We start from the raw sequence: 72,089 nt of genomic DNA, 5'->3' as shown, positions 1-72,089 counted from the left end.
TTGCTAGTACAATGTACACACACATATTTACAGTTTGTGAGTGTGTGATATGGGGGTTGTTTATTTTGACATTACAAGGAAAAGAGACAGACAGACGTGTCAGTTTACAGAAGGAAGGAGAGGGAGGGAAGGGAGGGTTTTACAAGCTAACATGCATAATGCTGTTGAGGCAGTTCAAACCTGCAGTCTAACTTTTTATTGGGTAGTTTTTATTTCCCTTAATAGTGTCACTATAATTAATCAGATGTCTGGGTTGGATAGGCACGCAACGGCCTGGTTCAAGACCTTTGCTTGGCTAAATGCTTTGTTAGGTGTGTTACTGTATAAATAGTTACCGTGTGTTTTTTCATAACATAACACTTTTCTAGGGAAAGTTTAATTAAAGTGAAGTGGTCGCGGTATGCATCCTGACTTGAAAGGAGACAGCAGGCAGAGAGAATGCATAGCATCAATTATGGTTAGATCTTTGTAAATATAATTGGGGATAGTTTTGATTTAAATATAGCAGAAGCACATAACTCACCAACATTTGATTTGATTTATATCACCTCTCCCCGAACTGATACATGTTGGCCTCATTTTCTTTATTCCACTGTGGAAATCAATCTTCAGCAAAATAATTGCTTTATGTAATATTCTGTGATATCTATTCAGGGATGTTAACAACAAGTTCTGTGTATTTGAATTGGGATTTCATTTGCTGAGTTTTGGGAAAACTTCCCAGACACACCTGCACAGCAGATTCTCCAGTCTTAAATCAACACTAAGCATTTTAAATGTAACACTGGACCAGTGTCCAGGTCCACACTTTTTAGTGTTAACACACTGCTTAGTGTCAGGATACAAGCCTTATTTGCAAATTTACCAGAACGCCTTTCGAGTGAATTGTAGCGTTAACAGCCATGACTCTATTTGTTAGTGACAGAGACATAGTGTCACGTTCGTCGAAAGGATCGGACCAAGGGGCAGCGTGGTATGCGTACATTCTCTTTATTGTAAGAATGAACACTGAACAGACTAACAAAATAACAACCGAAATGTGACGCTATACGATATAGTGCTGACAGGCAACTACACATAGTCAAGATCCCACACCAGAAAGTGGGGAAAAGGCCTGCCTAAATATGATCCCCAATCAGAGACAATGATAAACAGCTGTCTCTGATTGGGAACCACATCAGGCCAACATAGATATACAAAAACCCCTAGACCTACAAAAACCCTAGACATACAAAAAACTAGAGTACCCACCCTAGGCACACCCTGACCTAGCCAAAATATATAGAAAACAGAGATATCTAAGGTCAGGGCGTGACACATAGTGTAGTTGTTGCATTTAACAACATTCAGTCCTGCATCCTTGACCAAGTAAGAGCCTAAGTAAATATGTTATCATCATTCAAATTTCATTATTTAAAGCTACAACATCTAACTTTTCAGTTAACCTTGACCAATTTAAATAGACATGCGTGTTATAGATATTGTATTCTCATTGAAAGCAAGTCTAAGTATCAGTAGATCTGTTATATGTGTGCTATTTCTATGCTTCCCATTCTTATTTTTTTGTTTTATATGCCAGCTTCAAACAGCTGAAAATACAATATTTTGAATTATGGGAAATAATTGTTTTTCCCAGCCGTTTAGATGGTACAATGATTTTCTACACAATGACTGCTTGTTTTGTCACATTAATTGAAATTAGGCAAACTGTTAGAATTTTGGCAAACAGGAAATGGCCGAGAGATTTCTGCATAGCGCACCTTTAACACTATACAACACATATTGCATGGTTTACAGGCAATATCAGGCCTGCAAAATGATGTGTAATTCCTATTGATTCAGCCAGAGCGTCAAATTCCAGTTGGAATTTTCTAATCACTTGCATTCAGAATGACTGACAGGTTGGGAAAACAAAATCAAAAGTATCAAAAACTGGAACAACAATTTCAGTAACGATAAATCCAGGTAAAATATTGGATTAGTTTAGAAAAATTGATTTTATTCATATTTGAGTAGCATAAGGTTAAATAATCTATCAATGTACATGCAAAAACATAGACTTTGAAAAAAGTTTTAAAAATGGACCTGCAATAGGGCATGCTGGTATGTATGATAATGATGGGTGTGGTTTTGGTTTAACACTGCTTATTTAACACCAACACTGGGGTACTTTTACACCAATGAGTGTTTATTTAACACTTAGAGTTAAATAAACACCTGGATAAACACTAGAAATGTTACAATGAAAAATCAACACTAGGGAACACTGGCAAATTTGCTGTGTGGTCTTCATGATGCATATACTGCGATTACAGCCTCTTCGTCTCCTTCCTCCCCCTCTGACCAGGTCTATCTGTCAATCTGTCTGTCTCCATGACAAACTCACCTGTTCATTATGTTTGTGAAAGTACTTAACAATGTCTGAGACTTAATGACTTACGATGTGGTCTGTACTTTTTTCGGTCCATTCTTCCTTTTTTTGTCTTTCATGTGAGCTGTCCTTCATGTGTGCGTGTGTTGACTTACTCCCTATACATCCATGGTCGCTGGGCTGGGTACTGTACTGTAAACCAACAGTCTGCTGTTTGGGCCCAGAGACAGACACACACACAGTCCCAACTGCACACGCACACTGGAAGAGATTAGGCCCTGTCTCCGATCGAACTTCCTTCCGATGCTTAATTATATGAAAATAGGAAATACAACTGGATCAATATCAAATAGCACTAATTTCAAACAGTAGCATCTGCCGAGGAGTTTCAGCATGTTTCTAATTGCACTCACATTACCAGTGAACCATGTTTGACCATACCTTTTACTGCAGTGGGCTAATATCAGTAATAAACCGGATTTGAGGCTTGTTTTTTAGAAATTATGAAAAATATTAATAACATTCCACCCATGAGGTCACTAGGTCATTTGACTGTAGGAAAGGGCTACAGCAGAAAGATGAACAAGATCAACTTTTTATAAATGAAAGTAAACGTTTGTGTATACACTACCATTCAAAAGTTTGGGGTCATTTAGAAATGTCCTTGTTTTTGAAAGAAAATACAATTTTCTGTGCATTAAAATAACATAAAATAACTTTCCCATTGTTCCTCAACTGTAGTGTATGATATAACATGTTGTAGCTCTGAGTCTCTACTTTATCCAATGTAAAAAACACAATTTCAAATTTTGCTACATAAAACCAATTTGAGCCGGTCGGTGACATATGTGAAATTCATTTGTTTTTTTCTCTAAGGGTGATTATGCATGCCTGTTTAGCATGTTATTTTGACATCAACACGTGTCACATATCAGTTTGCAAACTATGTAAAAAGAAACATTAAGTTAATAAAGCCACATACAAACATGGTCTCTTTATTGCTTTCTTGAGTAAGGCAGCTCCAGAATGCAGGTGTTTCAGCCTGGCTCAGTGCTTTCTGTGGTGGTGGGGCAGCGAGCGGAAAATACGGCGGGTAGGGGTTGGTAATGTTCACTAGGTCCGCTGTGATTGGCTCAGTGTTCTGTAACTTGTGGGGACACTATGTAACCGCAAAATCTACGGAGAGAGCATGAAAATTCCCTTAGGTGCTGCCATAGAGTTACATTAGAAGTGCCCATCCAAGAAGGTTCATGGTCATTGGGAACAGATAACATTTATCACGTTACGTAGCTTTGATTGGGGTAGCTTAGATTGGACTGATCATGCCAACATCATACATTCAAAATCTTATTTAGCAGTCATCATCATGAATCTAGTCGACAATATACTGGCAAATCCTTTTCAATCCTTGTCATATGAACAGAAATTATACATAAAATGTATCGGTGCTCATCGGCCATTGGAAATAAACAACAAGTTGGAAATCGCAAATTCAACAATGAGTAGTTTGGAAGGAATCAGTGCCTAACTGCAAGCATTGCAAAGCAATCATTTACCTGCTATTCAGTTGAGTGGGTGTATGGTCCAAGTCTGGGTTTAATAGTCTCTTTTCCAAGCTTAAAAGGATGAACATTCAACACCGTGGTCCAGAAAAGGTTGAATACATTGGCCATGATGACTTCTGCCATGTTCAAAACAACTGTTAACTCGGAACTGGGACATCTCAGATTTCAGTGAGTTCAAGACAACTGGGAACTCAGAAAAATAATAGATCAGACTGGGAAAATACATTTTGAGCAGGCATCCAACTCAGAATTCCATGTTGGGACCTTAGGCCTCTTCTAGAGCTCCTACCTAAAGATCGCTGACGTCATTATTCAACCTTGTTCCCAGTTGCCTTGAAAGCACCATAAATTCAGAGAATGCCAGACTTTGATGACAACATTTGATGACAAAATTTGCCCACAAGGACCGTCGCGCCACCTTCCTGTTCAGGTGAGAATAGCACAACAAGGCGAATCCAGAAATGTCTTGTATGCTGCTGCATAAATTATGGTATATGCCAAGGAGATATGTATACTGTAGCTAAGAAGGTAATAATAGTGCCTCACTCTAATAATTTGGTCCCCTTCCCCGTCATAACTTAGCCTACTGTTCTGACGGCGCACATGTGGCCAAAAGCCTATTTTAGAGAAATGTCATCATTGAATATTGTAAGAGCTTTCATTGTCTGCTTGTATGCCCCCTTTATTATCCTACTGTTCTGACTTGGTGTATAGGGAGAATACTGTAAGCACGGCCCATGTTCTGCATTCTGTCACTGTACATTTCAAAAGTGCTGAACAAATTGTTATATTGACTACGGCCGTCCTAGCTCGCTCATTAATGTCTTCATCTAATTTATGGATTGCCTCTTATCCCCTCTTTGCAGTGAATGTATTGTTTAGTGTTGTGTTGCTTTGCTGGCATGCATAAAAAAAAGTGTTTTCCCCACCATGATTTACATGCTAAAATCGCCACTGCACCAGAATAAGACGCTCAATATTTATTATGCATGCCAGCAAAGGAGCATCAAGATCACTATACACTTTCACCACCCTGTGAAGTTCATAACTTATTTCAAGGTAGCCTTATAAACGACATGGTTTCCGAGTCGTAGTTGGATAACTACACACCATGTCATGGTGTGACTCCAAGCTTACTTCGATATGATGGTTGTTATATCAATATTTGCATGAAGGCGTTTCCACCGCCATTCTTGCATGATTCGTTTTACTGACACAAAAAGATCACACCATGTCAAACAAACGATCTGTCTGCATTTGTAACATTTTACCAAAACATACTGCCCTATCACAGCTGTAGTGATTTTTATATACAGTATGACTTTGCGCACATAAAAAGTCTAGAAGTCAACTTCTTTTCTTTCTTTTTTTTTACATTTCCCATTTGGCATGTTTATTGTGATGTGTTTGGAATGACCCTTCCACCTCTTCTGTTCTATGCTGGTTAAAGACCTGGCTAGCCAGTAACCAGTTAATTAACACCAGACACAGATGAAAAGGGAAACATTTAAATATCTTCACCATAGATTAACATTGTAAACTGTAAATTATATTTACTGACACCCTATAGTTAAATGTTGGCTAAAGTATAGTAGCTACCTGGCTATATAAACCACTCCCCTCCACAAAACACACCTTCCCCAATGTTGGTTACAAGGCCGTACTTATTTAAATTATGTACGAGAATATCATATTACCGTTGGTGTAACGGAGACACTGAGTCAAGAAGCAGGTGATGCGTTTAATGAAACGAGACAACACACCTGAACCGAGACAACACACCTGAACCTAGACAACACACCTGAACCGAGACAACATAACAGTGGCAGTAATGCATGAATGCAGGAACAAGACCAACTGAGGAAGAAACCCAAGGGAGTGACAGATAAAGGGGAGCTAATCAGGAAGGTAATGGAGCCCAGGTGAGTATCATAATGATCTGCAGATGCATGTAATGATGGATGCCAGGTGTGCCTAATGATGGATCGCAGGTTAGGACCGGTGGTTAGTATACCGGCAATGTCAAACGCCGGGAAGGTAGGAGCGGGAGTAGATGTGACAATTGGTCTGTTAAACTGAGAGTTAGGGGGATGTCACACTATCCCCTTAATAATCCCGCCTCCTGAATCCAAGCGTTTGACATGGGGGAGGGGACCGGTAACCTTAAGATAAAACTATGTCGTACTTTGGTCATCATGCTTTGATCTGGTTTTATGCCAATATCATCCTATTTAATGAAAAATGTAATTATGACTGTTCATGACCTTTAATAAAAATGGATTACCGTAACAGTAGTTGCACTGTAAAATTAATTACAGTGACTTACTGGTCTTTTGAGCCCAGTAAGTTACTGTCAATATTACAGGAAATGTTTTAGAGTGTAGGTGAGATATAAATAAGCTGAATATTGATGTTATCCCCTTGCAACTCTGAGCTTGTTTGCTGGCTTGTTTCAGTCAGCCAATATTCACCGGCTTGTTTTAAGCATTAATGCTTTAATTGCAGGTCGACATGGCCCTAAAGATAGGGGTTCCACCACTACTCTCATCAATAGAAAAAATAAAGTGGTGGAGGGGAAGTGTATGTGGGGTAGTGGTTGTGTGTTCCCTCTCCCGGTCAGAGACAGGGTGTGAAAATAGTGCTTGGGAGCCCTACTGTCAGGGAACGGGGAGAGAGGGAGGGAACCAAAGCATCTCGTGCAAACCACTATGCGTGAGTGTAGTGTTTGGATCCTATTTCAAGTTTAGACAGAAATGGTCTAAATGGCTGTCAGGTAAACAGAGCAGCTTGTGGCAGGCAAGAAGAGAGTGTGCTGCAGGTACTGATTTAGCGCTTTGTAAGCTTACATAAAAAAATTGCCTACAGTGCTGCTTAATGGAGATAGTTTGTCGTTCCTATCACACATAACTGCTGCATTGTCTTTTTGTGCAGACCAAAGATCAGTATCCCTGGGTATAGTGCTCAGAAAGTCCTCTCATGTAAGGTCCCCCTTGGCCCTAACCTGCACAAAACTGTCCTCCCAACCCCTGGAATTGGTCAAAGAGAAAAGAAGAGAGGCTTTACCATTATTGTCCATGCACTGGAATGCTTGGGCACACCAGAATGACCCAGAATGGTCACCTTACAGTCGTCACTGTGCATTCTTGGTTCCAGGGGAGCGGCTCCTGCTGTAACACTGTTCACCTGTGGATCACCTGTACTTCACCTCCCTCCCTAATTACTTTAATTATATCCTTGCTTGCTAGGTTTCATTTATTTATGCGTCACTTTTTTTCTCTGTTGGTTTGGCAGGGCGTGAGCATCACCTCAGGTAGGAACGCAGGGGAACCCAGAATAGCAACAATAGGCTTGGTCCTGGTTCTCTCATGTAACAGCTTTCTTATTTCTATTTATTTATATTGGTGGAGATGAAAGCTGAGTATGAAGGTTGATGTTCAGCAAACCACACTTATGAAAGCCTTATCCAAGACAATCCCAGTGTGCTGTGTTTGTGCAAAGGCATTTATTACATGCGTGTGAGTCATTTTGAGCAACTCGAAACACAACTCTACAGATGGACTATCCGGACTATCCAATTAAAGTGTGACTGTTTGCTTCGCAGACTTAATTTATTACCCCTTTTACAGTGTTGGATATACATTAAACCAACTTGTGGGTGCGAGACCTGGAGAGGCCTATAGGCCACAGTGTCTCGCACTCACTGTGAAATTTGGTGGAGGATCGGTGATGATCTGGGGGTGCTTCAGCAAGGCTGGAATCTGGCAGATTTGTCTTTGTGAAGTATCAAGCCACATAAAAGGTGTCCCGGAAGAAAATTTGCTTCCTTCTGCTCTGACAATGTTCCCCAACTCTGAGGATTGTTTTTTTCAGCAGGACAATGCTCCATGCACACACAGCCAGGTGAATCAATGTGTGGATTTAGGACCACCAGATCAAGACCCTGTCATGACTAGCCCAATCTCCAGACCTGAACCCCATTGAAAACCTCTGGAATGTGATCTAGAGGAAGCTGGATGGTCACAAGCCATCAAACAAAGCCGAGCTGCTTGAATTTTTGTGCCAGTAATGGCATAAAGTCACCCAACGTACGTGTGTGTGTGTGTGTGTGTGTGTGTGTGTGTGTGTGTGTGTGTGTGTGTGTGTGTGTATACAGTGCCTTGCGAAAGTATTCGGCCCCCTGGAACTTTGCGAACTTTTGCCACATTTCAGGCTTCAAACATAAAGATATAAAACTGTATTTTTTTGTGAAGAATCAACAACAAGTGGGACATAATCATGAAGTGGAACGACATTTATTGGATATTTCAAACTTTTTTAACAAATCAAAAACTGAAAATTTGGGCGTGCAAAATTATTCAGCCCCCTTAAGTTAATACTTTGTAGCGCCACCTTTTGCTGCGATTACAGCTGTAAGTCGCTTGGGGTATGTCTCTATCAGTTTTGCACATCGAGAGACTGAATTTTTTTCCCATTCCTACTTGCAAAACAGCTCGAGCTCAGTGAGGTTGGATGGAGAGCATTTGTGAACAGCAGTTTTCAGTTCTTTCCACAGATTCTCGATTGGATTCAGGTCTGGACTTTGACTTGGCCATTCTAACACCTGGATATGTTTATTTTTGAACCATTCCATTGTAGATTTTGCTTTATGTTCTGGATCATTGTCTTGTTGGAAGACAAATCTCCGTCCCAGTCTCAGGTCTTTTGCAGACTCCATCAGGTTTTCTTCCAGAATGGTCCTGTATTTGGCTCCATCCATCTTCCCATCAATTTTAACCATCTTCCCTGTCCCTGCTGAAGAAAAGCAGGCCCAAACCATGATGCTGCCACCACCATGTTTGACAGTGGGGATGGTGTGTTCAGGGTGATGAGCTGTTTTGCTTTTACGCCAAACATAGCGTTTTGCATTGTTGCCAAAAAGTTCAATTTTGGTTTCATCTGACCAGAGCACCTTCTTCCACATGTTTGGTGTGTCTCCCAGGTGGCTTGTGGCAAACTTTAAACAACACTTTTTATGGATATCTTTAAGAAATGGCTTTCTTCTTGCCACTCTTCCATAAAGGCCAGATTTGTGCAATATACGACTGATTGTTGTCCTATGGACAGAGTCTCCCACCTCAGCTGTAGATCTCTGCAGTTCATCCAGCGTGATCATGGACCTCTTGGCTGCATCTCTGATCAGTCTTCTCCTTGTATGAGCTGAAAGTTTAGAGGGACGGCCAGGTCTTGGTAGATTTGCAGTGGTCTGATACTCCTTCCATTTCAATATTATCGCTTGCACAGTGCTCCTTGGGATGTTTATAGCTTGGGAAATCTTTTTGCATCCAAATCCGGCTTTAAACTTCTTCACAACAGTATCTCGGACCTGCCTGGTGTGTTCCTTGCTCTTCATGATGCTCTCTGCGCTTTTATCGGACCTCTGAGACTATCACAGTGCAGGTGCATTTATACGGAGACTTGATTACACACAGGTGGATTGTATTTATCATCATTAGTCATTTAGGTCAACATTGGATCATTCAGAGATCCTCACTGAACTTCTGGAGAGAGTTTGCTGCACTGAAAGTAAAGGGGCTGAATAATTTTGCACGGCCAATTTTTCAGTTTTTGATTTGTTAAAAAAGTTTGAAATATCCAATAAATGTCGTTCCACTTCATGATTGTGTCCCACTTGTTGTTGATTCTTCACAAAAAAATAAAGTTTTATATCTTTATGTTTGAAGCCTGAAATGTGGCAAAAGGTCGCAAAGTTCAAGGGGGCCGAATACTTTCGCAAGGCACTGTATGCATGTATAAACATCAGCAAGAGAACTCACTGTGTGGGAACTTTGTTCTGTAAATGTAAAGTGTCCAGGTGTTGCTGATTATACTGAATGGACTGGAATCCAAAATAAAAAAAGTTGGAGTGAAAGAAAATGGAGCGACAGAGCAAGAAAGAAAAATGCTTAGAGGACCGCGTCGTTGGATAATAACCGCTAACTATCTAAAATTGAAGCTATCAACTAAATGGGATGCGTGCATTGCATTGCATTGCTCCACTGGCTGATGTGCATGTAGTAACAGTGGAGGCTGCTGAGAGGAGGACAAATCACAGTAACGCCTGTAATGGAGTCAGAGGATTGGTATCAACCACATGAGAAACACTTTTGGTATCATTCCATTTACTCCATTCCGGCCAATATTATGACCTGTCCTCCCCTGAGAAGTACGCTGTCCTACACACTCACGCTCACACCCACTGGTGTGCTCACACATGCAGGTGCACGTATGCAGGCATACACACACTAATAAACACATCTGTACCGTATGCATAAGGCGACAGGTAGCCTAGAGTTTTGGGCCAGTTAACCGAAAGGTCGACGGTTCAAGTCCCCGACTTACCCCTAATTCCTCCTGTAAGTGGCTTTGGATAAGTGTGTCTGATAAATGGCAAATGTAAATACGTACACTTATCATGAATAGCTCAAATGTGGTTGGAATTAGTTAGACATGCCTAACCTTGATGAACACGGTTTTGTAGAGACAGTCCCCATTCTTAGGCATAGTGAAGCATGTTCACTATCAGCAGGGCCTGTTAAACACTAAATCTACTGCAGGAAATCTAGAGAATCTCTGCTACAGCCCTCCCTCTGTGGCTCACACACACTCCTCTGACCTATTCACGTAGAACTCTATTCACGCAGAACTAGTTTATTTAAAGAGAGGGATAAGGGATGGCACCCTTCACTCAGAGAGAAGAAAGAAAACAGAAATGAGAGAGGTAGAAAGTCATCCACAAACGAGCAGGCAGAGATGCGCCTATTTTTAGACATTTAAATGCAGGCGTGGATTCCCCCAATGATGGATTTTTACATTATTTACATTCCACTCGTGTCAAGAGATTTCTCATCTCTAACGCAATTCCAACTCCGACACTGCCAAAACAACCGCTAGGCGGATGTCAACTAAATCTCAAAAGCTGTTCTAGAAATGTGCCAATTTAGCACACAAACTTTCACACATTATACAAGCATTCTTTTTGGTTTGTGATTCTCTGTGTGTGTGTGTGTGTGCTTGCGTGTGCGTGCGCGTGCTTGCGTGTGTGTGTGTGTGTGTGTGTGCGTGTGTGTGTGTGTGTGTGTGTGTGTGTGTGTGTTTGTGTGCGTGCGTGCGTGCGTGCGTGCGTGCGTGCGTGCGTGCGTGTGTGTGTGTGTGTGTGTGTGTGTGTGTGTGTGTGCGTGCGTATGTAGTTTGTTTTTTTCTTCTTGAAAACTTTGTCCTGCACTTTTAGGACCATTTCAAACTAAAACAAACCACAAGCTTTAACAATGATGGAGGCATTGGGCAAGATGATCTTCAGGTAATGGGGATTCCAAAACACCCACATTCAGCCTTATGGGTGAAAGGCTCCATCCGTGCATTGTTCATTGTTTTGTTTCCTCAATTGACCCCTCATGTATCCTCTGAGCACACTCTCCACTCACTGCATCGTGTTACTAAGCATGCAGCATTATCCTTTAAGGAAAAACAAAGCAGAACACCTTCAGAGCTATTCAATTGGGAAATTATGCGTAAATGTACATGGTACCGATTTCACTGTAAACAAGTGGGCTGTGATTTAGCCAATGTTGGAATGAATGGTGTCGCTTCATCTTCACGTAAGAAAATGGGGACACAACAACAGTCGAGAAAACAGGTGCACTCGCTCTCTCACGCCAGATCTGTCCCACACAGTTGTGTAGCCATCTGAGCAGAGTGTATGTAATCAAAACCAACACGCACACGCACGCATGCACGCACTCATGCACACACACACACTGAAAAGATTTGGCATGACCATAGGTCCCCAGATCGTCAAAAAGTTACAGCTACACCTACAGCTGCACCATCGAGAGCATCCTGACCAGTTGCATCACCGCCTGCTATGACAACTGCTCGGCATCCGAGGCGCTACACAGGGTAGTGCGTATAGCCCAGTACATCACTGGGGCCAAGCTTCCTGCCATCCAGGACCTATATACGATGCAGTGTATATAGGACCAAGCAGTTGTCAAAAGCTCCAGTCACCTAAGTCATAGACTGTTCGCACCGATACCGCACGGCAAGCGGTACTGGAGTGCCATGTCTAGGTCCAAAAGGCTCCTAAACAGCTTCTACCCCCAAGCCATAAGACTGCTGAACAATGAATCAAATGGCCACCCGGACAATTTGCATTGACCTCCCCTTTGTTTTTACTCTGCTTCTACTTGCTGTATAATATCTATGCGTAGTCACTTTACCCCTACCTACATGTACAAATTACCTCGACTAACCTGTACCCCCACACATAGACTCGGTACAGGCACCCTCTGTAAACTCGATCAGAGTGTACACATTGTTCGTTGTGCAATTACAATTACTGACTCAGTGGTAGGCATTTTGAATACCAACAAAATACTTTCACTGATATTACTACACTATAAATCGTGTCTTATCATTTGTGTGACCTAACCAGAGTATACAAGTTTTGTGTGTGTCTGTGTTGTGCCTTCATATCAGTAAAAATATATATATATTATCTAATTCATTGATTGTTTTAAATGCCCATAAAAGTGTGTTAAATGTGTACATTTTTCTGTTTTAAAAAGAGTGACTCGGCCAGCAGCAAGAGCTCCGCGGTCGCATAGGATTTTATTTTTTTATTTTTTGCTATGAGGGAGAACTGCCCCAATGAAATCGCAGGACTTCAAAGCATCAATTTTAACAGCACAAAGTTAATGGACCATCCTGGGGTGCTCAAATGTGGGATCAGTAATAACTTCGGAATGAGTCTCCCGTGCAAGACAGCTTACTTCTTCTGCAAGTGAGACTTAATCTGCTCTATCAGGTACAGCTGGCATTAAAGCAAAAAGCTCATTGTAATGACCTTGTAAATAAATATTCATAACAGCCACGGGAGCCTGGGACCTGATAAACCGGACACCTACAGCCAACAAGAGTCGAAGGACAGAGAGATACACTAGCTAGAACCTTCTCATCACGGATCCGGTAGGACAAAAAAGCATGACTGTGGTTGGCCAATTTGATTGCTTCCCCCATTGTGATCATCATATTCTACTGTAGGTTGTCTGGACTAAAACAGCATAAAACCGGGTGTATCACAAAGCATGATGAAATGAATTTGCCAGCTACAGTAAATTTCAGAAATATTAAGAAATATTCATGTCAATTTTTTCGTCAAATGAACCAGTTTTCTACCTTTGATTAGCAACTATAGCAAGCTCTATAGCTAGCTGGTAGCTTGCTATCTAGTTAGCTCCCATGCCATTATAAAGTATATCTAAGCTAATATACGACTAACAAAAAAATATTCATTTATTTCAGAACAAAAGTTAACTGGCTAGCACATCATGCTAGCCAGTTAGACAATGTGTTTCCACTTATTGCATCTGCATGCCTGTTGCGGTCTCCTTGGTGCACTCGTTCGTTCGTGAGCTGGCTGCTCATTCTAAATGGTATAATCTAATCGGTTCAAAACAGTGACGGCAAGTGCGGCGGTGGTCATTTGTTGTTTTTTTTATGTAAAAGGGAAATATGTATGCTGTTGTTCAAATACACACATCACTTTATACATCTTCTCAAAGAAACTACAGGTAGTTTAAAAACATGGCATTACAGTTCTGTAATGCTGCTTTATTGAAAGTCTCCAACCACCACCACCCCCAGCAATCATCTGAGCTGTTTATTATTAGTTTTAAAACACTCTCAACGCTCTATCAACGCCAGAGGAAGGCTGTTCAACCTCATCCGGATCGTGGTTTTGCTTGAATAAGGCCATATAATCTAGCAGGTTTGCACTGACCCAAAACATTCTCTGTCTGAATCTGTCTGTAAGCAGCACTGTTTATGTATTTTGTCCGCCCCTTCACTCAGAATTGCTGGAAACACTTTTGTTTTGTGGAAACCCTCATCCAGATGGGAGTTACAGACCTGAAGCAGCTGTAACTCTATCCAGACATTAAGCTCGGGGCGTGTACTGTTACTGTAGTTCTGGCTCCAGTTTGAGCATAGCCCTTTTCCTACTGTAAACCGAATCCTGAAACATAGGTCTTTAGTTTATTGAGTTACAGTGCACTCGGAAAGTATTCGGACCCCTTGTGTTTTTCCACATTTTGTTACGTTACAGCCTTATTCGAAAATAGATTATTAAATTGTACAGTTTGCATAATTGTATAATTTACAATTGTATAATTTAACAACTCTCCTTCCGTGGCCTACATCTGCTCTTAAATGCAAGCAAAACTAAATGTATGCTCTTCAACCGATCGCTGCCAACACCTACCCACCCGTCCAGCATCACTACTGTGGATGGTTCTGACCTAGAATATGTGGACAACTACAAATACCTAGGTGTCTGGTTAGACTGTAAACTCTCCTTCCAGACTTACATTAAGCATCTCCAATCCAACACTAAATCTAGAATCGGCTTCCTATTTCACAACAAAGCATCCTTCACTCATGCTGCCAAACATACCCTTGTAAAACTGACTATCCTACCGATCCTTGACTTCGGCGATGTCATTTACAAAATGGACTCCAACACTCTACTCAGCAAATTGAATGCAGTCTATCAAAGTGCCATCCGTTTTGTCACCAAAGCCCCATATACTTCCCACCACTTCGACCTGTATGCTCTCGTTGGCTGGCCCTCACTTCATATCTGTCACCAGACCCACTGGCTCAGGTCTTGCTAGGTAAAGCACCGCCATATCTCAGCTCACTGGTCACCATAGCAGCACCCACCTGCAGCATGCGTTCCAGCAGGTATATTTCACTGGTCACCCCCAAAGCCAATTTCTCCTTCTGCCACCTTTCCTTCCATTTCTCTGCTGCTAATGACTGGAACGAACTGCAAAAATGACTGAAGCTGAAGACTCATATTTCCCTCACTAGCTTTAAGCACCAGCTGTCAGAGCAGCTCACAGAACACTGCACCTGTACATAGCCGATCTGTAAATAGCCCATCCAACTACCTCATCACCATATTGTTATTTATTTGATTTATGTTGCTCCTTTGCACCCCAGTACCGCTACTTGCAAACTCATCTTCTGCTCATCTATCACCCTAGTGTTTTTTGGCCATACAGTAATAATTTCGCCACTGTGGCCTATCTTTTGCCTCACCCCCCTTATCCTACCTCATTTGCACACACTGTATATAGACTTTCTCTATTGTATTATTGACTGTATGTTTGTTTATTCCATGTGTAACTCTGTGTTGTTGTTTGTGTCACACTGCTTTGCTTTATCTTGGCCAGGTTGCAGTTACAAATAAGAATTTGTTCTCAACTAGCCTACCTGGTTAAATAAAGGTGAAATAAAAAAATATGTGTATATAGTTTCCTCAGCAATCTACACACAATAACCCATAATGACAAAGCGAAAACCAATTTTTTGAATATTTGGAAAATGTATTTTTTTTAAAGTAAACTGAATCACATTTACATAAGTATTTAGACCCTTTACTCAGTACTTTGTTGAAGCACCTTTGGCAGTGATTACAGCTTCAGGTCTTCTTGGGTATGATGCTACAAGCTTGGCACACCTGTATTTGGGGAGTTTCTTCCACTCTCAAGCACTGTCAGATTGGATGGGGAGCGTCGCTGCACAGCTATTTTCAGGTCTCTCCAGAGATGTTCGATCGGATTCAAGTCCAGGCTCTGGCTGAGCTACTCAAGGACATTCAGAGACTTGTCCCAAGCCAGTCCTGCATTGTCTTGGCTGTGTGCTTAGGGTCATTGTCCTGTTGGAAGATAAACCCTCACCCCAGTCTGAGGTCCTGAGTGCTCTGTAGCAGGTTTTCATCAAGGATCTCCCTGTACTTTGCTCCGTTCATCTTTCCCTCGATCCTAACTAGTCTCCCAGTCCCTGCCTCTGAAAAACATTCCCACAGCATGATGCTGCCACCACCATGCTTCACCGTAGGGATGGTGCCAGGATTCCTCCAGACATGATGCTTGACATTCAGGCCAAAGCGTGAAATCTTGGTTTCATCAAATCTTGTTTCTCATGGTCTGAGAGTCTTTAGGTGCTTTTTCGCAAAGCGGGCTGTCAAGTGCCTTTTACTGAGAAGTGGCTTCCATATGGCCACTCTACTCTACTCACACCTGATTGGTGGAGTGCCGCAGAGATGGTTGTCCTTCTGGAAGGTTCTCCCATCTCCACAGAGGAACTCTGGAGCGCTGTCAGAGTGACCATCGGGTTCTTGGTCACCTCCCAAACCAAGGCCCTTCTCTCCCGATTGCTCAGTTTGGCCAGGCGGTCAGCTCTAGGAAGAGTCTTGTTGGTTACAAACTTCTTCCATTTAAGAATGATGGAGGCCACTGTGTTCTTGGGGATCTTCAATGCTGCTGACATTGTTTGATATGTCTGCAGATCTGTGATTTGACACAATCCTGTCTCAGTGCTCTACGGACAATTCCTTTGACCTCATAGCTTAGTTTTTGCTCTGACATGCACTGTCAATTGTGGGACAGAGTTGTGTGCCTTTCCAAATCATGTCCAATCAAATTAATTTATCACAGGTGGACTCCAATCAAGTTGTAGAAACATCTCAAGGATCTTTAATGGAAACAGGATGCACCTGAGCAAAATTTCAAGTCTCATAGCAAATGTTCTAAATACTTATGTAAATAAGGTATTTCTGTTTTTTACCTTTTATTCATGTGCACAAATTTCTAAAAACTTGTTTTTGCTTTATCTTTGTTGGGTATCGTGTGTAGATTGAATAGGAAAAACATGAATTTAATCAATTTTAGAATAAGGCTGTGACTTAACAAAATGTGGGACGCACCATATGGGGAAAAAATAGGACTAAGGTCTTTAATAGCCATCTTTTTCTTTGATGTAGCCTACACTCTTAAAAATAACCGAGCCTGGAAGAACCTTTCGAGGTTCAAAAAATTGTCACACAGGGGGAACCTTCACAGTTCAAAAATGTTCCTCATCTGAAAGGGTCTTTAGGAACCCCTGTGTAAAAGTCTCAACTGGAAACTTTTTGTGATGGTAGGGGTTCAATTTTGAACCTTTTTAATAATATATTGTACAGGTGGCAGCCTATCAGAATATTGGATGCGTTGTTCAATGGAGGTGTGGCTTTCAGCTAATGCTTTTTGGCCACCTGTTAGAGTAAATGTCATTCCTTTTCATCATTTTAAGTTTGTACTGTGTCATTGTCCATTCTCTGAATATTTATGCATATTGTATATTCAAATATAACAGTGCTGATTACATAAAGTTGTAATTATTAGTGATGTTTGATACGGGAGCCTCGAGGCATGTGTCAAAATCCCTGAGAAGCTAACTTTGACGCATTATGTTGATGCATGTTTTACTTTATCAGAATTACATCATCAATGACGTCCGAAGCTTCATTTGATCACATGCTTTTTCAAACCGTGTTGCCCACTGAATTCGCCGTGGTTCTATGCTTTCTTTGATTGCAAGATGCTTTCAAACAACGACCTCTACTGAATACCATACATTGAATTATAGTTAGGATTTTGTACAAAAAGTTTCATTTGACCGGTAGCTTAGGGAATTAAGGAACATTCAGGTTTGCAAGGGTATGCGGATGAAGCCCATTGAAGGCAAACTATTTAGAAAATAGTTTTATGTGAAACCCCTTTTTGCACTGTTGTTCAAATATTTTTCTTTATTTAGAATAGTATAAGCTTCTCTCTTAAGCATCCTAAATAATGACATAGATTCCGTTTTAGAAAATAAGTTAACATAAAGCAAAAAGAGGGAAGCTTGACATAAGATGCAAACCTAGTGTTACATCTGCCCCCTCTACTTCTCATCCTGTGTCTCCCTAACCTTCCGCCACTCCCCCAGTGCTCTCTCCCTCTCTCTCTATGTGGGTGCATCTGATTGTGTGGGTGGAGACAGGTGTGCTACAGTCAGAGCAGATCCCCACCAGCTGCAACCTGTTCCATAACCAACCTCTACAAATACAAATACTTCCACTGCCAGATCGTAACCTATGCTCAATCAGTCTGTATTGCAAGCCGGTTGTGCCGGCATAGGGATTGTTATCCTGTGGTACCTGTTTTCTATAGCCTGATGCTGCTTTTCTCTCCGCTACAGTTCCATCCTCTCTGACTCTGGTCCCTCATCAGTCCTGCTTCCCTGCCCTGGATCCCCGCTCTACTGCTTCCTTGGATTCCACTCCAGACCTTCTTACCCTGCCCCTTCTCCCCTGGCCTGCACCCCATCTCCCCAAGCTCTTCAATAAATACCTTAGTTACCTTATCCCTGTATCTTCATCTGAGTCTGCACTTGGGTTCACCTGCTCCACCCCACGTAGCACCTAGGCCCAGATTCACAAAACCTTCTTAAGAACAATGTCTTAACTGCCATTTTTCCTTAACTTTCTATAGTTAAGTCTATAGTTAAGTCTATAGTTAAGCAAAGTTGCTATTCCTCAATAGTTATTGGAAATGTTCTTAATTTTTCCCCAATGTTTCTTCCTAAGAAAGAAGTTAAGAAGAAATGGGATTCTTGAATATAATGTTTCAGGATTTCTTCTTGGAAATGTACTTGAATTCAGGACAGCCTAACCTTCGTCTTGTGATGAATGGATACTTTTGTAACCATGTACGTTTTCTAGCGTCACTGCCACAGATACAGTCGTCTACCAAAAAAATGAATGAATTAAATGACTTTTTTTTTTTTGAATTTTTTGAAACAAGTAATTTTTTTCATTTCACTTCACCAATTTGGACTATTTTGTGTATGCCAATTCCATGAAATCCAAATAAAAATGTATTTAAATGACAGATTGTGATGCAACAAAATAGGATAACACCAAGGGGGGTGAATGACTTTTGCAAGGCACTGTACATCCATTAATTACATTTAATCCATTAACTGGTACCGGGGGACCGTCAGACGAGTCTTGTGAGGCCCGTACGTGTTCGTGAGAATAGTAAACCTATAATAGTTTTTACGCCAAACTGTTCAGATGCTGAAGACCATTTTATGAGAAGACCACATTTCTGGGACGTCTCGTGTAAGGGCACAAGGCGAGACCCAGATGCAGACATGGGACGTAAATGGTTTGAGTCTTGATATTAAACAATCCATATTATACACTCCAAAAGGGATAGGCAAGAGAATGGTCATGGACAGGCAAAAGGTCAAAACCAGTTCAGCATCAAGGAGGTACAGAGTGGCAGGCAGGCTCGAGGTCAGGGCAGGCAGAATGGTCAGGCAGGCGGGTACGGAGTCCAGAAAACAGGCAAGGGTCAAAAACCGGGAGGACTAGGAAAAGAGAATATAAGCAGGATTAGGGGAAAATCGCTGGTTGACTTGAAAGCCTACAAGACGAACTGGCACAGAGAGACATGAAACACAGGGATAAATACACCAGGGATGATAAGCGACACATGGAGGGGGTGGAGACAATCACAAGACAGGTGAAACAGATCAGGGTGTGACACTCATGGTCTGACAAACACTGCTCTAGCTCGGTCATCTTTCACCGCAGATGCAGAAGAGCGACATCTGGGGTGGATTGAGATGCAACAATGAAAAAAACATATATCGAGCATAAACGGACAGATTTATATGGGGATTTTTTTATTATGCTAAATAGATTTCCGTGGGGGCATGGACTTCAACTCTAAGGGGTTAAATCATGTCTATAGATTACGTAGCTATAGACCAGGTGTGTAGGAAAAGGCCTACGGTTCACCCTGTTCCACCATTCCCAGGAGGAATGCACCTAACCCACGAGAATAGGAAAAAATACAGTTGAAGTGGGAAGTGTAGATACACCTTCGCGTTTCCGTGGTCAAATTCAATGCCGTAACCAACTGCATTACGGCTAAAACCAGATATTGGTTAGTCTTAAATATCCTTATCAGCGCTGCCAGAAATGAACACTTTGGATCATGTTTACACCTGAACCAGTGCTGCCTTAACTCCAGCCAAAAATAGAGCCCTATATCTGTATAGCAGATGCAGTAGCCATCTGGCATATAGAAATGTATGCCACTGGTATGTCTATATCTCTCCCTCTATCTCTCTGGGGATAGGCTTCTCTACCTTTATATAGGCATATACAGTATGTATCATACAGTGGATAACTAAGCCCATTGGTCTATTTAGTGCTCAAATCTCCAACAGCTGAACCATGAGGTGGACAATTATTGTTTTAGGAAAGTAGCCTAAAAATTATGCTACACATGCTATAAAGTTTTGCATATCTCTACTATATGCTACATGTTCAAACGCAAGGAATTGTGTTTTTGTCATTTGTTATAGGCTGTTTTTAAGAACATTTGGCCAATATCATATGTTTACTGATGGCACTGGCTGCACCAAATTTCTCAAATGTCCAGTAAATTAAAATCTTGCCGGTCATTTTGTCCAGTGACAAATTTTCCTAAAGAAACCCTGAAATACTCATATTGTTGTCACGTTCTGACCTTTATTTCCTTTGTTTTGTCTTTATTTAGTGTGGTCAGGGCGTGAGTTGGGGTGGGCAGTCTATGTTAGTTTTTCTATATTTTCTATTTCTGTGTTTGGCCTGATATGGTTCTCAATCAGAGGCAGCTAGCTGTCTATCGTTGTCCCTGATTGAGAACCATATTTAGGTAGCCTGTTTCCCTTTGTGTTTTGTGGGTGGTTATTTTTTCAGTCTTTGTGTGTCTGCACCAGATAGAACGGTGTCAGTTGTCACTTTGATGTTTTGTATTTTTTTAAGTGTTCAGTTGTTTATTAAAGAGATGAACACTAACCACGCTGCGCTTTGGTCCTCTCCTTCTTCCACCCAAGACAGCCGTTACGATTGTTTATATGCAGATGTTAAAATATTCGCATTAACATCTGTCACCAATTGGATGGAAACCTAGCTACAGACACCGTAAAGACTGGCAAGTGCGCTAGTCCAGTGTCACTTTGATTATGCCTACACATTATGCCTGCATGTTCACCAGCAGCCCCAAACGTCTAAAGAATAAGATACAGATTAGGGGTGAATATTTTTCCCTGGAATTTACAAATGTTACATCCTGAGAATAATCACTTTTCTCCCAGTTAACCCGGTATGTCTCGCCCAAAGCAGAAATGTCATTTAAAGCATTTAAAGCACGTCTGGATTTGAGTAGGGCTTTGATGGTATGACCATTTCTGATGCTACCTAAGCCTGATGAGCCATACGTTAAATACATTTTATGATCCCTACACTAAAGACAATTGTCCAACGTCCAAAAAAGGCCAAAATAGGCCAAATGACTGTGCAGTTATCCAACACATACGATAGGTTACTGCATGACATATATTATTATGCATGGCACAAAAACATACAAGCTCATTGATGTAACTATGCTCTCTTGAGTAAATAAATGAAACAAGCTCCATTAAGGTAATCTTTTTTCATATGGACTGTATTACTGTCTTGTATTATACTGTATTATATGGACTGGAATTACACACCTCTTTTAAACCATGAACCCAGGAGACAACACAACTGTTGGTGCAGGACATCCAGTCTACAAAGTTACAATTACAGGCTAGAAATTCGATTTTGATTTTGAAATATACTAGGGTCTATTTTACAGTATTATAATAAGTAGGCTGATGCCTGCATACCTTTCATAATATTTCCCCCAATGTGGCGCAACGTGCACTATTAGCCTGACTCCTCTTTCCCTGTTGTTGTTTCATTCCTTCCCCACTTTCAACAGTTAAATGAAATGTTTGGTTATCCTTCATTATTGTAATGACATGCTTGAATGACGTAGGACTAGAATAAGATGGAGATGGCTTTCTTTTCTTTTCTCTTCATGAAGATTGAATGGTTATGGGTCTGCACAAATAACTGCTCTAGCCTACAGCCATCCCGTGCTCTCTCTTCTTTCAACATCTCCTGCCTGTGGCCATGAGTTCTATTGGCGGCTGTATTTAACATTCAGCAAACAAGAGCTTGCCTCCCTCTTCCAATTGTCTACTAGTATAAGAAATGCTAACAATAAAATCTTACAGTAAACTATTCTAGTCAAGATTTTCCTGGGACTCCAAGAGCTAATGGGTGTTTTTTACGGAGAGAGGCCAGCAGAGCGCATGGTGCTCATTGAGCAAGAAACAGGCTAAAATGTAGAAGTTTATGCATTGTCAATCATTAATTAGCTAAATATAAGACTAATAACTGCATTGAATTTACAATAACAAAATGAGGTGACCCCCATAAGACAGATTGAGATGTTTAAATTAGATGTGCATTTAGTCCTTATACTGTATTGCTGTAGGATATGTAGGGACCACACTGTAAATAAATAAATGACTTTACTGTGCAATCCCAGTCACTTTTACAATTATTTGTCTATTTAAGTCTTTTTTTTTACTGACAAATAATATCAATAAATCCAAACTGTGCAATCTGCAATTTGATGAATGGAAAGAGACATCTATTACAAAACACCACACAAGTTGAATGACATTTGGAGATTGTCAAGCCAAGCCTTCCATACTGGTTAAGGTAGGGTGGGATGTGTTTTCTGTTTGTTGAGATTGACATAGTCAATTTCTTGTGGTGTTGAAAACGCAAACCATGATATTAAGTGCCCAAAGTCGATATGTTTTGTTTATTGGTTGTGTGGTGCATCGGCGCCGGCCATAGCTGTTTGGGGGCACTAAGTGAGATTTGGTGGACCCGTTCTTGACAGCAGAGAGAATCTTTATTTTTTATTTGTTTTATTTCCTGTTATTCTCTTCATTTTGCATTGAGGCATAGAGAATATAGTGTGGTTTTAAAGCACATTGGGGGGGGGGGGGGGGGGCCTAGCGGCCGGGGTCCTAAACATCCCCTTATATCACTTATGCCAACGGTCGGCCCTGATTGGTAGAGAAGCTTGTTGATGGAAAATGTGTTGCATGTGTGTTTTATAATTATGAATATGGCATCAAAATGTTGAAAATCTGATTCCCCTAGCTGATCAATAACAGTTATTGTTATTTGTCGGTGTAAACATTATTTTGAGTTAATTCTGAGGGGAGGGTCATCTGAATTTTTTTAACGTTGGGAAGGGGGGTGCATTTTTATTTATGACACCTTGAGTTGGACCCCCCACTTCCGCAGAGTCAATTTCAATATGTCCCTTAGGGCTGAAAATCACATTCTTCTCAAACAAACCCACATATAGATTGGCATAATTCGGTGCTACACAACATTACCAAAAGTATGTGGACACCTGTTCGCCGAACATCTCATTCCAAAATCATGTGCATTAATATGGAGTTCGTCCCCCCTTTGCTGCTATAGGAACTTCCACTCTTCTGGGAAGTATTTCCACTAGATGTTGGAACATTGCTGCGGGGACTTGCTTCCATTCAGCTACAAGAGCATTAGTGAGATTGGGCACTGGTGTTGGGCGATTAGACCTGGCTCGCAGTCGGCGTTCCAATTCATCCTAAAGGTGATCGATGGGGTTGAGGTCAGGGCTCTGTGCAGGCCAGTCGTTCTTCCACACCGATCTCGACAAACCGTTTCTGTATGGACTTCGCTTTTTGCATGGGGGCATTGTCATGCTGAAACAGGCAAGGGCCTTCCCCAAACTGTTGCCACAAAGTTGGAAGCACCGAATCATCTAGAATGTCATTGTATGCTGCAGCGTTAATGTTTATATTCACTGGAACTAAGGGGCCCGAACCATGAAAAACTGCCCCAGACCATTATTCTTCCTCCACCAAACTTTACAGTTGGCACTATGCATTGGGGAAGGTAGGGATGTCCTGGCATCCGCCAACCCAGATTCGTCCGTCGGACTTCCAGATTGTGAAGCGTGATTCTTCACTCCAGAGAACATGTTTCCATTGCTTTAAAGTCCAATGGTGGCGAGATTCACAACACTCCAGCTGACATGGTGATCTTACGCGAGTGTTGCAACCAAGGACAGATGAATTTTACGCACTTTCAGCACTCGGTGGTCCTGTTCTTTGTGCTTGTTGAGCCTGCCACTTGGCGGCTGAGCCATTGTTGCTCCTAGATGTTTCCACTTCACAATAACAACCCTTACAGTTGACAGGGGCAGCTCTAGCAGGGCAGAAATTTGAACAACTGACTTGTGGGAAGGTGGCATTCTATGACGGTGCCACGTTGAAAGTCACTCAGCTCTTCAGTAAGGTCATTCTACTGCCAATGTTTGTCTATGGAGATTTCATGGCTGTGTGCTCAATTTTCCTACACCTGTTCGCAATGGGTGTGGCTGAAATAGCCGTATCCACTTACTTGAAGGGGTTCTCCACAAACTTTTGTGTATTTATAGTGTATTTTACTACCCATAGCAGTTGCCTTTTTTTGAATAAAGAACATGAAAAAGTTCTTAGAACAATCTCAGCAAGTTCAACAATACAGTTAGTGCTAGGAAGTGTACCAGTTAACTAGGTTAACTAAGATAGTGTACCATAGTTTCTAGGCCTCGCTGGTGGAAATGTTTGTATACAGGGATTCAACAACAAAGCAAGCCATAAGCATCTCCCCATAACTGTTTTAATTGTTTTAAGGGTGTTTACTCGTGTCCATATAATCGTGTAGATGTGCAGGGAGTGACACCACACATTGTTTTCGAAAGAAATCTTCAAAAGCACAAATATGTTCAGTCAATGAGCCAATGGCAGCCAAAGCAGGTCTCCCTGAGAGCTTATCGAATTATTTGTGAATTTTGGCACAACGCTTGTGGATTAGGCTCGCATGGATAAACCTCGTGGCTGGATTGTATACTTTCATGAACTCATAGTATTTATACATAAGGTCTCCACTTTCAACAAGAGACTTCAGCTTGCAGTGAATTTAATCTTTGAGCGGTGTTGTGGGGTCACGTGACCGTTTCTGATAGAAAAGTTGTGTTGTTTAATTGTCCCCCCGATTATTGTCATTGACATAATCATCACGTTTTAATAATCAGCACAGTTTTATTTGTTTGTATTAGACCTAGAGCTAGTCTACGGTGTTTTGTTCTGAATCTTCATACATGTATCATTGAAATAGACTTGTATGTATCATGATGTGAAATTCTCTACAAACAAACATTACAAACGTAAACACATCTGTGTGTGTGTGTCTGGCAAACGCACGCCACCTCCCGAAAAAATATTTTCTGGCACACAATCTTGCAGGTGTGCGTGTGTGTTTGAGAGAGAGAGAGAGAGAGAGAGAGAGAGAGAGAGAGAGAGAGAGAGAGAGAGAGAGAGAGAGAGCGAGAGAGAGAGAGAGAAAGAGAGAGAGAGAGAGAGAGAGAGAGAGAGAGCTGTTGAAGCCTTCCAACATATATTATTTTTAAAACACAGTTCTTATCTCTTCCTCATAATTTAAGCTTTTTATACGTTTAATAGAAGGAGCGTGTAATCATAAATCCCACAATCATTTCAATGGATTTGAGATTACTCTGAGCTCGAGATGATAGACCACGCCCCTTGTGGGCAGTCCCTCGCGGAGGAATTATATTATAACAGGGCGCGTCTCCTGAGACAAATCTACTCTCTACTGCTCATTAGTTTGGGTGCCTCGAGTTCCTCTGTACAACCAAGCTCCTGTACGGAAAGCGACCTCTGCTTTCAAAGACACGTGCACTGACCCCACTACAGAAACAGATTAACCGGCTACACCTGCGCCTCTCTGAAGAACCACCACAGACAATCTATTTGTTTCACTTTTAGACGAGGAGAACTGCACTGCGAGGAACTCTGACAATTCCACTGACAGGTGAGAGGAGGAAGATACCAAATAAAGATTTAAACATGAAACTTGAAGTGTTTTCCGCAACCCACTTCGTTCCCTTGGAGGTGTGCAGTCACAGTGATGCAGAGGGAACTGTCCCCTCTCCCCTATCCGGGGATGAGCTGGGCTCAGACGGGGACTGCGTGGCCAACAGTCCAACACCTGCCACCACGAGCAGCGCCGATGGCAAGGGGAAGCCCTACACCCGCAGACCCAAGCCACCCTACTCCTACATCGCACTCATTGCTATGGCCATCCGGGACTCCGGCAGCGGCAAGTTGACTCTAGCTGAGATCAACAACTACCTGATGAATAAATTCCTGTTCTTCCGTGGCAGCTACACTGGCTGGCGGAACTCGGTGCGCCACAACCTGTCGCTGAATGACTGTTTCCTCAAGGTGCTCCGGGACCCGTCCAGGCCCTGGGGCAAGGACAATTACTGGATGCTGAACCCGAACAGCGAGTATACCTTCGCCGACGGGGTGTTCCGGCGCAGGAGGAAGCGCATCAGTAAGTGTCGATCCAGCGTTGGTTCCAATAAGGACATCAAGACCCCAGACGAGGAGACTCGCTTCTCGAGCACTCCATCTGCGCCCTCCCGGGAGGAGAGGGTTATGGGAGCTAAGTTCTCCAGCTCTTCCAGCTCCTTCTCCATCGATAGCATCCTCAGTAAACCCTTCATAAGGAGGGAGGATAGAGACCACACTGATGCAGACAGTGCATATACCAACCCCGGTGCCCACCGGTGCTACTGGCCCGCCGGTGCCCACCACATGCTGCCCCACACACTAGGCTACCCACCCGTATCCCCTGCTATGGCGCACGCACATGCACAGCAGTTGTACCACCAGGCCAGCTCAGGCGCGTCGCGCATGTTGCACGCATACAGGTGCAGCCTCGCGGAGCAAGCCGAGCACAGCAGGGACCCACGCACAGCTGTACACATGACGTCACAGGGCTACATGCCAAACTCCGATGCCGCTTTCTCCCGGGTGAAGATGCACACAGCGCATGGTGGCAGCTGTCATCCTTTCCAGATAGACTCATTGCTCTCCTAAAGTCAACATAAGGGACAATACTGTAATGATGTATCTTAGATTTGCCATGTGCACTCTCCTATACGCTCTACGTTTTTCTAGTTTTAAAAAATAATTCAGGGCTTTGAACAGTTTCCAATGAAAAGTCGTTTAGCAAGAATGAAAAAAGTCATATTTGTTTGTTGTCAAGTGACTTTATTTCTGTCTGGTTATTCCTAGGACCGAGCAAATCAGTTGCAATCGAATGACATGACATTCCCGTATGTGTGTGTGTGTGTGTGTGTGTGTGTGTGTGTGTGTGTGTGTGTGTGTGCGTGCGTGCGTGTGTGTGTGTGTAAGGTAATTTCTACTGTAAACGACGGCTACCATGTGCCAAATATGAAAATATATAAATATTTGTGTTGTAGCCTAGTTTTGTATGACTTGCTGCAAAATATTCATTTAAAATATTTGTTCGATTGTTGACTACTGCACAGAAAGGAAATACAGTCTGTTTTCCTAAACATTGATTCATGCACGATATTTTTCTGAGCGAAAATAAAAAAAAATATTTTGGAAAGAATTATCAAAGCGAACCACAAGTATGTATTCTTTATTTTCCTTTGGTTAAAGCCAAGACAATGGCAATAGAAAGTAAATATTATTTTTTTCTCCATTGAGTATACTTAAAGTGTGTTCGGAATCAGGGGGTGGGAAAGGGTTTGCATGTGCATAAGGAAGGAATGGGAAGATCCCATATCTGCCAGGAAATAAGTGCTTATAGCGCCTGCAACTCTAGCGCTGTTTTGGCATCCTTCTCATCCCACTTAAACCACTCAACTTCCAGAGGAATGAAGGTTATACATTCATTTCAGACTTCTATTTCACCCCTTTGCCTACTCTGCATAGCATGGCACAGCTAGGAAGCTGCAGTGTAAGGCACAAATTATGTAGAAAGGGGTATACATATACAGATCTACATTTCACCCTTCTGTCTTCCTCTGCCTGCACGGCACGGCTATAGAAGCATGCAGAATTGTTAGGCACAAATTACAGGTCGGTTAAGATATTCCTAAATATTTAAGGCTTGTGAGATCCGTCCCAGGAATGGGGAGTGCTGAATTATGTCAAATAAGTCAAGAAGGATAATTAACATTAACTACAACACACGTCTGGAAAGGACGTTCCAAGTGAGGATGGGGTTTGCGTTGTACGGACATTTCGCTTCACAATAGCAGATCATGTGTAGTTATAATATATAATATATATTAAGTACAGTTAAAATATACACGTCTCCTCAAGCTCTAAGTAGTATAATTAAAACAAACTAAAACATTATTCATATTTGTCCTCCAATTCGAGGATGGAATCTCAGACTTGGGGAAACGTTGCTCCATCTCCTATGGTTTAGGGTAAATTGTAACAGAGCATGTCAATCAAAATATGGCGTACCCTATTCATTCAACATTCTTTGTTCTGTGGCGTTCACATGGGTAATGTGCCCGGGGTCCGGGTCAACTATAAACAATGTACAATCAAATGTAGAGTGTTCAAATATGACATTTGACTTTACTCTGTACATAAACCTTGTAGGCTACACAATAATTATTGTTTCAGTCACGCAATTCAAAATGTCTGTGTCATACTGAAATAAATGTGTATTATAGTAAACAATACATTCGTGCATTTTATGTTTGTTTCTTCATCATAAACACTTTAATAGTTGGATCAAAAAATATATCCGACCCTTTTTACCATGCTGTATGTTCAGGATTTTTTATTCGATTTTTAAACATGACACACGTTGCATCAATTTCCTGATTTGCTGAATTAGATTTACAATATCTTTTGAATATAAAAACAAATATGTGGGATGAATTACAACAACAACCAAGACACCGACCTGCATATTCTAAACGATATACAGACCAAAACCGTTTTTTGTTTCAATGTTTCATAATAAATTACAAGTTAGTTATGTAATCTGTAAAATATTGATAAGCAATGTAGGCTACTTCAAGTGCATGAATTAATTATCACAATACACTTGTGATATTAGCTTAGGGGGTATCCATAGGTCCGTGCAGTCCATGGGCTATGTCTCGAGCTCCCCACGGTCCTGAAGCAGAACCTCGAAGTCGTGTTTAAACTTCGCGTTCCCCTAACAATGTTTACTACTAATGTTATTTTTAAAAAAGTGCTTAGACTATCGCTACGAAGTGCTGTATCTAGACAAACATTGCAAAGGAGTAGGCTATAAATGGAGAAAGATAAGTAAATGATTGTATTGTGGGCCAATGATAAATGAAACAGAAATAGGAGAGCACTCCGGTAAAAAAAATTTAATTCACATATTTTTATTGGTATGAGTTTCGGGTATGAACCCTTCTTCAGCGTTGAAGGCAATGGCAATCAATGCAAAGGAAATCTAAAATAACGGAGAACATTCGTATTTAGGCCTTACATGTTTCTACAAATAGGCCTGCAATGCAAGTGGACACATATTTTGACGTCATAAGATATTAGGCTACCTGTCCGTCCTCCTCAATCATGCACATTGATGCATAGGCCTATGGTAGGCTAACAAAAAATCACGTTACAGGTGACACTTGTACGATCCTGATGCCTCAGAAGATGCGTTTACACAGGCAGCCGAATTCGGATATTTTACCCACTAACTGGTCTTTTGACCAATCATACCAGATCTTTTCGCATCAGATATTTTTCCGCGCTGATCTGATTAGTAAGCAGGTATAATTGGACTGGCTGTGTAAACGCAACCAGAAAAACGCAGTCTGCATGGTCCAGGTGACAGGTTTGAGACCGTTTCCAGGAACAATGCTGCAACCTGCAGGTGAAACACCGGAACAGCACACCTGTACGCTGCGAAGAGCACCAGCGCTGACCGTCAGTGTACGGTCATGTTTTTATTCTATGGGCTACGCCTATCTCTCTGGGTTGTGGAACAAAAACTAGCTAAGAGATGGCGTATCATAATACACCAAATACATGTCGGAGTCTGAGGACAATAGAGACTGAATATGCCGTAGTTCTCGTCCGGTGTGTGTTTGGCACAATGTTAGGGAGTCCAAACAGAGAAAGAACCCGGTGCTCTCAGCACAAAGGGCTGACCTGGACAGGAAGCGTGCATTTGGGCGCCTGAAAGAGGAAATAAAGACCCATATTACCGTTATAGTACGTTGGAAATAGCTTTATTTTAAGTAAAATAATATATAATAAAAAAAGGCTCTGAAAAGATGTAGGCACTTATTAAAATATATATTGTTTTACCTTTAACTAGGCAAGTCAGTTAAGAACAAATTCTTATTTTCAATGACGGCCTAGGAACAGTGAACTGCCTGTTCAGGGGCAGAACAAAAGATTTGTACCTTGTCAGCTCGGGGATTTGACTTGCAACCTTCCGGTTACTAGTCCAACGCTCTAACCGCTACCCTGCCGCCCCAGATTATGAGAGAGGCTCTACGAGAAAATAATTAGAACAGTAAAAATAAATGTTTCCTCATACCCACCACGGCTGACAGCCAATCAGCATTCAGGGCTCGAACCACCGAGTTTGTAATACAGTTTAACACATGCTCTCCTTGTGAACCCTCACAGTGTTGTGCATTTTATTTATTGATAAGATCCCAGCTCATACACCCACTGATCATTGCTCAAAGCAAATTGGCGAGAGCAAGGGAACAAAGCCTGAAGCAAATACTTACTATGTCATTTCACAGTGTAGCTGGCTAGATGACTACGGAAACGCAAAATATGGATGAGTTGTTCTCAATGGAAGAGTTCTGAAATATTCTCTCTCGCCAAGCCAAGGTGTGACCGTGAATATCACAGTCATCCACCTCGGGGGAAACCACTTGGGACACACAAAAGGGACAGCCCTGGTGCGTCAGATGCTGTCTGATTTGGAGGTATTAATCCAAATGTTCCCTGGGACAATTGTTGTCTACTCTGACATCACACAGTGGGGTAGTTGTATGTTCCAGTGGGAGGAGGACATCAACAAAGCGCATAGAGATGGCCCGGCGCACTTTCAACAAGCTGGTGTTTGCATTTCCACAATCTGCCACCTCTGCCATAAAGCACTGTGTCCCTGGGCAGTACCATAGGGATGGCATGCATCTCACGGAGTAGGGCAATAACCTCTTCCTTTGATAGTCTGAGAGGTGGGCCAGTATCCACAATGCGTCTCAGTAGACAATTGGTAATAAGTTCCCGAGCATAATAAACATTTTACTCCTACATTTCAGCACCTCATAAGCTGTCCTAACCAGTTAAGAGTTTCCAGCAGGTGTCTTGATTATAGAAAAAGGCTACGAGTCAGTGGTTCCTGCACCATAGACAGGCAATTGCATTGGAGTTGAAAGTATGTTTTGTTATTTCTACATGACTCATACATAATTTATACCTACATGCAACAGTACCTGTTGCACATTTGACAATGATTTCACGAGGCCTAATTCACATAATATATGCCTAAATACTTAACCACTAGACTAATAAATAATCACATTTTTATTTGTATTCATTCATAAGCCCACGTGTTATTTTAAACAGAATATCGCATTGTGAAAAAAGATGCCTAAATTGGTCATGCCTATCTATAAGTGGGCAATTGAAAGCATTTGTGTTCTGTAAAAATTATTGAAAGGTATAATGTTGTATACAACATTATTGGAAAGGAAATTGATGCCTACTGTGCCAAAGTGATTTAGAGTGTGTGGATACAATGATATTATCAAAATCCCGCTTTTCAACCATTATACTGTATTATTCATTGCAAAATGCCTATCTACTTTGAAACAAAAGTATACACCTAACACACACGGTTATGGTCTTAAAAAAACAATAAAACACCTGTACCATATCAGATAGGATTGAAATGTATTATATTTTGATTTGGAATCCCAATATTACACTTTATATACATCACAGAAGACTGAAATATAACAAAACCGTTTGAAATAGAAACATCGGAATTTCAGCCGGTGTTTTGAAATTATGTTGATCAAATATGAAATTATGAAAAATATTTATAACATTCCACTCATGAGGCCACTAGAGGGCTATTTGGTCATTTGACTACAGGAAAGGGTTTTAAGTAACCCGTCTTGTGTAACCATACCAATCGTAACATATCGTCAATTCAGTGTCCCGGCTTTACGTTTACGATGTTACATCTAGTCTATGAGACCTGGCTGGCACACGGAATGTCAGGCAAGCAGTGATTCAGAGTGATGTTGTTTAACTCTGGTATACCTTGTGCAGCCCCCTGAATTTTTACTTTTGCATGGCGATTTCCGATATTCTGTGAACAAACTGAAAAGTAACTTGACACTGTTGATCAGTCAGCACACATTTGGATTCTATGAATGACAAGACAGCAGGAGAAAGTTTATGCCGGAGGCTGGAATTTTTTCTACAAATGTTTGAAATAACAATGCTGTCGGTCGAGTTTAATGCTAGCTAGCATGCACAACTACATGTATGTTTACATGTATGTTTGGGGTTCATAACTAGCTTACTGTTTAACAACAACAACAACAAAGTTATCGGCTGTGGTTTGTGAGGTCTTGGTTGTTCTTCATGGAAATGTATTATCGCTAACTGCAGTGTTCGCTAGCTAGAAGCAAGAGGAAATCATGTGTTTAATAAATGCATAGCCTACACCAGGGATTATCAAATAGATTCAGCTGCTGGCCAATTTTTTCATGAGCGGATGGTTGGGGGGGCCATAATAGAAGTATGAATAATTTGCAGACTGCAAATTGACCAAGAAGCCCAAACAGATATGTTTGACTTAAACATAAATCATTTCAAACCTTGCCAACATTTGCAAACGATCACGTGTCTCTATTATGCATGGGAATACTTGGGAACAGATTTATTCAATTCAATTCAATTGGAGCTGATTTCCATGTGTTTTTACAGTCTTATGTCCAACAATGAAAACTCCACCCCAAAATGTTTACTTATTTATTTTTTGCTAAGAAAACTTGGGGGACCAAATAAAACCATCTGCTGGCCAAATACGGCCCACCAGTTGGGGAACCCTAGCCTACACACTTAAGCCCAGTTTACATTGGCAATTTGGTTGGGCTGGCCTTGGTGGGCTAGCTCGAATTGCATTTACACTGCCTCCAAAATTAGAAATTATATAATGTAGCTAGGTAGCCAATATGTGACTGTGCAGTTGGCTTAGCAAATGTTGCTAGCCAGCAAGATGTTGAAGAATTGAATTCACTAACGTTACCCCATGCTCCTGCAAGTGCCAGCCAGACTCAGAGCCATGTATGTAGCTTGCTAAAGTTAGCTAGCTAAATGGTAAGTGTTGTTACTAGCATAACAGGTTAGCTAGCTTAATTCCTACCTTGCTTGCCATGGCATTGGCTATTAGCTAGCTAAGCAAGCAAACCCAACATCAGTTTAGACATGTTACTAGCTAGCTTTCAATACGACTTGGCCAGCTAAAATTCCTGCTAGCTCACGTTAGCTAGCTAGTTTCAACTCTCAAAGCATGCGCAAACCAACTGTCAAGTGTCTTCACTGATATGTTCAACCTCTCCCTGACCGAGTCTGTAATACCTACATGTTTCAAGCAGACCACCATAGTCCCTGTGCCCAAGGAAGCAAAGGTAACCTGTCTAAATGATTACCACCCTGTGGCACTCACATGAGTAGCCATGAAGTGATTTGAAAGGCTGGTCATGGCTCACATCACCCACAGATCCACAGATGACGCAATCTCAATTGCACTCCACACTGCACTTTCTCACTTGGACAAAATGAACACCTATGTGAGAATGCTGATCACTGACTACAGCTCAGCGGTCAACACCATACTGCCCACGAAGCTCATCACTAAGCTAAGGACTCTGGGACTAAACATCTCCCTCTGCAACTGGATCCTGGACATCCTGACGGGCCGCTTCAAGGTGGTAAGGGTAGGCAACAACATGTCTCCATTGCCGATCCTCAACACTGGGGCTCCTCAGGGGTGTGTACTTAGTCCCCTCCTGTATTCCTTGTTCACCCACGACTGTGTAGCCAAACACGACTGCAACACCATCATTAAGTTTGCTGATGACACAACAATGGTAGGCCTGATCACCGACAACGATGTGATGGCCTATAGGGAGGAGGTCAGAGATCTGGCAGTGTGGTGCCAGAACAACAACCTCTCCCTCAATGTGAGCAAGACAAAGGAGCTGATCGTGGACTACAGGAAAAGGCAGGCCGAACAGGCCCCCATTAACATCGACAGGGCTGTAGTGGAGCGGGTCGAGAGTTTCAAGTTCCTTGGTGTCCACATCACCAACGAACTATCATGGTCCAAACATACCAAAACAGTCGTGAAGAGGGCACAACAAAACATTTTCCCCTCAGGAGACTGAAAAGATTTGGCATGTGTTCCCAGATCCTCAAAAGGCTCTACAGTTGCACCATCGAGAGCATCCTGACCGGTTGCATCACTGCCTGGTTTGGCAACTGCTGACCGTAAGGCGCTATAGAGGGTAGTGCGAACGGCCCAGTACATCACTGTGGCCAAGCTTCCTGCCATCCAGGACCTATATAATAGGCGGTGTCAGAGGAAAGCCCATAAAATTGTCAGAGATTCCAGTCACCCAAGTTATAGACTGTTTTCTCTGCTACTGACTGGCAAGCGGTACCGGAGAGCCAAGTCTGGGACCAAAAGGCTCCTCAACAGCTTCTACTCTAAAGCCATTAGACTACTGTACAATTTATAAAATTGCCACCAGACAATTTACATTGACATTTTTACCCCACATTTTGTACACTGCTGCTACTCGCTGTTTGTTATCTAGGCATAGTCAGTTCACCCACACCTACATGTACAGATTACCTCAACTAGCCTGTACGCCCGCACACTGACTCGGTACCGGTGCCTCCTGTATTTTGCCACGTTATTGTCAAATCTAATTTTATTGGTCACATACACATGGTTAGCAGATGTTAATGCGAGTGTAGCAAAATATAATAAAATAAAACATAAAATAATACATAAGAAAACAAATAATTGCAGCCTTTCCTAAGGACCTGAAGTGAGGCAACCATCTCTGTCAGCGCCATCTTGCTCAAAACAAAAAAAATGTATTCTTATTGTGTTACTTTATATTATTACTTTTTAATTTAGTCTACTTGGTAAATATTTTCTTAACTCTTCTTGAACTGCACTGGAGTACTTGTAAGTAAGCATTTCGCGGTAAAGTCTACACTTGTATTTGGCACATGACAAATAAAGTTTGATTTGATTTAACGTCCGGTAGCTACTTAGCATTCGAGGGCTGACTGTTCTCATAAAAATGTGTGTTGTGCAAAAATAAATTAAGGATCTAGCTGTGGTGATCATTTGTGTCATGTCCGACTACAGCCGTATTGCTTTTCCATATGCTAGCTAACAGGAACAAGCCCAGACAAGCTAGCTGAACGTGGTGTTAGCATCCAGCTGTGATCAGCAGGTGGTTGCATAGTAACACTGTCACCAGGGCAAATTCTAATTGAGCTGGCAGTAGTTGTGAAACTGGGCTGTGCTTGCCTTGGTTTCCCTCAACTCAGCTCGAATGAGAATTCCATTCGAGCCAACTAGAATTTGGCCCTAATTTTAAGTGCAAATGTGAAAGGGCTTTAGATAAAAACAAAAATGTAAAAAGGGTTCTATATTGAATATTTTGGTGACCTCAAAATTCCAATTTTAAAACCATCTGCCAATCCATCGCAAGATGATACAAGAGGATGGTGGTTGAACCAACTTGCAAGTAGCCTACCAATAAGCACATTATTATTCAATGTAAGCAAAAGTTAATTATTTATTTCAAACATATGAAGTCAACGTCATATGAGACTATATGCTAAATAAATAAAGTTTAAATTATCAAATTTGAGCACTTTTGTAAGCTAGCTATAGCTAGCTAAACCGAAAAAGCTAGGTTAATTTAATTAATAACTTTACAAGTGACTTTCAAATACATGTAATTTTTTTATTATGGGATATGCCAAATAGAACTACAGATCCAGCCTGACTATGGCAATTAGCTAATTGTTTATTTTATTTCAGTGTGGAGTCAATTGATGGGCCTAGCCTATATTTCATGAAGCCACTAGAACACTGTTGCTGACAGAGGCATGTATACATTTTTTTTATGATAAATGATGCATAATGAGTTTTGATTCAAATAGCCTAGTTAAAATCACGCCATTACTTTTAACACTATCTATGTTTTTCTCAGTCTGGCAGTAACCAAGAACAATCAGAGGCAGAAGATCCCTCTTTCAGCTGCTGCTGACAACTGCATATATATAAATTGTTATTCTACATAATAATTATGTCTGCAGAGCATTTTGTCTTCATTTTGGCAGATTAACTTGTGTTTATTTCTGTAGATTAATACAGTTTTTCCCTCCTTTTTTTCGTTCTTCTCTGGAACCGGTCAAGTAGGTTGGTAGGCCAGCGGCTAAGGAGTTGTGGCTGGTTCGAATCCTGGGTCTGGTGCTGGAAAAGAAAACAGGCGGAATTGATCTGACAACTGGAGCGCTGCTGGATTCACATCCTCAAAAATGTCCCCTACTGTTTGGTCCTTGAGCAAGGAAGGTCCTCAATTCCACAAGACACTTTATATCCAGGGGCGCTGCATACAGCTTGAACCTGTGCTGGTCTCAACTGTATGTGTTTGCTTTGGGGGGAGTTGAGAACAGAGCAGAAGACACATTTTTGTTGTTGTAACTAAATGGACAAAGTATATTGTCTTATAAAGAAGTCAGACAGAGGTGACATGGACCATCATTCAAACAAAGAGATGCCTTCCACCAGTTTGTATTTCCAAAATATGTTTGCATATAATGACAATATATTCTAAAACTATGCTGGTATTTTTTTGGCCATGATTTGTTTATTTTTATATTAAAATATTACTATTTAATATTAAGTAGCCATAATTCATAAATGGCACCATGCAGGGTTATATATGGAACCATGTTGGTTCAAGAAGAACCTCTAGGGTTCTGAACAAATAACCCTATAGAAAGGTTCTATATATCACTTTTTGTGGTTCCATAGCATAGGCTATATAAGGAACCTTTTTTTCCAAGTTCCCATCCACAGTTTTTATGCAAGTAAAGTCATATCGCAATAAAACAATAATCATAACAGGTGTGATGGAAAAAGGAAGTTTCGATGTAATTTTATCAATGCTGAGAGACCATTTGTTTGTTTGACATTGTGGGTTATTTTTGTGTCCGTACAATTAATGACGTGGGAAATGGCGGTGGAAACGACTTTATGCCTCTAATATTGATATAATACCCATGATATCGAAGTCACGAAATGGGTTGTGAGGACCTTGCACACCATGCAGTTTATTAGACTACAGATTAAATAGATTACGAACTTCACAGGGTGGTGAAAGTGCACGGTGATGAGCATGATGCTGCTTTCCAATAAATATCGAGGGTCTTATTCTTGTGACGTGACATGCTTGACTGCTGCCGATTGACCCCCCCCCCCCTACAATCTGCGCTCTATTGGCACTTGCCAATACCAGAGTAAGTACATTCGCTATAAAACGCAACATGTTTTGTGACAAAAACTATCAGTAGAGTTGAAAATGCGATGGAAACAGATTTAACTTTTATTTTTTTATTCGGTACATGGGAATTTAACCGCAAAATGTATTTTTATGTGCACTACGTCATCACGCACAGTCTTTCATCTGCAACAAGCCATTTAATGGAAACATCTGTAGTGGAAAATGCGCATAATTTTTATGTGGATTTTAGAATATTCGAATGAAAATCTCTCGCCAATAGGATGGAAGCCTAGTTTATGGTGGGAAAATGATTTTATCCGCAAATTATTTTTTGTCTAATGCAAAGGCTTTTGTTGGTGTCAAATGACAGGGTTAATGTTAAAACGCACATGCACAGAGAGATTAGGAGGCGATTAGATTATTATACTATTTTCTGTCTATTTTCTATATCTCAACTATCCAAAGTTAAGACGTTCACATCGTAAATGCAGAAATGAAATCCATTAGGCCCAGCTGCAAGATTCTTCTATTCTGATCGAAGGTTGTAATTAGGCCTAGTCTACTGTTTACGGTTGTTCACTCTTTCCTTCTCGTCGTTTCGATTCAGCGGCACAATACGAAATAGAGCTCAGTCTAAACCAAATCCATATGGTATAAATGTAATGAGGGAGAAGAAGCAAACAAAGGAGATATTGTGATGTGATTTATCAGCCCAAATAAAGATCTAAATCGTACGTTATAACATTATTTTAAACCCATTACCATTTTTGGACAAAGATTGTAGGTCTATTTGTATATGTCTGTATAGCTTATATACCTACTAAACTGTAAATATTGATTAAAAACGTAAACAACTAGCCTATATATTAGACATTCTATTTACAAAAGCAAAGCCTATACAATAAAAGTAATAGGGGGGGGGGGGGGGGGGGGGAATTATTTAATATTCGTCTTTATAGAAATTGAGCCAAAACCTGTTATTTTTCATGACATTGGGTGGCTGAATGGAAAACAAGAGAGTGTAGCCTATCAAACGCAGACAACGATTTCGAAATGAAGGAAAAGTCATCATAGTATATATAAATGGGGCGCCAGGTAGCCTTGTTAGCGCGTTGGGCCAGTAACCGAAAGATTGCTGGATCGAATCCCCGAGCTGACAAGGTAAAAATTATGCCCTTGGACAAGGCAGTTAGGCACTATTCCCCGGTTGGCCGTCATTGCAAATAAGAATTCTTAACTCACTTGTCTAGTAAAAACAAATAAATAGCCTGTTAAACGCATGATGCAGGCATGCAATAAATAGTATCATTCGTTTCAATAACACTGAACATCGCAATGGGATGGATAAGTGGTCTACAAATTCATATTTCTCTCGTGGTTGTTGACCATATATATATTTTTTTAAATAAATAATTGCATCATGTTGGACAAATCTGTATTATGATCGGTCTTCATAAGGGGGGAAGCTGTCGACGCCCGTGAGCCTAATTTCAGTTCTCTCGCTCTAATGAATGCGGGGCCCAGGGGAATCTCCCTGCCAGGGACCAGCTAGAGCCTGGGGCGGTAAACTGAAACTGGCGCGCTGTGTGTGGTATCCAGGGCTGGACTTGATGGAAAAAGCCTGCTTCCACTCATGTCAAAGTCATTTACTCAGAACAACCCCCGCTTACACACGCATGCACTCCGGCGAAAGAGCACCACCTCTTCCTCTCCACTCCCTGGTTCAGCGCGACAATTTGTTTTCTATGTGGGTCGGTTCCGTAGTGACTCTCACGATTGGGTCTGAGAGAACTAGGCAAACACGAGATGGGATTACTTTCACGAGATTTCTATGAGCCTACACAGTTTGTTCTATGCACAGTTAAATGTATTAATATGTTTTATTTGTTTTTATTTAACCTTTATTTAACTAGGCAAGTCAGTTAAGAACAAATTATTATTTACAATGACGGCCTAGGTTAACTGCCTTGGGTTAACTGCCTTGTTCAGGGGAAGAACAACAGATTTTTACCTTGTCAGCTAGGGGATGTATCGCTACCTCTACTGGATCTGATATTTAACATGATCTTGTTGCATGCCAGCAAAACAAATGGAGGCCTACCATTAGACCTGGCACACCAGGTGGGTGCAATTAATTATCAGGTAGAATAGAAAACCAACAGGCTCCGGACCTTGTAGGGTAAGTGCTGAAATACCCCTGGCATACACAGTTATACCCTCTTCATTACAGAAAATGTTTCTGCTATGCAGCATCATGACACTTATCAACAATCTGAATGTTTGGTAACAACATGCAAGAAGGAGTTGTTTTTTATTTACCTTGTGCGCGTTCCGTGTGGCGCTGTTGATTAGAACATCTGGGAGGTTTGATAGATGGCGTAATTGCGTGTAGCCTATTTGATATGTCAGAGTGAGAGCATGGGAAGGAGAGAGAGGGTGGAAGAGGGAAGGAGGGATGGAGAAATGAAGAGCGAGGGGCATGATTCTGCTGCAACGACTGGACAGGAAGGGGAGGGGGGCTCTAGTCGTCACTGATTTCAGTGGGATTGGGTGTGGTGGGGGGTAGATTTAAGAAATGATAGGTGGTCGCTTTTTGTTTGGCTGAGCGGCAGCGCACACTAGATCGAGTAGTCTTCGTGTTTCCTCCCCCAGGGATTAAGGAGGGCGATGCCCACCCGGTGCGCCACAGAGCTGCACTCACCGCCACGGTGACAACGAACCATACCGGAGCCTAAGTCGGACTGAACCCCGCAAAACGCTGCGTTATACCGAGCCCTCATTGGATACTCTGCACCCCACCGTCTCTCCCACATTCTGACACTGCACTCGCTGCACATTCTCTGCGAAATAGGAGATTCCAGCGAGGATTTTCCCTCTCCAACCACTTTTTGTGGAATTCCGAAGACCAAATGCTTGTGTGATTTGAGGAGGACGTTGAGAATAAGCGACATTTCTTGTGATCAATTTTTTCGAATCCTATTAGTTCTTTTAAAAGATCTATTGCTCCACATCTTGCTCTCCGCTTCCCCCTCTCCCCCAAGGTCACTGCTCATCTACGCCACTGCTGTGCGTTAGCAGAGCAGAGATGACGACCGAGCTCTCTCAGCAGCAGCTGGACCCGCCGCCTCCCCTGAGGTCCAGCCCGACCTCCGGAGTCCTGCACCCCGCCATGATGAGCCCACAGACCGAGGTGGACAGTTCTTTAGCCGGGGCCAAAAGCAAGAAGGCGAGCTCCGGCCTGAGGCGACCAGAGAAGCCTCCCTACTCCTACATTGCGCTCATCGTCATGGCGATACAGAGTTCACCGACTAAGAGGCTGACGCTCAGTGAGGTCTATCAGTTCCTCCAGGCCCGGTTCCCCTTCTTCAGAGGATCCTACCAGGGCTGGAAGAACTCCGTCCGGCACAACCTCTCCCTGAACGAGTGCTTCATCAAGCTGCCCAAAGGGCTAGGCAGGCCGGGGAAAGGCCACTATTGGACCATCGACCCGGCCAGCGAGTTCATGTTCGAAGAGGGCTCGTTCCGCCGCAGACCCAGGGGCTTCCGGAGAAAATGCCAAGCTCTGAAGCCCATTTACCGGATGATGAACGGGATAGGCTTCGGTACGTCCATTTTACCGCAGAACTTTGATTTTCAGGCGCCCACTGGGTCTCTGGCGTGTCATAGCAACGGTTACAACTTGGACATGATGACCAACTCCATGGCCGGTGGCTACGACGGACTGAGCGGTGGCCACCACGTACCTCACATGTCCCCGAGCCCCGGGTCCACATATATGGCCAGCTGTCCGGTAACGTCCAACGGGGACTACGGTGGACCGGACAGTAGCAGCAGCCCTGTGCCCTCGTCTCCGGCTATGGCCAGCGCTTTGGACGGTCATTCTCCATACGCCAGTAGCGCCGGACACTGGGCGTCTCCCGGCGGCTCCCCGTACATAAAGCAGCAGCCTCTGGTCTCCAGCAGCTCGGCGTCCTCTGGGCTAAATTCCGGCATGTCCCCCTATTCCCTGGAGCAGAGCTACCTCCACCAGAACGCCAGGGACACCGCCGATATCTCAGGTAGGCCAATAAACGTTGTGTACGTTAAGTCATAACGCCTTAAATAATCCGTTTGAAATGTCATGCGTAACAGGGAGTTTAAGCATATGCATCTTGCCATTACAAATACACTTGGTCAAGCGTAGCAAGTACTGTAAAACGTGTCATATAAAAGTAAACAGACCTTTGCAGGTTGATAATTTACTAACTCAAATTTTCTCGTTGATCGGGCTGTTTTCTTGAGGCTAAAACTCCAACTTTACGGAATGCCTAATACATATTATATAAACTTGCTAAATTTGTATGTTAAAATTATAGTTGGCCTTTCTAATAGTCAATAGAGAAATTCACTCTTACTTGGGCTACGTGACACATACGCAGATTAAACAAAGCTTTGGCAAAGAAAATTACCAGCGGTAGTCTAGTGTGTTTGTTGCAGCCTAAATATGGAATGATTTACATTCGTAATACATCTATACAACTATGTTGGAGATGGATAGGTCTCAGATTATTTAGACCTAATTTAACGGACTGGTTGACGTGGATGCATTTCCTTCAAATTTCAAGTTGTGTTCTGGCAAAATGTCTTCCATATGTTGTGGGTTAAAGTCATTTGATTGGATTTAAGATGATTCGTTTGCAACTATATTCTGTCGTGGAACTAAGGTGAAATTTTGAATCACCTCAGGTGAAATAATGCTCTTTAAGGGACTCCATTACAAATATGCATGGGTAATTAGAAGGACACTTAAGGTGAGGTGGGAAATATAAGGGCCAAACAGCTTCTAAGAACATAAATTAACAAAATAGTTTCAAATGTTGTTGATATATTGGCTAGGCCTTAGGAAGAATAATGCGGTGGCTGTGTTCTTGTTTACATAAATGTTAAGAAAGGAATTTGAGTCTGAGTTTATTTATTCATGCTCACAGATAAAACTGAAGAAATGCAGAATTTACATTACTAATAATTGCAAAACACTCATTTGAAATATTTAGCACATAATACGTGACACAAATAAAATACTGAACACTTGAAACATTACAGGACATGTTTCATGATGGAAATTGAAATATGAAAATGTGATTTACATTTTTTAATTTTTTTATTTGAGAACCATTTAAGAGCTAGCGTTATTGTACAGTCTGATAGCAGAGGGTGGAGTGGCGTTTCGCAGTGGGTGGAGTGGCGTTTCGCAGGGCAGTTATACAGGACAGTTGGTGGCTGTTTCTCATGAGCCTGGTGGTGCTGTTACCTCTTTTTGGAGGGAGCAGGTCATTCAGTGGATGGTCAAGAGTGTGCATGTCCTTCACTAGGTTCACTGCAGCCTTCAGTGGGAGCTGTGGTTGGACTGCTCCACCTCAGGAGCTTAGTGCAATGGGCCATAATTGAAACTGTAGCCCCCTTTGTGTAAATTTAACTTATCGCTCCTTAGGCCAGTTGATTGTCTTCACATCCATGTAATTTAGTTCATGTTAACCTTGTTTTACATGATTCTAATATGTCGACGCTTTTAACAAAAGTCCAAGGGATTTCTGAGGGGAATCATTCTAAAGCCAGAGGGGTCTCGGGGGTTATCTAAACAAAGGCTGTGCGAGTCGGACCACACTGAAGATGATTTCAACTAACGAATAGGCCTCGACCTCGCTAGACCTCCAAGGCTTGTCAAACTTTACGACTTCTCATAACTATTTAGAAGACAAGCCTTTATCTGTTCTCACGGGCCTCTACACGGCCCATAAGGATTGTCAGTCACGGCCCGTGTGTTGTCTCTGAAAATGGGGCACAAGGGCAGCACCCTCAGGATAGAGGCCTGCAGTCTCCTAGAGAGAAAACACCGACACTGCGCGTGCATGCGTCACATCTGGAGTCCTTATGACCTTGATGAGGCTCACGCTCGCTCGCATGCTCCCCTTTCCCTCTCCTCCCTCTTTCTCGCTCTGACTGTGTTGCTGACCTGGCACATAAGGATCTATGACAAAGGACCGCTGTTCTAATTCTCCAGATTCAATTATTTGTCAGAAAATTATATAAGGCCATATAATGATGACTTAATACTTGTGATGTTGCTCCTGCAGCTCTCGGGGATAAACAGTGTAACATGTCTATGCCCTCAAGAGAAACGGACAATCAAACATAAGGACCGTTACCTAAATCATCTTTCATAAATCTCTGAAGGATACGGAGGCCAATTGGTGTAGAAAGCACTGAAACGATGACGTTGTTTGGTTATTATAGGCCTATCAAATCACTTTTAACGAACGTAACTTTATCTGGTTTAAGACTGAACACTTAAAATGTAAGACTAAACATTTCTCTAAGTTAAATATAATGGTGGCCCTCCCACCCCTACGGGAGGGCAGCTTGCACTCGCACAAGCTTCCCCCCAAAGTCAAGACAGCGGAGTCCCTGCACATCTTCCGAAAACGTCTGGAACCCTACCTCTTTGAAGAGTAGCCCACCTTACATAACTATCACCGTGCCCCCTTCCCATCCAATTAAAAAAATGCTTTACCTACTAGCGCGGACTTGCTGCTAAATATTTAAGGAAAATGTAGTACTTGATACGACTGAATGCGCTAATTGTAAATCGCTCTGTATAAAACATCTGCTAAATGACAAATGTAAAAATATGTGTACACATAATGCACCTATCACTAATGCAAAGTGCACCAACCAAACAAACATTACAGAAGCAAGGATTCGGAAGTCAAGTCATGAGTGTTTTACGTTAGGCAAATTTCAGAATTAAAGACTGCTGCTCCAAAATACGATTTTTGTTGCATCCCATAGCATATATTTGCTCTGCTATTTTGTGTAGGCCTACGCTCAATGCATCTAATTTGCACACACCCAAAATAAACTATTGTACATTAAAATCATTGCATGTTTAAATGTGAATATTTTAAAGAAGAAATAGGCTTAACACATTTTGGATTCAACGTTAGTGGTATTCTCATGAATGGGAATACTGAGGGGAGCATGGAAGCAATTCTATTATTTTACCTATACTAAAAAGGACAGCAATCCCAGCCTCTTCATTAATTAATACATTATTCGCTAAGTACATACCCATAATTTTGCTTGGTGTTTCTAGAAATAGACAATGAACATAGACGAAACAGACAGAAATAATTGACACAGTTCACATATATTATACAACATAGAAAAGTGACCATAGAACTGTTGAGTATGAGCGACTTTACTGTGAGGAATATATAGTTTACAGTATAAATAATAAATCTAAATGCAGAGGTAGGGATGTTTCGTGGCGTAGTTAATTAACGAGTCCCGCCGCCGTAAAAGTTGAGGTCTAATCTCTAGATTCACTGAAAGTGATTTCTGCACGTGGTGTTATGGGACTCTTCACTTTGTTTACTGGCCAAACTATTGCAAGATGTGTCAACTCAAACATAGTTAAAATGAATATGCCTAATTGCCTACACTGTAAATGGGTGACAGTGAATGTGACAGTAGTTTACAGGCGGTGGCAAGTCAAATTCTGCATTTTATATTACAGTACATGAATACTGCATCAAAGCAAGTAGTGTGTAATGTCATAAATATCATAACATGTACTATTATACTGTAAAAATGAGATGCTTCCATAATGAAATTCATTGAGGGGAGGGGTTTGTTTTACAGTATTTTACTGTAATTACAAGGGATTGATGCAAGCAGGTTGGCCGCTAGGTAAAGTGTTTACACATTGCAGTATATTAATTCATATTTGGTGTTATATGTCACTTGTATTCTAGAGGCCCAGTTTAGTAAAAAGATTTTCCTGTGTTTAAGGCATATATATTTCCATGCTATGAGGTTGTAATAATACTGTGATATTGCGAAAGATGTCCTTTTAGCATAAGAGCTTTTTGAAAATCCTGCTGGAAGAGAGTTTTTGGCCTTCCGTGGTGACATCACCATACTTCAAATTAGTTAATAGACCAATAAGAAAGAGTGCCAAACCTCTGTCAATAACAGGTACTTTTCATTTTTCCCCTCCCCACTCAAACCACTTAGCAAAATTATTCCTTGAGAAATAGCTTTTTGCTAAACTGTGTCTTTTTGACCATTGTAATTTTAAAACAATCACAGTAAGATTGTTACCAGAAATGATTTGATATTGAGATGAAAATGGATGCATTGGACCTTTATCAAAGGCTTCCAACCTGTCAGTGTCCACAGTGCAAAAAAATATATAAAATACCCAACCATTTAATGTTTAAGATTTGCTGCCTCCTATACAAACTGATGGGCACCATAACCTCAGGAGTTAAATTGGTACAGCATTCTCACACGGAGTTACAAAAAAATATAGCTTCTTATAAGGCATGCCTCAAAATATGTTCATGAGCCAAAAACAATACCATGCACCCACTAGTGGTCAAAAGGTTTTTGGCGTGCCAAAAATACAGTATGGTACTGTATTCTGAGGGGTGGAATTATAGTACCATGTACAGTGATTCCTTCCCTGCCCCAAAAATATTCCCACAATGCACCATCATTTACAATATGCTGCGTTTCATACTGCAGCATTCTGCAGTATAAAATATATTCATACTGCACCTTTTTACTAAACATAAAATATGTCAGAGTTTTTTAGTTGATAATACCATAATTACTGTATCATTTAAAATTGTACATTACAGTGTATACACAATACACTGAATACTATAACTTTTTATAGAATGTCAATTTAATGCTTCTATTAAGAATAATATTTAAGCTACAGAATTCCTATTTGTAAAAACCCACAATAATTAAGGCTTTCTCCTATATTCTGAAACGAAACTCAGACTTAACTGGGTTATTTTTTTGTTTAAATGTAAATTTATTTTTAATGGATTTAGTAAAAATGAGTTATTCACTGTTATCTCCTTTTTCTCCAGTGGGGATCCCTCGCTACCAGAGCCACTCCTCACCCGTGTGTGACAGGAAGGATTTTCTCCTGAACTTTAACGGCATCTCCTCGTTTCGTCCTTCAGCCAGCGGATCTTACTATCATCATCACCAACATCACCAAAGCCTTTGTCAAGACGTCAAACCGTGCGTGATGTGAGCGCCTCATGGAGTATGCGTAATGGCTCCAAACCGTGCTCCGGAGATGAGAATCTGATCAACACCAAATCAAACAATTTAAACTGATTCCATGAGAGTTAAAAGGCAAATAAATTGGCTAATATTTCTGATGAGAATGAACAAGAGGGACGAAGGGCTAGCCTATTTCTGAGAAGCCGGAAAACTTCTCACATCAGGGTATATTTACAGTGGCCTTCGTTGTCTTGATAAGCCTAAAGCAGTTGTTGCATAAGTATTATGCAACAACTGTTTCCGAAATGAAGGAAGGCACCAAATCTTCTGACAATATAACCAAGTTTTTTTTTCAAAATAAGTTTCAAAACGACTAATGTGTTTGCTGTCATTAACTGTGCAAACAAATACCTTATATTTTATGTAACTAGGCCTCTGTTCCGATATAGGCCAATAAAGTTAAATGCAGCATACACATACACAAAGCTTCTTTATAACAAATTGAAACACATTTGCACTTGTTGTATACCCTTTGAGATTTGCTTAATTTTGTCATGAAGTGTTTCAATAAAACAGATGTATTTTAGGCTACACCTGCCTGCTTGACTCTCTCAGAAATATATTTGACATTTGTAAGAAATATAAATACACTGCAAGAGATGCACTGTAGTGGCTTGTAAAACCAGGTTAGAGGAGAGTTGGAGCGCAGCCTACTGTTGATTGAAAGATTGTAGTGGGTGGATTGGATGTTAACCGCAAATTCAGCTCCGGGTTAGAGAGTGAGGTGGACAAGACTCCAATGAACATTCAACCATTTATTTTAGCATCAAATAACGTCCCAGCACAGAGGGCAAACATAAATGAGAACTACAGTGCCTTGCGAAAGTATTCGGCCCCCTTGAACTTTGCAACCTTTTGCCACATTTCAGGCTTCAAACATAAATATATAAAACTGTATTTTTTTGTGAAGAATCAACAACAAGTGGGACACAATCATGAAGTGGAACGGCATTTATTGGATATTTCAAACTATTTTAACAAATCAAAAACGGAAAAATTGGGCGTGCAAAATTATTCAGCCCCTTTACTTTCAGTGCAGCAAACTCTCTCCAGAAGTTCAGTGAGGATCTCTGAATGATCCAATGTTGACCTAAATGACTAATGATGATAAATACAATCCACCTGTGTGTAATCAAGTCTCCATATAAATGCACCTGCACTGTGATAGTCTCAGAGGTCCGTCAAAAGCGCAGAGAGCATCATGAAGAACAAGGAACACACCAGGCAGGTCCGAGATACTGTTGTGAAGAAGTTTAAAGCCGGATTTGGATACAAAAAGATTTCCCAAGCTTTAAACATCCCAAGGAGCACTGTGCAAGCGATAATATTGAAATGGAAGGAGTATCAGACCACTGCAAATCTACCAAGACCTGGCCGTCCCTCTAAACTTTCAGCTCATACAAGGAGAAGACTGATCAGAGATGCAGCCAAGAGGCCCATGATCACTCTGGATGAACTGCAGAGATCTACAGCTGAGGTGGGAGACTCTGTCCATAGGACAACAATCAGTCGTATATTGCACAAATCTGGCCTTTATGGAAGAGTGGCAAGAAGAAAGCCATTTCTTAAAGATATCCATAAAAAGTGTTGTTTAAAGTTTGCCACAAGCCACCTGGGAGACACACCAAACATGTGGAAGAAGGTGCTCTGGTCAGATGAAACCAAAATGTAACTTTTTGGCAACAATGCAAAACGTTATGTTTGGCGTAAAAGCAACACAGCTTAACACACCATCCCCACTGTCAAACATGGTGGTGGCAGCATCATGGTTTGGGCCTGCTTTTCTTCAGCAGGGACAGGGAAGATGGTTAAAATTGATGGGAAGATGGATGGAGCCAAATACAGGACCATTCTGGAACAAAACCTGATGGAGTCTGCAAAAGACCTGAGACTGGGACGGAGATTTGTCTACTAACAAGACAATGATCCAAAACATAAAGCAAAATCTACAATGGAATGGTTCAAAAATAAACATATCCAGGTGTTAGAATGGCCAAGTCAAAGTCCAGACCTGAATCCAATCGAGAATCTGTGGAAAGAACTGAAAACTGCTGTTCACAAATGCTCTCCATCCAACCTCACTGAGCTCGAGCTGTTTTGCAAGGAGGAATGGGAAAAAATGTCAGTCTCTCGATGTGCAAAACTGATAGAGACATACCCCAAGCGACTTACAGCTGTAATCGCAGCAAAAGGTGGCGCTACAAAGCATTAACTTAAGGGGGCTGAATAATTTTGCACGCCCAATTTTTCAGTTTTTGATTTGTTAAAAAAGTTTAATATCCAATAAACGTCGTTCCACTTCATGATTGTGTCCCACTTGTTGTTGATTCTTCACAAAAAAATACAGTTGTATATCTTTATGTTTGAAGCCTGAAATGTGGCAAAAGGTCGCAAAGTTCAAGGGGGCCGAATACTCCCGCAAGGCACTGTATGTATGGTTTCTGTAATAGACAGAGACGAGAATTAGTGTTTACATGATAAACAACGGAACATAATCAACATAAATGTAACTGAAATATGAACTTAAAGCTTACACAATAGAAACGCAAAACACAGCAGTAGGCTACAGTTACATAAAGGGGCCCTGTGGTCTTAAATAGGCTGGTACATAAACATATAGCTTAGCCGTTACAGCATTAGCCCAAATCTTTTGATGTGCCCTTGAGCAAAGGTACTTAACCCACATTTGCTCCAGGGGTGCTGTACTACTATGGCTGACCATGTAAAACAAAATATTGCACTGCACATTTTTACTAAACATAACTTGGATATTTCCATATTTTGTATTGTCTACAGCCTGAACTAGCCTGCCCGGTCATGCAGTGGAAAGTCTTTGGGGGGGTGGGGGGGCACACATGCCTGAAACAATCTCACCTAAGTGGAGAAATGATTTGTATCTGTTTATCAAATCTGATTCTACTGCTTGCATCAGTTACCTGATGTGGAATAGAGTTCCATGTAGTCATGTCTCCATGTAGTACTGTGCGCCTCCCACAGTCTGTTCTGGACTTGGGGATTGTGACGATACCTCTGGTGGCGTGTCTTGTGGGGTATGCATCGGCGACCAAGCTGTGCGCTAGTCATTTAAACAGACAGATCGGTGCGTTCAGCTTGTCAACACAAGTGATGAAGTCAATTTCTCCTCCACTTTGAGCCATGAGAGATTGACGTGCATATCATTGTTGCATCATGCTGAATAAAACTGCAGACAAAAAGAAACACGCACATCACACTTCATACATCAGCTGCACAAAGATACAGTGCATTCTTTGGGTGGATATATTATGATAAGTTTGATTCATGAGCTTACCTTGCTCCACCACTGCTAACACTGACATGTAAGCCGACTGTAGTAAGGATGAGGGACTGAAAACAAAAGACTATGGCTCCGTCTAGTGGTCATAAGTATATATAGGATGGTTTATTTCACAAATTTGACATTACATTGGCTGCTTTAGACAGGCATCCCAATTCTGATATTTTTTCCACTAATGGGTCTTTTGACCAATCACATCAGATCTTTTCACATCAAATCTTTTCAGAACTGATCTGATTGGTCAAATGACTAATTAGTTTTAAAAAAATATCAGAATTGGATTGCTTGTTTAAACGTATCAATGGCAGCTGATGCTGAATTATGACACTCTTTACATGAATACACCATGCACAAGAAAATCATCAACACAATTAAATCATTAAAATACATAACTTCGGAGAACTGTCAGTGCTAAGGGTAAGACACAAGTAGCAGTCCTTAGCTCACTGGTTGAGCAGCCTAGTCATGTATGGTAACACGCTCCTTTGGAAGTGCTTGGTCCTGCACCTGATGGATTCCAACGTTGTTGAGGATCGGGCAACACAACCAAAGATGGAAGAGTGATCGGGGGCAGCATGTGCCGGTAGGGTCCTGGTTTCAGGAGGATCTTTGCAAACTTTTTATCAGACGCAATTGCATGGAGGTTAGATTGACAGCTGAGATCCATAGAGCATGTTGGAGCTGATGAAACAACAGAAGCCCATTCATTTTCAATGGAGGGATGCGATCATGGGCGAGGAAGCGTGAACACGGCAGGAATTAATGCACAAACATGAGGTTCGTTGTAAAGGATTGGTTTCCATAGATGTTGTTCTGAAATAGCTTAATTGTTTTGAAAGATAAGCTTGAAATGGGCATGATCTAATTGACTCAACAACCAAAACAACGACTAAGTTTAGCTTTCTAGGTAAAACACAAAAAAATTGCTAAATATTGTTGTTTACCAAAGTTAGCGGCCTGATCCTGTTTTCTAGTATACCCCTCAGGTAACCAGCCAGGCTAGGGTTAGGGTTGAACCGGGATGTGGACATGAAGCTATGGTTAGGGTTGAACCGGGATGTGGACATGAAGCTAGGGTTAGGGTTGAACCGGGATGTGGACATGAAGCTAGGGTTAGGGTTAAACCGGGATGTGGACATGAAGCTAGGGTTAGGGTTGAACCGGGATGTGGACATGAAGCTAGGGTTAGGGTTGAACCGGGATGTGGACATGAAGCTAGGGTTAGGGGTGAACCGGGATGTGGACATGAAGCTAGGGTTAGGGTTGAACCGGGATGTGGACATGAAGCTAGGGTTAGGGTTGAACCGGGATGTGGACATGAAGCTAGGGTTAGGGTTGAAATGGGATGTGGACATGAAGCTAGGGTTAGGGTTGAACCGGGATGTGGAAATGAAGCTAGGGTTAGGGTTGAACCGGGATGTGGACATGAAGTTAGGGTTGGGGTTGAACCGGGATGTGGACATGAAGCTAGGGTTAGGGTTGAACCGGGATGTGGACATAAAGCTAGGGTTAGGGTTGAACCGGGATGTGGACTTGAAGCTAGGGTTAGGGTTGCAACTAGGTTTAGAGTTGTGATTGATGCTAGGGTTAGGGTTGAACCGGGATGTGGACATGAAGCTCTGGTTAGGGTTGCAACTAGGTTTAGAGTTGTGATTGATGCTAGGGTTAGAGTTGAACAGGAATGTGGACATGAACTAGGGTTACGGTTGAACCGGGATGTGGACATGAAGCTAGGGTTAGGGTTGAACCGGGATGTGGACATGCAGCTAGGGTTAGGGTTGACCTGGGATGTGGACATGAAGCTAGGGTTAGGGTTGAACCGGGATGTGGACATGAAGCTAGGGTTAGGGTTGAACCGGGATGTGGACATGAAGCTAGGGTTAGGGTTGAACCGGGATGTGGACATGAAGCTAGGGTTAGGGTTGAACCGGGATGTGGACATGAAGCTAGGGTTAGGGTTGAACCGGGATGTGGACATGAAGCTAGGGTTAGGGTTGCAACTAGGTTTAGAGTTGTGATTGATGCTAGGGTTAGGGTTGAACCGGGATGTGGACATGAAGCTAGGGTTACGATTGAACCGGGATGTGGACATGAAGCTACGGTTAGGGTTGAACCGGGATGGGGACATGCAGCTAGGGTTAGGGTTGACCTGGGATGTGGACATGAAGCTAGGGTTAGGGTTGAACCGGGATGTGGACATGCAGCTAGGGTTAGGGTTGAACCGGGATGTGGACATGAAGCTAGGGTTAGAGTTGAACCGGGATGTGGACATGAAGCTAGGATTAGGGTTGCAACTAGGTTTAGAGTTGTGATTGATGCTAGGGTTAGGGTTGAACCGGGATGTGGACATGAAGCTAGGATTAGGGTTGAACCGGGATGTGGACATGCAGCTATGGTTAGGGTTGCAACTAGGTTTAGAGTTGTGATTGATGCTAGGGTTAGGGTTGAACCGGGATGTGGACATGCAGCTAGGGTTAGGGTTGCAACTAGGTTTAGAGTTGTCATTGATGCTAGGGTCAGGGTTGAACCGGGATGTGGACATGAAGCTAGGATTAGGGTTGCAACTAGGTTTAGAGTTGTGATTGATGCTAGGGTTAGGGTTGAACCGGGATGTGGACATGAAGCTAGGATTAGGGTTGAACCAGGATGTGGACATGAAGTTATGGTAAAGTTTGTGTTGAGGCAAGGGTTAAGGTTGAATTGTGATTTGGAGTTAGCTGGCCAACCCGTTGATCCAGATGTTGTTAGATGAGTGTCTCACTTTTAAACCCCACATAGGTCGTGTGAAAAAGCACAGTCTCTAGTTGGGTTTTTTATTTTTGAAATAAGTTACATTTTTCTTTTGAACAGAGAAAGACTTTCTGCTACCTTTTTGACGGTAATTGACTATGGTGACATATTGCCCATCATTTCGTACGCTCGGCACAGGAGCTGAGGAGGCTGAGGTTTGTTATGTGCCTGGTCAATGTGTTAACTGTTTTAAAACCGTAGTGCTTTGTGTTTTATGTTGTAAATCTTTGAAACTTTGTGTGCTACTTTTTCGGCCAGGTCTCTATTGCAAAATATGTTATTTATCTCAAGTAGACCAACCTGGTAAAATAACGGTTAAAAAAACAACTAAAAGATAGGGTTAGGGTAGAACTGGGATGTGGACTTGAAGCTAGGATTGGGATTGGGGTTGTGGCTAGGTTTAGGGTTAGGGTCGAACCATCGCCCTATACTACAAATCTTAGCAAGGTAACTTTGGTCTAGGATTAGGTTTAGGGTTGTGGTTGAGGCTTAGGGTTGAACCACAGCCCTATAATACGAATGAGGTTTGAGGAGTTAGCGAGGTAGCTTTGGACAACTCTGTGTTCAACTCTCGATAACCAGAAACATGAAAGTGACTCACCTTTTAACCAGGTACATTTCTATGGCAATGAATCCTTCAGAACTAACCTGGTCCAGGGCAGGCTAACTCAGGGCTAACTCCAGTTATCATGAGAAGTGTCTGAGCCGTGAATTAAGGACCAATGAAATCAGATTCCCTCCCTCTGGCAAAGATTGTGTCATCATCCCTTTCATTTTAATTAATCAAATATTTTTTTTAGGTGTTAAATGTTTTATTATTAAAATAGCTATCACTTTACATATTTAGTAATGACAGGATGTATTTGAAATGTCACCCACGGTAAAACCTTTGTATGATTTGATACAATGATTTTTTTATTAATTGTATAAAGGTGTTTGTGCGATGATAAGCACACCAAAGACGACGTTAATGATACGTACTAAAATGAAGACTGCACTTCTAATACTGTATTTCACATCATAGCCTGCTAAATTTGGAAGATAACTTTTATTTCATGTTGATTTGGGGGGAAAAATGAGAAGGTGGCACTGACTCGCCCATGGATTTATGTTTCAATGAAGAGTTTGGTGTTCGACTAGCCACGTGCGACATGCACACTCAGTTGCAAGCCTGATAGAGTTAGAGGCAGATGGACAAGCAATATCCACCGTCATAATATGGATGAAGCCTGAGCAGGAATGTGAAGCTATCTGAATCTGGTTAGCTTTAGAAAACACTGAGTGGATCTAGCTTGCATCATAGTGTACCACACAGGATGTGGACATGAAGCTAGGGTTAGGGTTAGTTTTGTGGTTTACCCTAGGGTCAGGGTTGAACTGAGATGTGAACATGAAGCTAGAGCTAAGGTTAGGGTTGAACCTGGATGTGCACGTGAAGCTAGGGTTATAGTTAGGTTTGTGGTTTACCCTAGGGTTAGGGTTAGGGTTGTGTTGATGTATTACGTTGACACAAAAATAGGTAACATTTACTACGGTGCAATGTCATATTCACATTCAAAAAGTGCCTGTGGATCTGTATTCTGTGCTCACAGAATTGTTTGACAGAATTGTTTTCCGTTACAATACACAAATGTGGCTTCAGATGAGAGTCGACGATGTCCATTATTTGGATAATCTTTGTCATGTGTCTCATTCAGCCGTTTCTTGGGAGAAAGCTTTCGAGCTAGAATAATAAATAATAACTTTGTGAACCGTGAGTGTAACGTTTATTTATTCAACAAACTATGTTAAAATGTTCAACAAATGACTTTCTTATCAATGTTTAATTGTTTAATCGGCCAGGTCTGGTGCTACCTTTGCTAGGTAAAGCCCCGCCTTATCTCAGTTCACTGGTCACCATAGCAGCATCCACCCACAGCACCCGCTCCCGCAGGTATATTTCACTGATCGCCCCCAAAGCCAATTCCTCCTTTGGCCACCTTTCCTTCCAGTTCTCTGCTGCCAATGACTGAAACGAACTGCAAAAATTGCTGAGGCTGGAGACTCTTATCTCCCTCACTAACTTCAAGCACCAGCTGTCAGAGCAGCTCACAGATCATTGCACCTGTACATAGCCCATCTGTAAATAGCCCATCCAACTACCTCATCTCCATACTCTATTTATTTATTTTGCTCTTTTGCACCCCAGTATCTCTTCTTGCACATTCATCTTCTGCACATCTATCACCCCAGTGTTTAATTGCTATATCGTAATTACCTCGCCACTATGGCCTATTTTATTGCCTTACCTCCCTTATCTTACCTCATTTGCCCATACTGTATATATATGTATTTTTTCCTACATAATTATTGACTGTATGTTTGTTTATTCAATGTGTAACTCCGTGTTGTTGTATGTGTCAAACTGCTTTGCTTTATCTTGGCCAGGTCGCAATTGTAAATGAGAACTTGTTCTCAACTAGCCTACCTGGTTAAATAAAGGTGAAATATAATAAAAAATACAAATTGCACTGGATGAAGGTTTCACACACAAACTGAATGACAGTTTTTTATTTGAAAATCAATTTCTGGGTTTGTGTTTCAGTTTGCGGTTATGGGTGTTCTGAATGTTTTGGAATCCTGCTGTGTTTAATAATTTTTATTTTTACTATAGACATAGTTGTTGACTGAGTGAAGTGGAATTGCCCACATTGAAATTCACAGTCCATCCCGACGAATCTGGAGTTTGCTTGAATTGATAAAAGTGATAAAATGTATCCAATTTGTGAGACAATAAATGCTATTTCTCAATGGAATTAGGAGGATGTTTTTTGGGCTATCTACTTAAAAGGTCTAATACCGTAGTTTTTATACAAAAAGACTGCTTGGTTGAGTCTGGATATTTTTCACTGCCATGCATGCATGTGCATCTAAATGGCAATATCAAACGGACAAGAATAATATCAAACGGAGAAGAATAATCAACTAAATACTTCCTGAATATTTGTGTGTGTGTGTGTGTCTGTGTGTGTGTGTGAGAGAGAGAGAGAGAGATAGCTGGCCTCTCACATTGAAGGAGACAGAGATTGTGATATCGTAATAAATACAGTGTGTATGATAAGTAAGCATTCACATTTTGTTGCTTGATAAAGTAGGATTGAAATGGGTTTAGTTGTGATTTTTTTGTCATTGATCTACACACTCCATAATCTCAAAGTAAAAAGAAAATACCACAAGTGTTAACAAATTAATGCAAATTATTAAATAACAAAAATGTAGCTAAAGTATTCTCCCCTTTTGTTTAGGTAAGCCTAAATTAGTTCAGGAGTAACATTTAGTGTAACAAATCACATAATAAGTTACATGTGTGAAATAATATGGGTTGACATCATTTTTGAATGACAACCCCTTCCTCTGTCCCCCATACATACAACATCTGTAAGGTCCCTTAGTCAAGAATTACATTTCAAGCACAGATTCAAGTACATAGACCAGGGAGCTTATACAGAAACCCAGCCTAAAACACCAAACAGCAAGCAATGCAGATGTAGAAGCAGTGTGGCTAGGAAAAACTCCCTAGAAAGGTTAGGAACGTGGAAAGAAACCTAGAGAGGAACCAGGCTTTGAGGTTGCCAGTCCTCTTCTGGCTGTGCCGGTGGAGATAAGAGTACATGGACATTAAGGCTAGATTGTTCTTCAAGATGTACAAATGTTCATAGATGACAAGCAGGGTCAAATAATAATCACAGTGGTTATAGAGGGTGCAACAGGTAAGTACAGGAGTAAATGTCAGGTGGCTTTTCATAGATGAGTATTCAGAGTTCGAGACAGCAGCTGCAAAAGACAGCGTGAGAGAGAGAGAGTCGAAACAGCAGGTCCGGGATAGGGTAGAAGGTCCGGTGAACAGGTCAGGGTTCCATAGTCGCAGGCAGAACTGCAGAAATTGGATCAGCAGCACGACTAGGTGGACTGGGGAAGGGGACAGCCAGGAGTCGTCAGGCCAGGTAGTCCTGAGGCATGCTCCTAGGGCTCAGGTCCTCTGGGAAGAGAGAGCAAGAGAGAGATAAGGGAGACTTAGAGGAAGCATACTTAAGATCATGCAGGACACCAAACAAGAGAAGACAAGAGAAATACACCAGATAGGACAGACTGACAGACTGATAGACTGACCCTAGACTGACAGACTGACCCTAGCTCCCCGGCACATGGATTATTGCAGCATAGATACTGGGGACTGAGTCATGGGGGGCGGGGACACTGTGGCCCCGTCTGACAATACCCTTGGACAGGGCCAACCAGGCAGGATATAACCCCACCCACTTTGCCAAAGCACAGCCCCCACACCACTAGAGCGATACCAACAGACCTCCAACTTACTACCCTGAGACAAGGCGGAGTATAGCTCAGAAAGATCTCCCCCACCACATGAGCCCAAGGAAGCGCAAGACCGGACAGGAAGACAACGTCAGTGATTCAACCCACTCAAGACGAGTATATCGAAAAAAGCCTAGCAAGACATGATGCACCCCTCCTTGGGTCGGCATGGGAGAGCACTAGCAAGCCAGTGACTCATCCCCAGTAAAAGGGTCAGAAGCAGAGAATCCCAGGAGAGAGGGGACCTGGCCAGGCAAAAACAACCCTTAACAGGAAACCAGTGTAGGGAGGCTAACAGTGGAGTAATATGAATGAGCTTTGGGGTTCTAGTAATTGGGCTAGCAGCTGTATTTAGCACTAGCTGAAGTTTATTTAGTGCTTTATCCGGGTAGCCGGAGAGTAGAGCAGTAGTCTAATCATCATTAAGATGACACAACAGTGGTAGGCCTGATCACCGGACAGCCTATAGGGAGGAGGTCGGCGACCTAGCTGTGTGGTGCCAGGACAACAACATCTCCATCAACATGATCAAGATAAAGGAGATGACAGTGGTGGAAAAAGTACTCCATTGTCATACTTGAGTAAAAGTAAAGATACCTTAACAGACAATTACTCAAGTAAAAGTGAAAGTTACCCAGTAAAATACTACTTGAGTGTAATCCTGAAAGTATCTGGTTTTAAATGTACTTAAAAAGTACTAAATTGACATACTTGAGTAAAAGTATATACCGTAGTAAAAGTAAATGCTATACATCAAATTCCTTATATTAAGCAAATTAGACAGCATTATTTTCATATTATTTTTAATTATGGACAGAAAGAGGCACACTCCAACACTCAGACATAATTTACAAACATTGCAGTTGTGTTTCGTGAGTCCGCCAGATCAGAGGCAGTAGGGATGACAAAGCATTATATTGATGAGTGCCATAATTCTGTCCTGCTTGAGCACTCTAAATGTAACGAGTTCTTTTGTGTGTCAGGGAAAATGTAAGGAATGAAAAGTACATTATTTTCTTTAGGAATGTAGTGGAGTAAAAGTAAAAGTTGTCAAAAATATCAATAGTAAAGTACAGATACCCCCAAAAAGGACTTAAGTAGTACTTAAAAGTATTTTTATTAGGTACTTTACACCGCTGGAAGATGATTGTGGACTCCAGGAAAAGGAGGCCCGACGTGGTTGTGGTAGAGAAGGTTGAAGGCCCTAAAAATGGTCAAATCCAGCACCCCGGGTAATAGATTGTTCTCTCTGCTACCGCAAAGCAAGCGGCAAGTCTAGGTCCAAGAGGCTTCTAAACAGCTTCTATCCCCAAGTCCTAAGACTCCTGAACCCCGCATGTTGACTCTGTAGCGGTACCCTGTGTATGAAGCCTCACTATTGTTATTTCACTGCTGCTCTTTAATTATTTATCACTGTTATTTCTTGTATTAATTAATTTATTTTTTCTTAAAACTGCATTGTTGGTTTAGGGCTTGTAAGTAAGCATTTCACTGTTGTATTCGGGCACGTGTGACAAATAAAATTAGATTAGATCTTGAAGTGACAAAAGCATTGATTAGCTTTTCTGCTTCATTTTTAGACCAAAACTTCTGATTTTTGCCATGTTACAAATATGGCAAAAAGCTGCTGTTTAAATATTTGGAAAAAGAGAGATCAGGGTCCAGAATAATGCTGAGGTTATTCACAGTTTTATTTTAGATGACTGTACCACCATTCAGAGTAATTGTCAGATCAAACACCAGATCTCTTTGTTTATTGGGACCTAGAACTAGTTAAACATTTGCTGCAATCCACTTCCTTATATCTGAAACACAGGGATCCAGGGTAGCCAATCTTGGGCCTTCACAATGTTTAAATCAGAATGTACAGCTGTGTGTCATCCGCATAGCAGTGAAAGTTGACATTGTGTTTCTGAATTATATCACCAAGAGGTAGCATCTATAGTGACAACAATAGTGGTCCTAAAACAGAGCACCTGAATTTACCATTGAATTCTCAGAGTGTTAAACAAATCAAAATATTTTATATTTGTGATTCTTCAAATAGCCACCCTTTGCCTTGATGACAGCTTTGCACACTATTGGCATTCTCTCAACCAGCTTTACCTGGAATGCCTGTCCAACAGTCTTGAAGGAGTTCCCACATATGCTGAGCACTTGTTGGCTGCTTTTGCTTTACTCTGTGGTCCGACTCATCCCAAACCATCTCAATTTGGTTGACATCGGGGGATTGTGGAGACCCAGGTAACCCGATGCAGTACTCCATCACTCTCCTTTGTAAAATAGCCCTTACCACAGCCTGGAGCTGTGTTGGGTCATTGTCCTGTTGACAAACAATTGATAGTCCCACTAAGCCCAAACCAGATGGGATGGCGTATCGCTGCAGAATGCTGTGGTAGCCATGCTGGTTAAGTGTGCCTTGAATTCTAAATAAATCCTAGACAATGTCACCAGAAAGCACCCTCACACCATAACACCTCCTCCTCCATGCTTTACGGTGGGAAATACACATGCAGAGATCATCCGTTCAACCACACAGCGTCTCACAAAGACACGGCAGTTGGAAGCAAAAATATCCAATTTGGACTCCAGACCAATGGACACATTTCTCCAAGACTAATGTCCATTGCTCATGTTTCTTGGCACAAGCAAGTCTCTTCTTATTATTGGAGTCCTTTAGTAGTACAAATAGTACAAATAAAGAAAAACCCTTGAATGAGTAGGTTGTAACGGTTTTCTTCCGCTGAAGGAGAAGGACCAAAATGCAGCGTGGTTAGTGTTCAACATCTTTAATATCGACGATAAACGAGAACACTACAAAACAACAAAAGTGAAAACCGAACCAGTCCTATCTGGTGCAATGACACAAAGACAAAAGACAATCACCCACAAAATACCCAAAGAACATGGCTGCCTAAATATGGTTCCCAATCAGAGACAATGATAAGCACCTGCCTCTAATTGAGAACCAATCTAGGCAACCATAGACTTACATAAACACCTAGAAAGGACACACCCCATAAACATACAAAACCCCTAGACCAGGAAAAACACATAAATCCCCCATGTCACACCCTGACCTAACCAAAATAATAAAGAAAACAAAGATAACTAAGGCCAGGGCGTGACATAGGTGCTCTAAAACTTTTGACTGGTAGTGTATGATGGGGTCTAAAACCAGGCTGGAGTGTTTTCTATACATAATTTGTATCCTGTGAATAAATCACCTCCCACCAAAACCGGAAGTGTCATTCGAAAGCACATAAAACCATCTGACAGAATCATGTGCCATTCAAAAGCTGAAATTATTTAAAGCCTACTGCAGAGTTAGACAACCATGAGATTCGGTTCCAACACCCCCAGAACCAACTCATCAAAAAGCCCCCACTCCATGGCCCAAATAGCAATTAATGTTAGTCCAAAGCCCAAATGAAGGGTGTCCACCCACTCTGCCCTGAGATAAATATTATTATTCATGTCCATTCAGTGTGGTCAGTCTCCAACATATCATTAGCAATATATCAAAAAAGTTGGATTTCATAACCTAATACATCCAATAATAAGCATTGAGTTCTATTGACAGCGGTTGTTAGATGAATTTAGTTCTTATGTGTTCATTAACCAATTCAATTAAAATACTCAGTCTGTACCCAGAGTTTGTAAGGTTCTGGGGGAAATGAAACAGATGGAGACCAGTCAAAAATAGTCAGTGACGTTTATTCTCGAGAGCTCTGCATATCATTTCATGTACTTTGGTTTATATACCTCTCATTACGTCATAAATGTCCCTCCTCCTCTCAGACAATGACAAGGCTGCGTTTCAATTCCATTCCACACATACAGTGTCTTGCGAAAGTATTCGCCCCCCTTGAACTTTGCGACCTTTTGCCACATTTCAGGCTTCAAACATAAAGATATAAAACTGTATTTTTTTGTGAAGAATCAACAACAAGTGGGACACAATCATGAAGTGGAACGACATTTATTGGATATTTCAAATGTAAAAAAAAAAAAAAAAACTGAAAAATTGGGCGTGCAAAATTATTCAGCCCCTTTACTTTCAGTGCAGCAAACTCTCTCCAGAAGTTCAGTGAGGATCTCTGAATGATCCAATGTTGACCTAAATGACTAATGATGATAAATACAATCCACCTGTGTGTAATCAAGTCTCCGTATAAATGCACCTGCACTGTGATAGTCTCAGAGGTCCGTCAAAAGCACAGAGAGCATCATGAGGAACAAGGAACACACCAAGCAGGTCCGAGATACTGCTGTGAAGAAGTTTAAAGCCGGATTTGGATACAAAAAGATTTCCCAAGCTTTAAACATCCCAAGGAGCACTGTGCAAGCGATAGTATTGAAATGGAAGGTGTATCAGACCACTGCAAATCTACCAAGACCTGGCCGTCCCTCTAAACTTTCAGCTCATACAAGGAGAAGACTGATCAGAGATGCAGCCAAGAGGCCCATGATCACTCTGGATGAACTGCAGAGATCTACAGCTGAGGTGGGAGACTCTGTCCATAGGACAACAATCAGTCGTATATTGCACAAATCTGGCCTTTATGGAAGAGTGGCAAGAAGAAAGCCATTTCTTAAAGATATCCATAAAAAGTGTCGTTTAAAGTTTGCCACAAGCCACCTGGGAGACACCAAACATGTGGAAGAAGGTGCTCTGGTCAGATGAAACCAAAATTGAACTTGCAACAATGCAAAACGTTATGTTTGGCGTAAAAGCAAAACAGCTCATCACCCTGAACACACCATCCCCACTGTCAAACATGGTGGTGGCAGCATCATGGTTTGGGCCTGCTTTTCTTCAGCAGGGACAGGGAAGATGGTTAAAATTGATGGGCAGATGGATGGAGACAAATACAGGACCATTCTGGAAGAAAACCTGATGGAGTCTGCAAAAGACCTGAGACTGGGACGGAGATTTGTCTTCCAACAAGACAATGATCCAAAACATAAAGCAAAATCTACAATGGAATGGTTCAAAAATAAACATATCCAGGTGTTAGAATGGCCAAGTCAAAGTCCAGACCTGAATCCAATCGAGAATCTGTGGAAAGAACTGAAAACTGCTGTTCACAAATGCTCTCCATCCAACCTCACTGAGCTCGAGCTGTTTTGCAAGGAGGAATGGGAAAAAATTTCAGTCTCTCGATGTGCAAAACTGATAGAGACATACCCCAAGCGACTTACAGCTGTAATCGCAGCAAAAGGTGGCGCTACAAAGTATTAACTTAAGGGGGCTGAATAATTTTGCACGCCCTATTTTTCAGTTTTGATTTGTTAAAAAAGTTTGAAATATCCAATAAATGTCGTTCCACTTCATGATTGTGTCCCACTTGTTGTTGATTCTTCACAAAAAAATACAGTTTTATATCTTTATGTTTGAAGCCTGAAATGTGGCAAAAGGTCGCAAAGTTCAAGGGGGCCGAATACTTTCGCAAGGCATTGTATATATTATCCAATAGGCCACAAAGTGTCCAATACTAGGCCCCCCTAGGCCCCGTCCTATCCTAGGCCACAACTACCCATCCCCCCTTTGATACCTAGCTCTGCACAGGTAACAATACAACAGCCTATTTAAAACTTGACTTAGGTAAAATAGGTAGGTACCCTTTGTGCCAAATTCCTCCTTTATCAGCGGCTCCCATCTTAACCCATCTAGCAACTTCCTTAATCGGAGCTCTAAACTGACTTTCCTTCAGTAATTCTGTGTCAATACTATCTTCCTCTTTCAAGTGAGAGTCTGTGTGTGGGTGTTGCTTTCCGGCTGCTGGCCTTAGCTTCCTAATCTGCCCTTCTATTACCAAGTCGTATGTGCTTCACATTTACAAATTGCTACTGTCTTTGGTAATAAAACTGCCTTTAGTTAATTCAAAATTAGCTTCACATGGGTAATTGGTTTACCCGCCGTGGTGACCATACCCCTGTTTTTTCACTGAGGTGCAAATACATGGATGGTGTTAAAAGCATAAGCACTGTCAGTATATATCGTAATACATTTACCCTTCCTCAATTCACAAGCTCTGGTAAGGGCAACAATTTCAACTTGCTGAACAGAGTAATTGTTTTGTAATGCTTCAGCTTCCAACACCCCAGTAAGAGTCACTAATGCATAACCAGTTGCATTTGAGCCCTCTGGGTTCTTTCTATACGACCCATCTACAAACATAGTCAGTTCCCCATCAGATAAAGCTAGATCAGTCAAATCGGGTCGTAGTAAGACAACTATCTTGGTTTCTGTTACACAATCATGTGGGCTGCCATCTGTTGCAAGAGGAACTAATGTGGAGGGGTTCAGAGTAGTACAACGCTCCATTGTCAAATTAGGCATGTTGAAAAGGATTAACATACAAGACAGATGTCTAGCTGGTGACATGTTAACCATTGTATGTTCTAACAACAGAATGGATACGGCATGTGGAATTGTTTAAGTCAAATCATGATAAAGCACAACAGATGCCGAGTCCTCAACTGCCTGAGCTGTGACTTCCTCCTATTCACTTTGTGACCTTGGTCTGCGAAAAAGAGGAACAGAGCTAGGGTATCAGCTTTACAGCCCTCCTGTGAGGGATTTGTCACCAATATAACGTCTACATATATCAAAATGTAGCTTACACAAAGAAGATCAAATGTAATTTTCTTTTCCATTATGGTCAATACCAGATTGGGTTTCTGTTTCCAAATATTGATTAACTGTCTCACTGTCTCCCTGTTTCCATTCATGGACCTTGGAAAAATCAACATGTCTATAGTAGTAATCTCTAAGATTATTACATAGCTAAACTTAATTATTTCGATACTCTCAAAGATCCTGGATCACCCCAGATGCCATATAGGCCTGTCAACTTTCTACTATTTAAATACAAATCTTCTAATAATTAAATATAGCCAAAATGAATGCTAAACATAGCATATGTTTTCTGTACTAATGAAATCTCTCCTTCGGGAGTCTACTGTATTTTGTCTAACAAACACATGGGCTAATCTTAAATCAGTCTCATCAATAATGTAATATATGTTGCATAGTGTGGGATCCATTATCTACAGTAATTTACCATCCCTAAGAACTGCAACATATTTCTTTACTAAATTCATTTTAACGCTTATAAAATCACTATTTTTATATCTTCATCTTTTTCCCTGCCCTGTTGGCTCAAAATATGTCCTAAATACTTAACATGAGTCTACCATATTTAAAACTTATCCTAGCTAATTTTCACACCATATTCATCATAGAAAATATAATGACACTATAATATCAATTTCACAGCCTTTCACAGTCGTATTAAATTACCTTAAACTCAGTATTACCAATGACCTTAGATTATCTATCCAAATGGCTTTCCAATGAGGCTGATCAGACCACAGAGGAAAGTTATGATAGAGGTCATAAGTCATACCATCCCTTCAAATAAGTGTTTCTTGCTATATTAAACAACATTCCTTTATCAAAATAATTAATGTATTTAATGAAAACTCAGAAAATAAAAACTTCAAAAATTCCATGTAACTCACTCACTCTCTGCTCTCGCTCTCATTGTCTCTGTCTCTCTCTTTACACTTGCCTTCTTGCTGCTACCACTTCTCTCTCTCTCTCCTTCGCCTACGTTCCCTTTTCTGTCTCTGTCTACTGTTCCTTGGTGGGACCATATAATCCTCTGCCATGTATCCTGTTTTATCGCCTTTGTAGCACTTTCTGTCCTCGGGGTCTATCCACTATCTTTTAAAAATCTTTCCTGCTCTTTCCTGCAATTTCCCCCAGAGTAGCAATCAAATATTTGACTCCTGTCTGTCTGCTCTCTCTCTCTCTGCTCTCTATCTACAGACCACTGTAAAACCATCGCTGCCCCCTGACCTGGGGTCCAGTCTCCTTTTACAGCCACCCAATCCTTTCCTACTACCTGTCTGACCTTTTTCTGTCTCATCTCCATATCTCTTATGTATCTGTTTTATAAGCAATTCTAGCTTTTCTACATCCAGACGCCCATCAAATTCATACTTTTTTCTCCATTTTGGACCAAAATCAATGTTTCTTTTATCTTTTTGCTCCATATAGCGCTCATCTCCCATTAATTACGGGACCGATTTACTACCCATGTTTGATAAATCCTTGCAGTCACTAGTCGCTACGGTATTTATCACTATCTATGCGTATATATTTCTATGATCTCTGTATGTGCTGTTTACTGTTACCTAGTTACTATTGTTGCTCTTCTGCCTGACTATGTGTGTGTCTCTTTAATGCTCACAATCTAATGGTCTCTTTAACCAATGTGTATCTATAGTTCTGTTCTAGGGTATATTTACACACTCTATGTGTATGTGACGTTTGATGTGTGTTTCTCCTTTCTGGAAACTTTATCTATACAGTTGACTTTCGATCGGATATTAGGTCTCACCCGTACATAGGACTTTTAAAGTATACCAATATCTCATATCTCACTCCACTATATTAGGCTTCCCTCTCCTCCCTTTTGGACACTATCCATGTGTTGAATAGGTTAAGTTATCCTGTTAGTTATTATTTGTACAAGACGACCGTCCTATCTAACAACACCCATTTAGTATCCCGTCTTAAGTATCCCGTCTGCACGGTTTTCAGCAGTTCCTTGGGACGACAGAGGCAGGTATTGAGATCCGGCTCGAAGGACCAATTGTTAGATGAATTTGGTTCTTATGTGTTCATTAACCAATTCGATTAAAATACTCAAGTCTGTACCCATAGTTTGTAAGGTTCTGGGGGAAATGAAACAGACGGAGACTGTCAGTGATGTTTATTCTTGAGAGCTCTGCCCATCATTTCATGTACATTGGTTTATATACTGTACCTTTCATCAATGGTTTCTCCCCTCCTTGGTTGGGGACCAAACATCTTTCCTGTTGTTAGTTTCACTTTGGTCACAAGTTGTCTGTTAACACTTCCTCTTTGCCTGTGTACAAACATTCTTCATCAAACAACATAGAATTCTGTTAGTTATAATCCTGCGTTAAATGTATACATAATTTAGTCATTATTCATAAAATCCCATAACAGCGGTGCAGGTTTTTTTCGTAACCACATTTGAGGACTTTGCATTGTGGTCCTTGTCTTCAAAAATGTTTCCTAGTCTTGCACAAAGCAAAATTTGCATGACAGGGCTGAATTATATGTAAAAGGCTTTGAAAAGAAAATGCTTGGTATATGCTCAGTGAGCCATTGACATTTCACAGAGAAAAGCTTGTTTTTGTGAGAACTCTTCGAAAAAGAAAAGGAATTTCGAATTAATATGAAAAGTGTATACTAAAATTTAAGAATTATACATGTCATAACTCAAAAACGATATCCATCTTACCTCTATATTGTTTTATGTCCTGCGGATTTGAGAAGAAAGATGTCGAGTTCAATGATAAAGTGAGCCTTTCATGTAGGCAGTAGCCTTAATTCTTGCACACCGCTCTGTAGGCTACTGACCAATATACAGTGGGGCAAAAAAATATTTAGTCAGCCACCAATTGTGCAAGTTCTCCCACTTAAAAAGATGAGAGAGGCCTGTAATTTTCCTCATAGGTACACTTCAACTATGACAGACAAAATGAGAAAAAAAATCCAGAAAATCACATTGTAGGATTTTTTATGAATTTATTTGCAAATTATGGTGGAAAATAAGTATTTGGTCAATAACCAAAGTTTATCTCAATACTTTGTTATATACCCTTTGTTGGCAATGACAGAGGTCAAACGTTTTCTGTAAGTCTTCACAAGGTTTTCACACACTGTTGCTGGTATTTTGGCCCATTCCTCCATGCAGATCTCCTCTAGAGCAGTGATGTTTTGGGGCTGTTGCTGGGCAACACGGACTTTCAACTCCCTCCAAAGATTTTCTATGGGGTTGAGATCTGGAGACTGGCTAGGCCACTCCAGGACCTTGAAATGCTTCTTACAAAGCCACTCCTTCGTTGCCCGGGCGGTGTGTTTGGGATCATTGTCATGCTGAAAGACCCAGCCACGTTTCATCTTCAATGCCCTTGCTGATGGAAGGAGGTTTTCACTCAAAATCTCACGATACACGGCCCCATTCATTCTTCCCTTTACACGGATCAGTCGTCATGGTCCCTTTGCAGAAAAACAGCCCCAAAGCATGATGTTTCCACCCCCATGCTTCACAGTAGGTATGGTGTTCTTTGGATGCAACTCAACATTCTTTGTCCTCCAAACACGACGAGTTAAGGTTTTACCAAAAAGTTATATTTTGGTTTCATCTGACCATATGACATTCTCCCAATCTTCTTCTGGATCATCCAAATGCTCTCTAGCAAACTTCAGATGGGCCTGGACATGTACTGGCTTAAGCTGGGGGACACGTCTGGCACTGCAGGATTTGAGTCCCTGGCGGCGTAGTGTGTTACTGATGGTAGGCTTTGTTACTTTGGTCCCAGCTCTCTGCAGGTCATTCACTAGGTCCCCCCGGGTGGTTGTGGGATTTTTGCTCACCGTTCTTGTGATCATTTTGACCCCACGGGGTGAGATCTTGCGTGGAGCCCCAGATCGAAGGAGATTATCAGTGGTCTTGTATGTCTTCCATTTCCTAATAATTGCTCCCACAGTTGATTTCTTCAAACCAAGTTGCTTACCTATTGCAGATTCAGTCTTACCAGCCTGGTGCAGGTCTACAATTTTGTTTCTGGTGTCCTTTGACAGCTCTTTGGTCTTGGCCATAGTGGAGTTTGGAGTGTGACTGTTTGAGGTTGTGGACAGGTGTATTTTATACTGATAACAAGTTCAAACAGGTGCCACTAATGTGGCGGACAGAGGAGCCTCTTAAAGAAGAAGTTACAGGTCTGTGAGAGCCAGAAATCTTGCTTGTTTGTAGGTGACCAAATACTTATTTTCCACCATAATTTGCAAATAAATTCATAAAAAATCCTACAATGTGATTTTCTGGATTTTTGTTTTAGATTCCGTCCCTCACAGTTGAAGTGTACCTATGAAAGAATTACAGACCTCTACGTGCTTTGTAAGTAGGAAAACCTGCAAAATCGGCAGTGTATCAAATACTTGTTCTCCCCACTGTATATACTCTCCAGTATAAGACAGGAGTTCCCTGACATGTTTGAAGAATACACTGGTTCCCCCCCACCCTTAGATCTCAAAACTATAATCCATTAAGGTTGACACGTAAAGGACCACCTAAAGAGTAACTATGTGAATAACTTATTTTTTACCAAAATGTCAGATAGAACCTTATAGTCCCAAGGATGAACATGGCAGCGTATATCAGCTCAAAGCCTGGATACAGCCCTTAGCAGTGGTATATTGACCATATATCACAAACCCCCATATCATAAACCCCATATAAGCCTTATTGTTATCAAACACTGGTTACCAGCGTAATTAGAGCAGTAAAAAATAAATACCACAAATAGGACAAGGCATTTCTATTTACTGCTCTATTTACGTTGGTAACTAGTTTATAATAACAATAAGGCACCTCTGGGTTTGTGGTACATAGCCAATATACCACGGCTAAGGGCTGTATCCAGGCACTACGCTTTGCATCGTGCATAAGAACAGCTCTTAGCTATGGTACTGTAGCGACCCGCACAGACTACTGTGTGTTATGTGTTATTCTATTAGTTGTACTTACCAGTACCCAGTGTCCATGGGGTCCGGCATGCCACTCAACCTGCTATCTGCCAATCACGGGAATGCCTGGAATGTTCTGATGCCGGCATCCTGGTGGTTGGTGGAGAGGCTTGGGGGGGGGGGGGGGGGGGGGGGGGGGAGAGCATTGCAAGGTAAGACCATGTTTAGCCATTGTTCTCTCTCTTACGTCTTGTCTTCACAAGATAATGTCAAGATAACCGTAAATTCATAAACTCAAACCTCTGTCTGTACAATTGTTCCTTTATGATCTAGCTAGGTCATTACATTGGTGTCAGAAGTAAAAACGAAGATAAAAGTTAGCCAACTAGTTAGCTGACAACCGGGGCTAGCTAACGTACACGAGAACGAGGGTTTAAAATACCCCCACCTTCACTTTCGGACTTCCTCTAAGCATTTTAAACCCTCGTTCTCGTGTACGTTAGCTAGCCCCGGTTGTCAGCTAACTAGTTGGCTAACTTTTATCTTCGTTTTTACTTCTGACACCAATGTAATGACCTAGCTAGATCATAAAGGAACAATTGTACAGACAGAGGTTTGAGTTTATGAATTTACGGTTATCTTGACATTATCTTGTGAAGACAAGACGTAAGAGAGAGAACAATGGCTAAACATGGTCTTATATCGTGCCAGGTAAGACCATGTTTAGCCATTGTTCTCTCTCTTACGTCTTGTCTTCACAAGATAATGTCAAGATAACCGTAAATTCATAAACTCAAACCTCTGTCTGTACAATTGTTCCTTTATGATCTAGCTAGGTCATTACATTGGTGTCAGAAGTAAAAACGAAGATAAAAGTTAGCCAACTAGTTAGCTGACAACCGGGGCTAGCTAACGTACACGAGAACGAGGGTTTAAAATGCTTAGAGGAAGTCCGAAAGTGAAGGTGGGGGTAGGGGACGATTATGTAGGTGCATGTGCATGGACGTCGGAGGATCTGGCTGTGGAGATTGCCAGGGCATCGGAGCACTGAGGCGGCTTGAGGGAGACCGCTAGAATGATGAAAGCTGAAGCGGGCATGGGTGCGTCGTCAACTGTGCTTCGCACGGATTCTGTTGGGCTTACCGAAGGGGTGACTTCGACGCTGCGAGACAAGGAATCTGGGGCTCAGGATGTAAACAAACATGGTGGCACCCAGTTCCCGATTGCGTTGTATCTGTTAAGACCCCGAAGTACTCCAGTAAGGCGGATTGGGAAGCTTTTCATGCTCAGTTTGAACTGTTATCTCATTTTAGGGGTGGTCAGATGAAGAAAGGGCACTGCAGTTGGCTTTATGCCTCACGGATGATGCTCTGTCCTGTTTGATATTGATTAGACGTGATTATGGGGATTTAGTGGAAGCACTGAGGAAGCGCTTGGACAGTGTGTACAGTCCTGGCTGCTGCGCTCTGAACTGAGTAATATACGCAGGAAGCCTGGAGAGCCACTACGGGTGCTAGCTAATGACATTGAGAGCCTCTCTCGGCGGGCATATGCTCACATGCCCCCCTCCGTGCAGAGCGAGCTAGCACGGGACCAGTTCATACAGGTGCTCTCTCCTACAGAGCTGTGCATAAGACCCAGCTGGCTCATCCTGAGTCATTGCAGATAGCCTTGGAGATGGCTTTGGAGAGGGAGCTGGTGTGGGCTGGGGTTTCAGCTGGGGCTTTGGTGGGGGTGCAGGGAGACAAACCCACTGTGCAGGGTGGGAGTCAGAGCAGCCCAGAGTCAGAAAAGCCTGCCTGGGTGACTGACATGGCTGAACTCATTCTTGCTGTGTCGTTACAGGTGGCACGAAACACACGCCCTGGTCCCAGGGTCTGCTAGGGGTGTGGCCAGCCAGGCCATCTGTGCCAGGATTGCCCCATATCCCCCAGATCTCAGGGAAACGGCTCGGGGTCCGCATAGATGGGGCAGTGCGGACCCCTGGCTCTATTTCCCAACCACCACCATCTTCAGAAGGAGCCCACCAACATGGACAGGGGAGCAAGACTCCACATCCCCCAGAAGAAGACGAGGGCAAGCGGATGGAGCCTGTTGTTGTGATGGGCCGGACCTGTGTTGGGGACTTTTGTCATGTCCCTGTCATTGTGGAGCGGGTGCCCTGCTCTGGCCTGGTGGACACTGGGTCCACAGTAACCCTGGTGAGGCCGGATATCGTGCCAGGTTGAACTCAGTTTGAGCCCACAACTGTGCAGCTCCGCACAGTCACAGGTGAGCTGGCCCCCATGAAAGGGAAGGGAATAATGACTCTGACAGTAGGGGGCAGGTCTGTGCGTCCTCCTGTGTGGGTGGTGGCTGTGCAGGACCCTTGTATCCTGGGGTTAGACTTTCTTAGGAGCACAGGCTGCCAAGTTAGACCTAAATAGGGGCACACTGAGCTTCCAGGGAGGGCTCATCTGGTGCAGCATGAGATCGACACAGGTGATGCTCGGCCCATCAAGACGTGTCCCAGCCATATACCGCTGGCACGCCAGGAGGCGGCAGACAAGGCTGTGTTAGAGATGCAGCGGGCAGACTTCATTAATGCCTTCAGACATCCCCTGGGCGGTGCCAGTCATCATGGTTCCTAAGAAGGGGGGCACGCTGAGTTTCTGTGAGGACTACAGGCGGCTGAATGAGGGTGCTGGATGGCATCCCCCGACAGCAGTGTCTGGTATACCTCAACGAAATCCTGGACCATGGCAGCTCCTTCCAGTCAGCCCTGGGGGCACTACGGAATGTGCTGGAGAGGGTCTGTGAGGCGCAGCTGAGGCCACCGTGGGAAGAGGTTGCAGCGCTCTCACTTGCGACCAAAGGGTTGTGGTCAAAGTTTGAGAGACTGCGGCTGGCTGATGGCATGCTACAGCGGACATGGAAGGAGTCAGCTACGGGAGAGGAGAGGTGGCAGGTGATGGTCCCAAAAGCATTGCGGGAGGCTGTGCTCCAGAGCACTCTTGGGTGGGTGGAGACTGGACACTTTGTGTGTGTGTGTGTGTGTGTGTTTGTGTGTGTGTGTGTAACATTACAGGGTGCCAAAGTGCTGAGAGAGTTTTACAGGGTGACCTGTGAAGTTTTTATAGAATGCAATACGAGAATTAAAACACATGGGGGCAGTGACGACTCACAGGTTGCAGTAGGCCAATCATCCAGACCTTATGAGATACTGTGTCTCTCTTGAAGAGGAGGGCTTCATGTAGTTGTGTGAGCGAGCTGAATGAGGTAACCAGGAAGGACTCATATCCCATACCACGTATCGATGAGTTGCTGGACCTGGTTAGGGGGTCCTCCTGGTTATCCTCACTAGATCTCTGCAGTGGCTACTGGCAGGTGCCCCTCTCCCCAGAAGCCAGAGCCAAAACAGCATTCTCCACTAACATAGGACACTGGCAGTTCAAGGTCCTGTGCTTTGGCCTGTGCAATGCTCCAGCTACTTTTGAGCTTTTGATGGACAGGGTGCTGGATGGCATCCCCCGACAGCAGTGTCTAGTATCCCTCGACGACATCCTGCCCCATGGCAGCTCCTTCCAGTCAGCCCTGGGGGCACTACGGAATGTGCTGGAGAGGGTGGCTGCCACAGGCCTAAAACTCCACCCAGAGAAGTGCCACTTCATGAGGAGAGAGGTGTCCTTCTTGGGCC

The 72,089-nt window shown here is 42.0% G+C and overlaps 2 protein-coding genes and 1 long non-coding RNA gene across 5 annotated transcripts; 2 read left to right on the top strand and 1 right to left on the bottom strand.

The window, feature by feature from the left end:
• Nucleotides 1–25,424: 25,424 nt before the first annotated feature.
• Nucleotides 25,425–28,364, top strand: LOC110521759 (forkhead box protein Q1). The gene has a single exon (XM_021599597.3). The coding sequence runs from the start codon at nt 25,693–25,695 to the stop codon at nt 26,728–26,730; it is 1,038 nt and encodes a 345-aa protein (XP_021455272.1). The 5' UTR covers nt 25,425–25,692; the 3' UTR covers nt 26,731–28,364.
• Nucleotides 28,365–38,891: 10,527 nt separating this feature from the next.
• On the top strand, nt 38,892–46,907 carry LOC110521758 (forkhead box protein F2). The gene is made up of 2 exons (XM_021599596.3): nt 38,892–41,308; nt 46,175–46,907. The coding sequence occupies exons 1-2, from the start codon at nt 40,336–40,338 to the stop codon at nt 46,342–46,344; spliced, it is 1,143 nt and encodes a 380-aa protein (XP_021455271.2). The 5' UTR covers nt 38,892–40,335; the 3' UTR covers nt 46,345–46,907.
• An 8,090-nt stretch (nt 46,908–54,997) lies between these two features.
• LOC110521757 (uncharacterized) lies at nt 54,998–66,313 on the bottom strand. Of its 3 annotated transcripts, XR_016495239.1 has the most exons (3): nt 66,183–66,313; nt 65,679–65,795; nt 54,998–56,500 (listed from the first exon to the last, which is right to left on the bottom strand). It is a non-coding gene; the product is annotated as an uncharacterized LOC110521757 (long non-coding RNA). The 3 variants fall into 3 exon arrangements; XR_016495237.1 differs by lacking the exons at nt 65,679–65,795; nt 66,183–66,313 and adding an exon at nt 64,366–64,500; XR_016495238.1 differs by lacking the exons at nt 65,679–65,795; nt 66,183–66,313 and adding an exon at nt 64,370–64,479.
• Nucleotides 66,314–72,089: the final 5,776 nt, after the last annotated feature.

Source organism: Oncorhynchus mykiss, chromosome 4 (assembly GCF_057628025.1).
Source record: "Oncorhynchus mykiss isolate SJ-2025 chromosome 4, ASM5762802v1, whole genome shotgun sequence".
NCBI lineage: Eukaryota > Metazoa > Chordata > Actinopteri > Salmoniformes > Salmonidae > Oncorhynchus > Oncorhynchus mykiss.
Note: the sequence above shows the minus strand (reverse complement) of the source record. Positions and strands in the feature narration are given on the sequence as shown.

What these genes read in the sequence shown, in the direction of transcription:
- LOC110521759 (XM_021599597.3), top strand. Translation starts at nt 25,693, where the DNA reads ATGAAACTTGAAGTGTTTTCCGCAACCCACTTCGTTCCCTTGGAGGTG.
- LOC110521758 (XM_021599596.3), top strand. Translation starts at nt 40,336, where the DNA reads ATGACGACCGAGCTCTCTCAGCAGCAGCTGGACCCGCCGCCTCCCCTG. An exon ending in GGACACCGCCGATATCTCAG is followed by an intron (nt 41,309 to 46,174) that starts GTAGGCCAATAA and finishes CTTTTTCTCCAG; the next exon opens with TGGGGATCCCTCGCTACCAG.